We start from the raw sequence: 72089 nt of genomic DNA on the forward strand, positions 1-72089 counted from the left end.
TGCGTGAAAATTTCAGGCATTTTCAAGCAATGTTAAAATCCACCTCTATCTGTGTACTTAAAGGATTACTATACATATGCCTCTGAAGTATGAAATAATAGAACGGAAGCATACATGTATTGGGGTGAATTTATCTTGCATGCAGTGTGGAGGCTAATTCAATTGAAACAATAGAAGTTAACATGTTTTACGCTGTGATAAACACAGCTGCAATTGTCATGTTCACTTGAACTGGCAGGTTAAGTCCTCCACGATTCCCCCTGGAGTATTAGTAAAAAACAAAAATTCGGGGAAAAACATACTTAAAAATAAAATATATTTTTCCAAAATAAAAATTAAATATTAAATAGATATTTTAAGAATACGAATGGTATACATGACAACAAATTCGATTTTGTCAAAATCAGAAATAGAGCAATGGTAGCTAACGTGAAAAATATCGCGATTTTACTTAATAATTGAAATTCATGGAAATAAAATCGTATAGTACGTAACTCAACGTTCTTTTGCCTTCGCGGTGTTTTAAATTCCGTGCACTTACTATTCAGAGTAGATCGTACTGCAAATTCCTTTACTAATATGCATAAAAAATGTAAGCGGAAATAGACTACTTAATATTCAGACTATTAACTGGAATGGAATTTGCAATGGCGGACAGCACGCAGAAATAGGGAGCAGATCAATGAGATGAATCTTTAAGTAGGTGAGCGTATACACGAAAATCTCATCACACTATCTCCGTTAACCTCCACCAAATTGAACTATCCAGCCACCGTTTCAAGAGTTTCAAAATGCTGGAGGAGGGACGACCACATTTGATGAGTGAACGCCCTTTGCTCCGTCATGCGAAGCTGTCCTCCAATTTTAACAGCACTGTTTCACAGTACTTTTCAATTATGAATCAACAAAGCGGCGTACCATCTTGAGTTAATGGTTTAACTTGTCATGAGAAGCCATGGTACATTTTCCATTCTTTCTCTTCGGATGCAAAAATCATATTAATGAACAAATAGTAGTACTTTTACGCGAGATATTTATTTAATCCACGACCGGTGTTGATTTACTACATCATCTTCTGGTGACCTGAAAATGATGTAGTACGTCAAAACCGGTAGTGGATTAATAAAAAAAAGTATACAGGGGAAAAATTCTACTATTTGTGCATTATTATGTTCGCATTCTATCACATGACGCCTGAAACTACGCAATTCGTACGGAAATCATAATGACAATAAAAATATGGAGCAAAGTCAAGCTTTTTTAAAAAAAACTGAAGAACAGCCAAATGTCATTCTTCCACTGCCAGAGCAATGGTTTCCTTTCCTTTTATTTTTCACAAGATGTTTTTTTAGACTCGAAAACGTTTCTCATCGCAAGAAGAATATACAGTTTCGCATAAAGAAAAACCGATGTGAATGGACAAAATGTATTTTTGACTCACGAGCTTATTCACTGGTTCACTAGAAAGAAGTTTTTAAGCCTCTACGCTATTCCAATTCTACAAAATATTACAATCAGACAAATTCCTGAGGCACGAAATATACACCTCCAACTTGCAAAATTAAAGAAGATGCTTAATGTATAAAAATCCATTTAGAACAACCGAATAACACGTACTTCATATAGTGGAGAGGTCAATGCAATTCCTCCTTGGGTGTAAGAAGTAAATGTAAATCTCTTGCACAAAAATAACAACAAAATACGAAGATCTGAAGAATTAGGAGTTCGTAATCCAGCAAGAAAATTTGATGAGGTTGAAGAATATGTGATAACTTCATTCCTGCGTCTCAAAATGCTTCAAACTGAAGCATGAGCAATGACTTCATTTACTTATGTGAATCCAGTCACCCTTATTTGCATGCAAGTTGGATATAAGAAAGAAGTGAAATGCAAATTTGAGCAATTATGGGGAATGGGAGGTCATGCGAATAAACCGTCGTCTCTAGAATGGAATTTTGCGAGGTTGCGTGACGGTGATAGTGAATTCTCGGTAGTTTAATGAAAACAAATTGCGTGACTCGCGGTTGTTTTCAAAAATCCTTGCGGCTGATTGGGAATTGTTGTAATGATTTCATTTTCTGGATACTTAACGAGAATAGGGACTGCTCAAATTCATGGAGTACAAATAAATGATCGAAAGAATTCTATTATAACATATACACCGTAAGAAAAGAAGAAGCCACCGGCGAAAAAACGCTAGGAATCCCTTTAGCTTTTATCAGGATGAACTGCGGCCATTCACCCCATAAACGAGCCAACTCTCTTACGGCTTCATTCTCTATTCATAAATATACTTTCCGCTCCATTTGCAATGTCAAAGATAATGAGAATTTCTTATGATAATTTGCTGTCTTTCAGTTTGAGAACACAGGCCAGCTGAGATAGCATTCTCGTAGGTTGTGAGTCATAATACAGAGTGAAACGATAGAAAAGGTAAGGGGTGGGTTGGCCTTTTACTTGAGCAAAAGCATGCAATGGTGAATGGTGTAACTTGGTGGAACTCCCTCGTGATGCGTAGAAAAGGTAACACTCTGTCATTCCGCGAAACGTAACTTTTTTGCGACCGGTTCGGATACAGCGTATCATCTGGAGTCCATATGATGATGCGCTGTATCAAAACTGATCGCAATAAAGTTACATTTTGTGGAATGGCAGAGTGTTACCTTTTCTACGCGTCACTGACCAAAAGCATGCTGAATACGACAAAACAGCTGCAGAGATATATTGCTAATGCCGACAAAAGCAGCTGTATCAATCGCACTCACTCTGGGAGATCTCATCCTGCTAAAACATTGAGCGCCCTGCAACTTAATTTTGGATTCCACAAGTTGTCTAATAGCAATATGGTTCGTAAATGAACACTTATACTATATATTTCATTTTAGATATGGAATTTACGTTAAAAAGAAAAATTTCCTATTCCTCAAGTACGTACTTGCTCAGAGATATATTAACGGCCTTCTCTACTTATATTCTAACAATATATTTCATCCTATACCGATGGGATATGATGGATTAAGGGCTTTATGGAGAATGTTTGTTTGATATTTCTGTAAATCAGGTAAATATACATTAATAAGATACATACTTGGTAGTTTTGCGTGTTTTTTCAGCGAAGTAAGTACATATATTGAATGCTATAACTATCAATTCAAAATCAAACAATTGATCTTGTAACTGACACTACTATTTTTAGAAGTACGCTTCTATTGAGAATTTTGAATTATTCGAATGAAATAAATAAAATTCAATAAAACCATTTCACAGAATGGTAGTTAATTCTTCTAACTTTGTACTCCATTGAGCATAATCAATTTGGAGCACTCCTTCAATTAATCTAAATGGCAGTCTTAGCCTTGTCCAAAGAGCGAAAGGGGATATTAAACCTCAGCCAACTCCCTCCTCGTTCAAGGCTTCAAAACTGCGTGGTATTCTTCGTAAGTTTAATAGGATAATGGGAAAATCAAGGACTGGGAAAGAATTTGAAGCAATTTTCAGCGATTTTCTGTTTAAATCTGTTCGGGTGATTTCGTTTCACTCGAGACGCAAGCGGAAATACAACCATCATGAAACCGCTCGATAAGTAAAATACTGCGTTGAGTACCATCCGCAGAAATGAGTCGTGAGAGATTTCACAAACGTTTCTTCCATAAATGCCCAAAAAGAGTTTTTAAAAATTATCATCAAAATTTCAAGTGTTTCTAAGCATCCGAACTAGAGTTCATTTCACACATCCATTTGAGTGATGATTTTTCGCTAACATTTCCACTTAGTATTTAAATTCGTCTTTTACACATGATGAATATATTACGTTCGTCGTCATTCCATTTTTTTTTCTAATACAACTTGGTCATTTGTTAGATGCCAAGTTCACGATAAACGACACACTTCGGGTGGATATACATTTTACGCCTGTCACAAGAAGTGTTGGCAGGCTCCTTTTCATTTCGGACACTTCTCCACATTATTTTGGACATCATGTCAGCTGAGACAGTCCGCAGATCCGGAGTCCTTTCGTCTGCGAAAGGGAATGGATCGACCAAAGTTGCGGGTTACATCACTCCGCTTGTCCCAGTCAAGAGAGCTTTCAAGAAAGAAAAAAAAGGACAGAAGGAAGAGATACGGAGGTCGTGAATTCTTGTTTTTTTTCGGTATTTCCCTATCCCTCGAGAGGAGAGAGAGATCCGCCCTTATTCGAAGGTGAAGGAGGTATGCCACTCTTGTCAGTAATCCGCGACGATGCTGGGGAAGGCAAAAACAAGAGAGGGGAGCAAAAACGGAGGGAACCATTCCCAACCCTTCTCCCTCCCATCCCCCCCCACTCCCTCCTCCGCCTCCTCCCACCGCACCGATCGAGTCATAACGGGACCACGGGGGCCACCGCCAGAATGGGAAAAGGGAAGGGGTTTGAGGCGATGGCGGTGGTTGCTGAGGGAGAGGTGTGGAGGGCGGCGGAGGCGACCGTGGAGTGGTGGCGGTCGTCGAGGTGGCTTCCTGATGCCGGGGATCGAGCGCCCTTGCCACTCTCCCCTACCTTCTCCCCCACCTTTCCTCACCCCATTCTACATACACCTCGCTCCGCTCTTCACCCCTCCATCTCACACCCCCTTTCCGACGTGCCCTCCAAACCCCTCTTCCCTCCCTCCGTGGGAATGTTCGTCCGTGTGGCCGCGTGAGAACCCGAAGCTCGCACACACCCTTCCTGGAGGAGGAAATAATTCTTCTGACCAGGAGGGCCGAGGTGGTGGAGGCGGTAGGGTTAATGCGTGCAGCAGATTCACTTAATTTTTAACTGACGTCATTCCCCCCTGTCCCTGAACTTATTTTTTTGCTCGTCATGTAGATGGCTCGCCCCGGTCATTTTGCCTGATTGGCAATTAATATTTTTTCACTAAGGTCAGATATTTTCCGGGTAACATTAAACGCAAAACTGAAATGTATTTCTGATCCAAATAAAACAAATAAGTTCCGAATCGTTTTTAATCCAGTCTGTTGACTTCATGATCCTAATGCAGCCAGTTCTACCAAATTTTGGATGCGTCATTATTAATACAAATCGCATAAAATATTATCATGAACAGTAGCGAGGTTTTAGTTGTCACGAGAAAGTTTATTTTGGAGAGATAAAAAATTAGCTATGGCTATTAAATGCTGTTAATATAAGGCAAAAATATCCACCACCCAATGATCAAACAGCAGTAATGATCTGATGGTTGGTCTAATAAAAGAAGGTGGAGTTCATCACGTACTAAATCCTGCCGTGTGCGAAATTCACACATCGGAGTGGTGGATTCAGTTCCTTTGCCTGTGTCGCCTGCGGTTTCCCATGAAGATCTGGAACCCGAAAAATCATACAGGTTGGTGAAGCTGAAGGTGTCCTGATTCGCTCGGATTTGTACCTTGGCCCTATATGTAGTTAGACGGCGAACGCTCTCTCCACTAGGCAACGACGCCCCGCAATAGTTACAACGAATTACTACTTAATTCAGACTATCGTCATTTTTCATGTCACAGTTGATTGATCATTTATATACGTAACAATAAAAAAACTCGAATAAATAAAAAATAAGGACTCTTTAGGAAAAATAAAAAGATCAAAATACACCGAGCGAAATAGGAATAATTGAGTTGAACAATAATATTTATTCTATCGACTATTTCATATCTGGACGCGAGAAAAATTGCAATAATTCACTCAGATACATTCCTTTCCCATTTTGGTATTTTAAACACAGTCTCCAGTACATTTCATTTCATTAAATACTCGCTCATGTTTTACCTTGGCGTAGTATGAGAAAGACCCTTAAAATCTGGCTCAAAAAACGACAGGACACATGACATTCTCGAGAAAGCAGAGGAAGGCGAAGACCTCAGGTAAAAGCGGGTGAGGGCGGCAGACGCATCATAAATGTTGTCCCAGAAACAGTCGCCGAGTCATTCTCCATCGGAAATTACAGCGAGACGGAAAAAAAAGAGGCGCGTAGGACGAGAATGGCAGGAACGTCCTCGACGGAAAGAAGTCGCCGGGGGAGTCTTTGGGTGGGGGTAGGAGAGATGGCAAGGAGGGGTAAAATTGTGATACTGGTCGTAAAAGCCATCGCGAATGTAAAAGTGGAGCGCATCCCATTTTGGCCATCGGCTGTCTGCCGGTTCCCTCCACCTCCGGTCTACGCTATTTTGAAGCGGGGGAAACCGGGGGTTCCGCTGATCCAGTCGACGAAAAATGGACCAGGGCTTTATGCGCCAACCAAAAGGCATAAAGGCATGCCTAATGAAAACTGTTCAGGATGTTCTAAAACAATCTTTCGTTTATAAAACGAATACTAGAATGTGCTAAAGTTTATCTGGCTTATATGGTGAAAAGGATTCGGAAAGGTGCTCAGGACGTAACAAGGACATGTCACAAGGCGATGGCGAATAGTACGAAATTTCTCTTAATACACTAATTTATGCTTAAACAAGCAAAACAGACTCCCCACACATTTAGATCTTTCAAACTGGAAACAACGAAGAATAATATGTCCATGAAAAGTGACCAGGAGGGGTTGATTTACTTAAGTGATTCCTTGTCTGAGAGAGGTCACATAATTTTTCTATTACTCCAATAATCTAAATGTATAAATATATATTATTTTCACGCCATGAAAAGAATTGAGGCTGTAATGCGTTGACTAGAACAAATTTTCCACATTTTCTACGCACGGCTGACTAGAGACCTATCTCCACAGGAAATCCTTGATTTGAAACACTTTTCAATCATAATATGCCGCATAAACTGAATGATATTAGGTGAATCAAAACCCAGCGTACGCGGAAAAAGTATCAGAACGTGTGAAACTATGTGCCCAGGTTTACGAGTTTGCCGATGTTTAACGAATCTAACGTGAAAAAAAGGGTTAAACGAACGTCCTTGGCCAGCGTGGTATTTACCGATTATCGAGTAAGCTAACTTCTCTCAGGGGTTAATATCTAGAGGACAGAGCTAAATCCTAGCCACTGTTGGTCCGTGCCAGTACCTTAGGCAGTATTCTTCATTCCATTTTCTCGATATCTGCGCCAAAGTCAAGAAAGCTGGCTAACCACTCATAGGTACTGGAATAGGAAGAACGTTTTGCTGAAGGTTGTTGAATGAGACAGAAATGAACATATATTTACGAATTATTTTTCGTCTAATGGCGCGAATCATTTGAACCTTTCAATCGGACTGGTGTCTAGGGTTAGATAACTAAGAAGTGCGATATCAGGACTACCACCCACGCCAGTAATCCTCTGTATCGATTCTTTGCAATCATTATTTAAATCAGCCATCTTAGGTGCTTAAAGAAAGAATCCTTAGTATTTCTTGTCACCTAGATACCGACCCCAATTTTTAATACTTTTTGTAAAGAAAAGATCAGCTCTTTCGAAGATTTGGAACGGTAGAAGACACAAGACGAAGTGGACAGTCACCGTAACAAAAAACTTCTCTCAATTTCTAGGTTTGGTAAAAGCACCGCTATATTTTGAGCTCCTTACAGAAAAAGTGGCACCGGTGATCACCATCCCATTCAGATGGTGGCAATCTTGTGCCAAGAGAATGATTCTCTGTTTCGAGTAACCTGGTCGGGATCTCTGTTGGAACTGGCACAATGAGTTAACATTTTTCCGGCGAGGATGCTCGAAAACAAAATAAGGACGAAGGGTGATACATTCAAATGGGGAGATTCTATACAAGCATTAATATTTCGAGTCTTAAGTTTTATACGAATAATTTAATACGCAAATATAATAATGAAGCTTTAGGTGAATAATGTTGCTGATTAAAGAATTATTCTTATGATACAATATAAACGCCAATTCTCAAAAAACTAAATGGATATGAATAACAGCGGAAAGAATCTTTTGCAGAATCACCACCAAACTGTGCTCCTAATCATGGAGTTATTCTGCGATGTTAATAATCAGTTCTACTGCTTATAAGTAAGTGCTTTTCCTTTACGCACAATTATTAGTACCCTACATTCAAGTGCATTATTACTTCTAATCAAAGGAAATAATAAATACTAAATTTAAGCATATAAAAGATCTGGTTCATCTACCATAAAATTCCAATATCCAAACCTGGATCAACCAACATCTTCAATGGCACATATCTCTCAGCCAAAAGTTAAGTTTTAGAAATCAACACGAAAATGATGAGTGCCCCAGCACAAAATAGAAATCACAGAAAGATATTCCAGTTATGTATACCACTCCTGCCTCCATCACGAATGATCGACAAAGGGTTTTCGGAAGCAACTGAATGAAATACAGTTCACACATTTTGGATAGCGATTTAATGTAAGTACATATATTTACATATAATGTCGATTATATTACATGCGACTGGAACAAAACAACATTAACCAAAATAGCGAATACTTTGTACAAGACTGTGAACGGTTATCACTTGACCATTTGAAAATTCCCAAGTTAACAGCAGTTGGTTTAATGGCTAATGTAAATAAATTCACGCGGATTGACGAGGGGCCATTCCGACGATTAAACCAATCATTAATAAAAAAAATACGACGCATTTATGAACTGATCACATAACATAAATACGATTAGGATAGCTGCATAAGATATGTACGTATAATAATTTCGATTAATATATTTGATTTTTTACGCTTAAAAGCAAGCTTCCTTTGTGAGTCAGTTCCCATGCCTCTTCTCCTTCAAATATTGTTAACACGGGTAAAGCTCGAGCATTCTCTCCCGGTACTTCTGGGGAAATCGTCACCATACAGGCCCACAATAAATCATCAATATTAAGATATCATCCGCAGAAAGCGTAGAATTGATATCGTTCCTCTCTCATCTGTACACCAATGAACCCAAGTGATGGATACACCTCCGGAGCTGTAACATTTTTATTTCATCCGTAATCACGCATTGCCGAGAGCCATCGGCGGGTTTTTTTTCGGGTCGGGGCCAGAGTGGGAGACAATATCATTCATTATCTGTCCATGGTGTCGGCAGAATCACCACCCAGGAGTGAGAAGGGCACCGTGGATTTGAGGAAACAACAACAGTGACCCACTTTAGGGCCTTCACCAAGAACGAGTTTTTGAGAAGTTGCTTGCTTTATTGGTCGCGACCTCTTCTGCTTACGGAATACGAATTCATGCGGGATCCGAGACCTTTTGACTTTCCACCATTCCTCTGGGCGTCACTCCCGTGAAGCCACCGTGTATTCCAGCACCTTTTGGCCTCGGCTAACGGCCCCACATTATGGCACACTGAATGCACCCCTGGATTTGCAGGGAATTCCCGCTGTTTGCCTTCACTTCACAGAGTTCTTCCACCACGCCACAAACAAACATGGCTTTACACAACTCACTTTTCGATCAATGAGGAATGCTGTTAGGGAATCTGATAAAATATTTCTGATAATGCTATTTTCTCTGAGGTAAAGTGGTGAATATGCACGATTATTTCGCTGAACTGTATACCTTGCTCAAGCCACAGTCCGTAAGCCTCTGAAGCGCAGATTTATGCGCTTCAGTAAAGCTTAGCGGTGCAATCAAGTTGAGCAGGATTCTTGGGACGAGACGACAATAAACACTCAGTATTTGTGGGAACAAATTATGTAGCGGACTGGCGTTCTTGAAGTATGTTTCCACTATTGTATTGTTCGTTCCAAGAGTTTGAATCAGCGTTTCTCCATTGATGATTCCTGGAATAAAAGAAGAATAAATGAGCATTAAAAAACACACACAAAATTACAAAATGATTTCAAGATTCACTTCTGCTGCCATCACGTTTTTCGACAAAAGATTCCAGGAATGACGACATGATTTTAGGTCTACATTAATTTTATTTAACCTAAGAAAACTCGGTTGCACTAGGTCCAAGAGTCAAAAGAATACCAACATATTTAATGGCTGTGATTACGTAGAGCTATCATAAAATTTCACGAACGACCCATTTCATGTCATCTTTCGAGGCATTGAATAAAAAATACAAAAGCGTTTCTCATGTATCAATAAGACAAAGAGGTAAAACAAAGAAAATCCGTAAAAAATTACTTAATCAGTAAATTGGGATTATAAACAGCCAGGAATTAGAAATCCTATGATACCCTTAGCCTAATGATATCATGTTATAATATACGTTCGCCAAATAAACTAACATTCATATACAGTCATCATTCGTAAAAGATGATTTTTCATTTCTAAGGTAAAAAAGACACTGAAAGAGTTGTGAAAAGTTTCAAAGAAATAAGAGCAACAATTGAGGAATAAAATTGGTTTATTATTGACTTAAAACCTAGGTCAGATCATTTCATTAAATGTTAAAAATTAGAAAATAATTTTAGGTCTTCATAGAACCCAGAAAAGAGTACTGTGAATAACAGGAGGATAGGAAAATAGAGAAATAAAATGAAGAAGAATTACTTATTATTACACTCACGTGGTGGTAGCAGACTATTTTGCGTGCTCTCTCGTGAAAGAAGACATAGGAACTTTCGATTAATCAATATGAGATATTTGTTATGAAACTTTTTAAAAATATTTTGACATAATTTCGCGAGATTTGGTCTGTCATTTAATATATTTTTACAAAAGCCCTGCTGTTAAAATGTAAATGACACGTAGACTTAGTGTTGTTGGAGGATAAAAATGAACTGAAGGCACCCAAAAAAGTTAAGGCTAAAAAACTGCCCGTTTTGTATTTTCACCAACGGTAATGTAACTAGTAAAATTTCATATTATCTTTGGTATGTTTCCTTTTGCATACTTGCTAACTACTGCGACCAGTTGTCTCCTTCAAAAGTCGTCAGAATTGGCTAATGTGCAAAAACTGATATTCCAAAGTGCGAGCCTGGCGATATCTTAAATTATGGAGTCTTGAGTGAGTATCTGAATTAAGAAAACTATATCTATATAAAAGTACAACGAAAAAGATATTTTGTCTCGTTCATTTTCCAGTACAAAATTAGCCAACTGCACGAGGAATCGGAATAACCTTCTCAGGATCATGATTACGACACTATCGTTTAATGAAACTCAAAATGGCTGTAACGTTTACGCAGTAGTCTACAATTTGTGAGTCAATGAATTATCAGAATGTTATTGGAAACCTTTGGTGAAGTACAAATTGAAACTTGAATACTTCTGATTGAATATAAAGTGGTGGACAAAGGACAAAATAAACCACAATTTTCACCAAGTTGAATGAGCGATTTTCTATTTTCACAAAAATAATATTACCTGCGGAGCAAGATATTTCATTCGCGGGTAGCAAACGAACTATTTAAGTCTTGCCTTTAACTTATGAACTAAAAATACCTTCGCCTTTCCCAACACCCAATTCCACTGTTTCCAATATAATTTCTTTTTGGAGAGTTTCGCCCTTTTTTCTGGATTCTAATGTACATTTAAGGATATTGTAACCGTTTTTATATTCCTGTTTTGAAATTTAAGATACGGTTTGCATTTGAAACTTCTAGGGTTCCGCAGTTTGCATATCCATGAAACTTAGGGTGTACAGGACATTGGAAGCATTATACTCCAAACACGTCAAAAACAGAATTTAACAGTTTCTCACGAAATTTCTCATATCCATGCAACCTTACAAACAAATCTAACGAAAGTATGAAGAATTTTATGAGAAAAAGGACTGTAGGTTCATTTTCGTTCGAAAGAAGAATAGAAAATTTTTGGGAGGCTAATGTAACGAGTTAACTAGGCTAAGCTATACCCCAATTAGAAAGTAGAACACTTTCCTCTACAGTTTTGATGGTATAACTACTTTTTTACTTTTGAGTTGCAGAACACATAAGAGGTCACTCGGGGCTATTGATGGAATTTAACTTTTTTATCAGAAGATTGAAACTGCGCCATAGAGGAAAGCTTATTTTCACAGAGAAGTTAGAGTAACGCTTCACTAAATGTTTGAGGTGCAGCTTTCGAAACATAAAAGGAGTTTTTAATGCCCTCGGTAATTTCCCTCCGCATGATTATGAAAATAACAGTTTAAATCTGACAGGAAAACCAAAATGATGATAAATTTATGTAATTTTTCCAGGTCATTTATGTTCCGGTCATTTTTCAATTTATATCTTAGATAACAGTATAGGTACAATTTAAAAATTCTGAGACCGTGGCATAGGCTTAAGAAGATATTTCAGCTAGTACTTCGTGCTTTTATAGCTTTTTCCTCTAACCACCACTTGCTCCCTCCAAGACACGAAAGTCAGTTCGGCACCGCTCCACGCGGATGACCTAAATATTCTCTCTCTTCACTGCGGATGAAACAGGAAGGAAAGATGAGGTGGGGCTTGACGAAGACACGGTTGGACCGATTGAGGTACATGAAAGAGGAAGAGGGATGTTCAACAGATTTAATTTACGAAGGAAGAGGGTTGAAGGTATGTTCATTTATACGATAAGGTGAAAATATTATGAACGAGAAGTAGAAAGCATCTAGCTAGTTTTACGAATCACGGCAATGAACCTTCCTGCAAAGTTTTGAGAGATGAGAAAAGGATGATTCAACTTGAAAACAGCATCAAACAGTTAATGTTTTCCCTAGTGAGTGCTTTTGGATAAAATAAACCGCAGAAGATGCGCCTCCAGGAGAGATATCTGAGGAATATAGCAATAAGTACCGAAAACCATTTTCTACAAGGACAGTTTAACAAAGGGTTCCATTTTCGCAACACAATTTATTTAAGGCTTTTCTTGTGATTAAATCAAATATCGGTTCAGACTGATTTCAATGACTGATTTAATTCGTTAGGGGTTCTCCCCATAGAAGGGTCCATAAAACGATATGGTATTTGATTAAATTATTTAAAATATAGGCGCATACATCCAAATTGTTATCATATACCCTTGAAACTAATTTTTAATCATAAATGCATTTATTTAGTGTTTGTTTCTCACTAGTTTTAATGGGACGCTAAAAAATAATCTTATTCGATCTTGTCTGTAAAGTCAAATCGGCCGATATAATGCGCAATTTGACACGAATTCCTCCACGTCATTAGTTCACTCATGCGTCTAATTAATGATTATCAACGAAGCAATATACAATTTCTCACAGCCTAGTAGCCTGATAATTCCAGAAGTTGTAAAAAAATGTCGAGAGACCCACAAATACAAATGCCGACGAGTCAATGGTCGACGTGGAACACTGGATCTCGCAGAGTGTGGGGTGAAACTCTTGATGCAGAGCGAGGGAGCGGGATGGGAAGGGAAAGGTTATAGAGACAGGAAAAAGTTGTGCAATCGTGTCTCGACTTCGGTGGATGCTTGAGTAAGCTTATAAATGGCGGGAGCCGTCTCCAAAAGTGCCCCTTTTCCAAATTACTCCTCAGCGCGTGACGCGAGTGAGTGGAAAGATCAGAATACATTCCGAATGACCCAAAATATTTTACGATATGAACTTCCATCGGCACTTTATATGCACTATCTTGTGTATACTGTCTTATAAAGGAATTCATTCGGAATGGAAATAAATCCGTAGTCAGGGTTCCCGGATGTTATTGCCGTTTAACTGCTTCAATGTCATCTCTGGTATTCCCAGCATGGCGGACGTAATTGAGCAATATTCAATGAAAAATACTTGGCTATCCCTCGAAGCTTTTCAGATTTGTTGAGCCTCTCAGAGATGAGTAACATCCTGTTTGGTGTATGATGCATTTGATAAAGTCCAATAAGGATAGAAAAAACAATGATGCTTCCTAAAAATAGGCGCCTAATATTTGTAAAGATAATAAGGCATATGGATTATCATAAAATGTTTGCGTGAGATGGCAATAGCTGATTGAACAGAGCAGGCATATAATATAGTCGGCCGCTTGATCTTAGTTCGTTTAATTAATATCATATGACTGGTAAATACACTGTTAATTAGGAATAAAAATCCATTCACCTAGGGCATTGCATTTTATTGAGAAGTGAGACGCAAAATATCAAAATTACTCTCACGCCTTCCGATCTATTCAATTTCAGGGTGCGTGCTTAAATTCTATTCAATATTAGTGCAGATTGAGGATGATCACTCCAAGCGGGGGAATTTACTGCAACATCTGATCCTGATTACACAGGTTTTCGGGATTATGCGTCGAAATTTCGTTGCTCTTTGAAGTCTATTTCAGCACATAGTATCACAAGCCTCGTGATGAAAATCCATTTCTTAAAATAATCACGCAAATCTTCTTCTGCGATTATTTTGGCTGCAATCGGACCTAAAATCGCTGTCCTTCAAATGAGAGACCTATTTCCACATTTCAAAAATTGTAAAATTAACCCGATTTTGAAAAAAACAACATCCGGAAGAAGCTAATTAATCTCTCTATCAACGGGATAAAAATCTCCGTTGGCAGAAACAGCCGAGTCAAGCAGACTCACGCAGATATAAAACAGCCCACTTGCTCCTCGCTTGTTTACCATCGCCAGGCCTTCTTTTCAGGGAGGTAGGAGTTAAGGGAGGAGAAGAAGGGATGGGGGCGGAGTAAGTGGGACGCGAGTCCGGCTTTCATTCGCCACACTTACGTCGGTAACCGGGGACATAGAAACACGTACACGCACACACACACATACACCCACACACAAACGCACATATAATTGGAAATACGCAAATGTCATATATCATAGAATCAGAGTTAAAAGACACCGCTCTTCAAAGCTGCCTCTTTGACGACGACGTAGAAAGCGGTCATTGGCACCGCGCTGTTGGAGAAAGAGGGACTTTCATCCACCTGGCCTAAAGCTATCGAGGCGCTGATTGCTAAGGGAAATTACGTAAATCGAAGCAAAGGAAAAGGAGAAGGAGCATGTGCCTTTCAAATAAAACAAACTTTCGAGAGAAATAAAGCCTGTTCTTCACGATGAAATCAGTTTTATTTAACCTCTCGAAGACACGATTTTTTTAATGTGAAATAATGTAAGTCACTAACTTTGCGGAGATTTCAGCGCATAAGAAAACAGACACTACTGAGACTAGGTGTGACTAATAAAACTAAAGGTGAAGTCCCGAAAATGTCATGAATCGTTCTCTTATATTTGTAATAATTAGGTACAAACGGATTCTACACACACACACGATACAATGCAATTAAGTCGTTGCTATGAATAATACGACTGAAGAAAAGGTGTGAAATTAATGATAATATATTGTATTCCGTTATTAAGACGTACTTTCTGCCCTGACTTCCTGGGAATGTTTTTCACGAGAAAGGTTGAGAAACAATATTTACAATGTTACATTTAGAGTTGTTAGAGTTACTTTGCTATAAATGAAAGAGGATACCAGAAAAATTGCTCAGGTCTGCTGGACTGGGAGTGAAATAAGAACAATTTCGGCATCGGCACTAATAATGCCGAAGCAGGGAATAGAAATGGCAAGCAAGTGGGACAAATTAGACAAAGACGTGAGGAGGTTTGGGATAAAAATGTAAGTAGAGAAAATTGCGCTAATGATAACGAAAAATAAAACTCAGACAAGGGAAGCCTATACAGGAATCTGTATGGACAACAATGAAGGATCTCAGGTTTTCCCGGCGTATGATATTCAAGAGGTTCTCTCGGGTTTCCCACCGGGTCAGGTTGAAGTACACCGACGTTTCGATGGCTGACTCTGCCATCGTCTTCAGGGTGAAGACGATGGCAGCGTCAGCCACTTCACCCTGAAGGCGATGGCAGAGCCAGCCATCGAAACGTCGGTGTACTGCAACCTGACCCGGTGGGATCCCGAGAGAACTTCTTGAAATGTATAGGCAACAGTTTTCATTGGGATGGGTCGGGAATACGACCAGTGCCACTAATGTCACTTCAGAAACTCGACCAAGAATTGCATGATTATGAATTTATCCCGCACGTCTTTTTCCTGGACACTCATTCAAATGCATAATTGCAGCGACATCGTCTACTAAATGGAGTTCAGGCGTGGCAGAGTTCATTCATCCGGGAATTCAACAAAACTGGCGAAAGGTCATATAGACGTGTCGGTGGGTGTTCTTATATTTTTTTCCTCTTCAAGGTGACTCACATGAACCGATTCCAAGCCGCTACGTTTATTATTCCCCCCGCGACACAATGAGGGCGTGGGCAATTCCCCGCGACCTTCCAGGCAACGTTTCAAGCAGTTTCATTTTACCATGGACACTGAAGTCCTCGATGAAAAAATACGCGCGAATGTTCCAAATTAGCTATTAAACTAAATTGCAGTGTGTGAATCCAGTGCTACACTTGAATGAGCTTTTTAATTCTGACTACTAGAGAAACACAATGTAACACATGATGTACCTTAAAAAATTAAGCATGTTGAATTTGAGACCATATCCAATTTATTCAAGCTTTCTACTACGATGAGCAGGGTGAAACGCTAACTTTTCTCTAAAATAAGAAAAAAGTAAGATTTGAAGTTCAAACAAAGGTTCAAAATCATTCACCATAAACTGTGATACAAGTAGAAATAAATGCTCCAGCTCTGTAAAATAGTAAAATCACACCTGAAAAAAGTAGTTGGTGGTGATTATTTGAAGGCCTGGTGCTCGTGTACTTGATTATAACAAATTTTACATAAAAATTTAGCCTCATTGAAGATATTCATGCTATTGGGGAAAATTCACTTCGACTAAGTCAAGTGGTATAAAGTATTTACTGAAGTAGGCAGGTGGCTACGTTCGCCTGAACATATTTAAAAAATATTTCGCCTTATTACGACGTCTGCAACTTATGCTGAGAATTTACAAAAAGAAGAATGCATGGGAAGTCATTTTTCAATTAAAATAATGTTATCCCTGGAAAATTGGTCATTACAGTACCGCCCAAAACCCCTCGACGTAAGACATTGTAAATTTACGTGAAGAGAAAACCTCGGGACCAAAAACCTCCTGAGAAATCTTTTTGAAAAAAATCAAACCGCAATGGGAGAAAATAGCGGTTACAATTATTATGAAAAATTGCATTTCCCTCGACAATTTGGATCCTATCTAATATACCTAAATATTATCTGGCGATCACGGGAAATGGCGTATTTAACGCACGAAAGGCCAATTATTTTAATTTTGTTACAGATATGTTTTGTTGATGTTTTTCTTGATCGAGAATTTATTAAGTAGAAATTATTTTCCCAGGAGGTTACAATGCTGTATTGCATCGTTATCGCTCACCGAATTAATGATATGAAATTTCAAGGCGAACTGAGTACTAGACAAAAGAATTGCCGATTACTAGATGGTATCATGGGGGTTCATGCATTAAAAAGCTAAGAATAAACTATACAAGTGGTACTTATCAATGAGAAGGATTTTCACCAAAATGCTATCAATTACTAATAAAATTAAAATATTACTTCAGCATGAATCCCTTACACACTCAATTTTATTGGCCAAGAGGGTATTTACCTTTGATTACGATTTGAGTAGTGCTAATGAACTCCATATTATTGCTGGTATCAACAGTTTGAAAGTCTCATCTGTAGCTCATTCACACGGATATTTGAAAGACGTGTTCATTGCTACTGATTTGGCTTCGTATTTGCATTGGTTTTACTGATGATTTTCAAGGTTTTAAAGAAACCTGCAGGTCAATGAAGTCTTAAACACAATAAATAAATTGGTAAAGTATGAAGATAGATGCTAAAATCACGAGTTTGGCTATGGAGACTGTTCATGCAAAATGTATTTTATTTGACGGACTTGATGCACTTATCGGTTGTTTTGATTTCCATTACGATCCACTGGTTGATTTTTTTTGCGGTTAGAGCCAGCGTGTGATCTATTTTCTCTTTCCATTTAAAACTGAATTTACATATACGTAGCTGTGGGTTAACAGTCTCCCAGGTCCCTCATACAATATTAATAAATGTAATTTCTATAGGTACAACATGAAGGATGACTGATCGGTTTACAGTGGTTTAAGTACATTTCAAAAAATTTCACCTACAATCACCGTGAATTGTCAGTATTTTAAAAAAAATAACATAAAACCGCATTTTTGAACCTAGTATAGCTTTCAATGGGACCTAATGCAGGTGGCTAATACATATTAATAAGCAAAACTTGAAATAGATCCTCACAAAATAAGTCATAAAGACTATAAAAAATAAATATCCCTAAAGATTGTCGACATAATAGTGAGCTTGGGATAGAAAAATATAGCTCAGATTGAATTATCTAATTACTTGGAAAATGGAAATATACCTTCAAAAATATTGAAATATTTTGGGTTAACATTTTATGATCATTAATTACAAATGACAGGAATTTCAGCAAAATAAAAACCCCTACAACGGCATCCGTTCATATGAAGTAACATATTACATTTCAATCGACGACACATAAGCATCAAGGAATTGTTTCGTCAATTGCTATCAAGACTTTATCCTTCGGTATTAAATATCCTAGCCAAGTCACATTTCATTGTGTGGAAAGAAATTAATGGGATAGATCTATTTGGAAAAGACCAACACGCCTATAATTAATATACACAACTACCGGAAAACTGAATTCCACTAAAAGATGAATATTCATTTTATGAATGGTAAAAAAAAACGCGAGGGAAGGGAAAAATTATGGGTCCTAATTTTATGGTAGGGCATAATAACACGAGATAGAGAATAAAATGGGACGATAAAAATGTTTAGTTCAAAATGCTAAATTAAATATCTGGTGAGAAAGATTTTAAGAATTTATCAAATGCAGGCACTCAATAAAAGTGTTCATAAGGTCGCAGAAATAGCAACATAATTTCTGTTGCTAATTTCATTGATTTAGTTTTGAACAAAGTATTTGATTTTTATCATAAACGAATTAGAGACATTTCTGTTCTGCAAATATGATGATGATAATTTGTACATAACTTCCATTTTTATACAGAAATATTTCATGTTTCCCCATCCCAAATCTCTCATAACAATCTTATTTTCGGTTTAAAAGCGGCATATGATATCGATAACCTAGTTAAGGGGTTTATCAAATAAAACGCCCTTTTTTGTAAATCATCTGGATGCTGTACTCATATTACGACTAGGTCAAAAAAACTGATCTGTCAAGCAATTACGCATGAATTGACTACCTACGATTGTAATATGACTGTCATGAAACGCGTAAAGTTTTACCTCCGCTCGTGCGAAATGCTAGAAGAAATGGAGAAAGGTGGAGAGGGGAAGGGCGGGGATATCTGAGGACGACTGATAGGCAAGCAATCTTATTCGAGGGAAAGAGATGGAAGGAAAATTCGGAGTTAAGCAGCCACTCGAGAGAGAAGGGAAGAGGGAAAGAAGGCAACCTCTCATCATCCTCCGCTTGCCCTTTAACTAGCCACGCCTCCTTAACTCTTTTTTCCTTGAGATCCACGGAACCGGATCCACCCCCTCTGCATGCCAACTCAGGGCTGCAACTGGAGGCGCTCGCTTCCCATCTCCCGAGGGATCAACCTACGCAGGCGAGGGGGTCTGGTGACACCGTCGGCGACTCTCATTACTCGATTGACGGCCTATCCCTCGTCTTTGGCAGTTTCTATGCCAATTCCGCATTGGCACATTCCTGACGATAGGCTAACGCTGACGCTCTCCCATCGATTACTCCAAAGTGACAATTCGGCAACCTCGCCTGAAGCCTCGATTGCCCGCGTGTAATTTAAGCAGCGCGATCCGAGTTTCCTTGCCTCTTTTAATTCTGATCAACTTAAGAGTTTGGGCATTTTCACCACAGCCAGCATTAAAGAAGAAGGGCCTGGTCCGAAAGTTTTTTCGTGTTTCAATCAAAATTGACAAATACGGAAATAGCGATGATTGTTTGTCTGACGACACTCATGACATGCATTGCGTCTGAGGTTATTAATCAAACAGAATTCTTCTGAAAATCAATTTTCAAAAAACGAATTTTCTATGCTGAAATTTAAGTTGCTCGAGTTTTCATTTTAGTTTTTCATTCAAATTTCAATATAAAATAGAAGAACAGTCGAAAGAAAAAATAGAGCGTTTTGTTGACAATTATTTTGTAGGTAATTTCAAAGATAAATCAAGTGAAGTTAAACATTATGCTAGTTGATTCAGTAATTCGTATTTTTACCCATGTGTACGCACTTTATATTCTGAATCCAAAAAGGATACGAAAAATAGAATTTGTTCAGAGTTTTGCCATAGCTGCATTTCATGCAACTATGACAAAGGAACAAGTGACTAAGTTTAGAATAGTAACCGAAAAAGTATTCAGGTTAAGTCAATCTAAGATTGTGACCAAACGCTAAGTGTATTCTACGAAGAGCCGAATGAAAGACGTTGATAATTAATTCAAAAAGTGCCCATAAAAACATCGTTTGATTAGGTTTGATATTGCTAGCGCATTACTTTCTCCTTGTTTGTGGTTCTTACTTAACAGGTCAACAATAGATAAGTAGCAATGAACACGTGTTAAGCGCCAGGAAGATATTACGCACGTTATGATAACAAAGAAAATCGAAAACTTAGACAACTATGAGACCGTGGACTCCCTAGACAATCTTTTCTATTGATAATTGAAGAAGACAAATAGATCATTAAAAAAATTGGTAATTTTCTGATCGCTGGACCAATTCAGGAATTGTGCATGAATTTCAGAATTACAGCACATATTTTACAGCGAGGTGATGGAATAAGAGTTTGAGCCAAAGACAAATGTATCATATTTGGTATTTTGGGCAGAGAGATTGAAAATTAGCTTTTATGTGTAGAGCCAGATTCTTTTGGTTCCTCTTTCACCGACTCTTTTAATTTACTTCAATTCTGCGACCTTCAAACGGCTGCGAGCGATAGAATCCTCACCTGCAACGCGTACAGAGTTCACGTGTGCACGTGTGTACGGGCCTCCAAAAATTTGGGGACGGTCGATAAATCATGAGATGTCCTCATTACGCAAGTTTTAAGGCAACCTCATTCAAGCAGAGGACATAGAACCATGTCAGCAAATACTGACAGATAGTTAATACGCCCGTTGCGAAAAAGTATTGACTGGGTACTGTAAAACTTGTAAACATCAAACAACATCAGGCCAGATGACGTATTAATCGTAACTGGTCGAGTTATTTACTAAATACTTTACAGTAGAAAAACGGTGTTCCACGGGGGCAGGTATGTCTATTTTATTTTGCAAGCAGAAACCCACCATTATTAATCATGCGTAAGAGCAATCAACAAATTCTGTTTCTTTAATTTAATTTTAAAACGCAGAAAGACACTTGTTAGATCAGTCACGGGGATTTCTACTGAAGGAAATTATTATATCACATTATTCTCAAATGAAAATATTTTTCAAACTTTTTCAAAGTAATTACAATTTAATTCTCTCTACGTTTCAATAATGTTAGATCAAATCTTTTCGCTCCAAAAAATTCGGAATATTTATATTCGGACAATATAGAGAGATCGCTCTTTCAAGAATATTCGAGGGTAAGAGAGTGAAAAGTGAACGGTTTTTAGATTTCACTTCTCCCATGGGAAATTCCAAAAACAAATTTTTGTACTCATAACTACCTCGAGTTATTTCAAACTCTGCCTGAAACGGAAGCAGTAAGAATTCCACCCATAAAAAATACATCACGCGTTTGAGCGCTCAGCTTCGCACATTCCCCCACGCAAGGCTCATCACGTCCGAGTTCCCCCAAGTTCATCTAAATATAAGGATGAGGCGGGTGACGTCTGCTGCGAGGAACTTCAACGCACCATTTGGAGATCGTCACCGCTCCACACCCTCGCGGGAGAGCGAAGCCCGCGAGCCAATGAGAGACCTGTGCGCCATCACCGGCACGGCTCTCGCCGCCGAGATGGGAGGTGTAGGTCTTCTTGAATCCCCTTGCAGACACAGCGAGAAAGCACGCACGAAAAGCCTAATAGAATTTCCTTCGACGGAATCGCGTCCCTCCCCCTCTTGAATGCCCTTTGTGCATGGATGACGTGGGCTGAGACCATGCTCTGCAAATATCAATCTGAAATTTCTGAGGGAAAAGTGCCCAATTATTATTTTTCCAAGTATCAACTGAGAGTTTTTCCCTAAACATTTTTGAAAATAAAAAAAATAAACACGAATTACGTAAAAAATGACTCAAAATTCGCCTCGTATACAATCAAAGTGTTAACTATTGGCCTCTAATTTAAACGGAATATGAGGAAACGCATAACTTAAAAACTGATTTCAAAAGTAGCCGTGAAATGAAAATTAATTTAAGAAAGTACCTATTTGAGCCTATGGGCTTCGGTCAAACTCTTTATTTAGTTTTAGATGGTTACAAGTCTAATTTATAAAAAAGAGAAAATTCGTGTACTCATTAGAATTTCGATATGCCAAAACTATATTTGCTCATTTTTATATTCTCTGGACTTATATGAAATTATATCATCGACATTAAACTTAAAATACGGAAAATCCCTAGGTAAACTCAAAATATCCCTGAAAACTAATTCACAACTTTCGAGCTAATGAAACCCCCTTAACTAATACGTACAGCCATTTCCTAACGCAATGACCTTTATCATCCCTTCATAGTTTCTACTACCTTCATGGGTCCAATATTCTGAGCACATTTTTCTCTCTTTCTTTCTCGAACAGCATTTTCCCTTCCATAATAGCATTCAGAATACCTACAAATCCATCAATATTTTCTTCGCCCGTCCATCATTTTTCCACTGTTTTCGAAAGTCTCTCTTTCCCAGTCAATCCAATATTAGTATTACCTTTATCCAACTTTTTCTACTAATGTAAACCTTCAAACCCGTTATCCTTACTCGTAAACCTTTTTCTGACCGAATTTCTGAGCCAAAATATCGCTTCACAATCAATTCTCATTTACAAAATTTCAAGTAACCACTAAAGTCTCTGTCATTATTCCCATTTAAAAAACAATCTATTTCCCAAACCGAATTATTCTGCTATTATCATTACTGTCTTGATCATTTTCACCTAAAACACTACTCAAATACTTCAATTTTTGCTCCTTTAATTTATAATCTCCTTTATTTGAACTATACGGAATTGTCTCATGTGACTTTAATTTTATTGATTCTGATAATTCACCATTATCCCATATATATTCGGAGTAACTTTTTATGCATTAACCAATACATGAAATCTTATCCTTATCTAGCTATACTGGTCGCAAACTTAACAAAATTAATCAACTCAGATCCTGAATGCATTCCCACTTACATGTCTTTGCTTTCCGCTCGTACCCTTTCCTCTGTTTACACAAGGAGAGCACGGGCAACCAAGAAAAAATCAGTCTCAACCCCTTATCACTTACCTTCCCTATTCTTTATTTCTACCATTACATTTTCATACTGAACTAGATACAGTTGAGGTGCTAATAATTTTTTTCCTGATCACTACTCAGTGAGAGAATTTGGTTTTTCCAAAGAAACCCATTTCCGGTATTGCGTGGAAATATACGCTTGGTTTTCATCGAGAAGACTGGGTACAACTATCTGCATTTCTGGAAACTTGAAAGTGACATTCCAGTATCAACGCACCTCTTTTGCGGCTTTCGATAATCCCAAAAGGCTTGGTTAATGATTAAGTGTAAAAGAAATTCCCACCCACGTTAAAGCAAGAGATTATCCACATACTCTTTGGTCGTTTCCACTGGTATGCCTACAGACTCTGTCCTTAATTTCAACTTCTTTATATGAATTTGCAGTCAACTAATCCCTGCCAAACCCACTCTGGCTCCAAAAATATTTTACCGTTCAATGCCTTTGGCACTGATAATTCCTTAAATAAATCCAACCATACTTAAGGTGTGAAAATAAATGGATTGCCATCAAACGACTTGCTATTGACACTAAGCGTGACAATATAAATTAATTAATTGATATTGCATATTATTTATTACAAACAGAAGATACCTTTGTAAGCGTTTACGGTACCGAACGATGGAATTAATTTGAAATATTATAGCATAATATATGTTCAACTTCAACTCTCCCTCATACAATTTTCATACCTTGAAATAAAATTTTATTTTTTATTCCATATTTCATTTTGCACAATTTAAGCCAATAAATTTGCTCAAAATGTTGAAAGTATACTCGCAATTAGCCTTAGAATACATTTAAATAAAGTTAGTCGTTCGACCTTCGAAAAGTCAGTGCCTCTGCCATCAATTATAATTTACATCCTTCCCCAACATAATTCTCTTTCGTTAAGGTTTCGTGAACACAAGTTAGGCATGTTTTCTACAGCTGATGAACACTATGGTGCTGTAAGAGTTTTGCTTGAAATAGATCCGGGCCACACAAGGCTCTTATTCATGTAAACTGGGAGCCAGGTTTCCCATTCCCATGAATTTCATTTCTGTTTGGTTCGCCTGCATTTCTTGGACAAGTAATTACGCAATACTGCCTATGAAAATCGTAAGACCGACACACTGAAACCTTTGCGATGATCAATTAAAATTGCGCTGTTGATTTCAAATATAAACATCAAAGAGCATTCAGTCAGTGGCCTCATATTGCGGAAGCAGTTACAAATTACTTTCGCGTGCATACTAGGAGTGAGTTCCCACATCCTCGACAATCCAGTATAGGGTTATGGCTCCGAGAACATAAATTGTTCCATTTTTGCTACAAAAGAACTGACGGCTAATGAAGCGATACCTCACTAGTTACCTTTTGTGTTTATGGTTATTTCAAAAATGCAATCACCACCTATAATAGCTACAATAAAAACAATGGAGAGCATCATATTTGATATAAAAAATTAATTAAAAAACGCGTGAAATGAACCTACTGTAGCATTAATCGGTATCAGCTTTATCTTATCTATCTTAATCTGGCTATCCAGTAAAAAACTGAAATCTAATAATATTTTACGGTTAAATTAAAATTTGTAGACATTTACAGGAATATTTTCTCTCTTTGTTATCGCAAACTTGTAGCATGGAGCAAAATACAATTATGACATTTTGTTAAGATTCAGAAATCATTTAATAGCATTTTAAACTTCTTTGTCGATTATTTACGATGCACAGTAAATATACCTCTCATGAATATTTATCATTTTTTGATATATTAATTAAAGGATCTAGTATGCTCAAATAATCCTTTAAAGTTCATCCCTTGGTAATTATAACCTAAATTAAATTCAGGACAAAATTCCCCCACTAATCTAGTTACATTACAGGTTCGGAAAACACAAGTGGGGAGTTATGTAGGCATTAATATGTGTATATGAAATTTGTCCATCAAGGAAAATTTAATTCCTTAAAACTATTTGTCTGGCCCAATCATAGAATTATCCAGAAAACTACATCACTAAACGGTTGACCATCACACGGGCTCCAAGAAGGTAAATAGGAATGAAACTAATAGCGTCTCGAAGAGAAAAATAATTAAAGTTCTATGACAAACGGTGTTATTTCAGTATTGCGCAGATATTTTAGGCAAAATACCGTCTTTGTTATGGTAACATAATAACGAGGAATCAGTAAAATTTTTATCATGGAAGACCTATAATCAAACCGAAAGAACTCGTATGAGTATAATAAATTTTCTACCCACTAATGTACCACGTGAAGTAAAATCCTGACACTAAAACTTTTAGCCTGTCTGAATATGTAGACAAAAGAGATTGAGCCTCCATGCGCTGTTTAAATTGCAAGCTCGATGCCCTCAGGTCAAGGAAAACTGCCCGATGAGTTAAACAAGAACTAAATGGCTAGACTTATTAATTATAGTTGCGCTGTTTATCATTCCCAATAACTACCAGGTGCCTATCGAAAGTACCCACGCATGCATTCCATGGCTACGAAAAATAAAATTAATTTAAAAAAAGATAATTATTGGAAAGCTTGAATTAAAGAAGACTTGAAGCATTGCAGGATATTTTTTGCATCCTTCACCAAAGTTGATCAAGTCACGACTCTTCTATCATTCTAGAATTTCGTTTCTCAAGATACACATCGTTCCCACTTTATATTTCTGTTTGCGGTTTATCTTTCATTAAAAATTCGACAGAATTAGATACCATTTCTTCATCATAATCATTTCACCCCAACTCTGTAGACAATTTCAGTGAATAGCTGGCGCAATAAAGCAATACAATTCTCTGTAAACGGAGGACAGGGAGGGCAGCTTATGAAAAAAGAATCCCCGACTGGTGCTATTGTCACCAACGGCCGTCTCCCTTTTCGAACTGGACGAAACACTACTTTTTGGTGTGCACAAATCCCGGCACCGCCTCACAAAAACAAGTGAAAGTCGTGCGATCCACACGATATGATCTGCTTCGTATTTGGCCGGTTCGGGGCCAGAGGCAGACAATTTCCTTGGCGAGAGTCATGGTTGACCACCAGCCCAGCCCCCGCACGCCTTCCCTCGTCCCAGCCCTCCCACTTAGTGATCACTCAGCTGTGCTCCGACTGAAACGTGGGCTCCCCGACCGTGCCTATATCTGAGCGGCAGGGGCGTGCTACGTGTTCTCCTTTGCCAATATTTCGGCGAGCAGCCGAAGGCCACAGTAGTGCGCCACCACAAAGGAAGGAGGACGGTCGAGGTGAAACCTGGAGTACGAAGAGTGAATAAAATTATGTGGAATGGGAGGCGATAGGCAAAGCAACACTGTTTTCCTTAGTCGTTCAGAAGAAACGTCCCAGGAAGGCCTTGTTCTTCTTTTAGCTCCTACGAAAAGAGATTAAGAGCTCGGCCGCAATCACTCGCTCACTTTCGCAGTGACGAAATGGGAAAAAAATGAAGAAGACATCGATTAAGGGTGGCGATTTTTCCCTGGTCTTACTATGCAGCTTAGAAAACGGTGCCATCTCGAAACCTAGTTTTCAATCTTCAGTTATCAAGTTTCCTAATATTAAGTGGGCATGAAACTGAATGCATTTTTATCAATCAGGGAAAATGAGATTATTAATTAAACTGAACAAAGAGGATGACAATTTTCCAATACATTCGTTCCAAGTATGTTATTGAGAAAAAGAAATGATATTTCAAGTATGGGCAATGCTAGCGTTGACAGGCCCATTAGTTAACCATTTTTTTGAATTACCAATTTAAGCAAATATCTTACCCTGAGTTCCTGAATGACTACCCTCGATAGTCTCTAGCTGTTCTCAAAATCACATTGTGGTTCAAGAAAGTGTAAGTAAATAACTATTAGTTCAGGAAGATAACTAGGTAACATAACGCACGAAGTTTGTAGAGCACACATGTAGTGTGGAGAGTAAAACGGCTTCAGGCATTGACTGACATATTTCGTAGCAGTGCTTTATTTTTAAATATGAAATTAATACCTATAAGGAAACATAATTCATCCGAATGGGATACGCTAATCGTATTTAATCAGCTGGAAACCTGTCAAATTTCATTACTCTATATTAATTATCAAACATATTTCACGCTATAAAAGGCGAGATCATGCGCATCTGCAGTGATTTATTGGGACTAATCATGGAAATGACTGTGGTGAAATTTATACATATAATATATATATATATATATATATATACATAGTATGAATTTTTTCAGAACGAGCTGTACAGCATTTGGGAGTATGCAACATTAATAAACGTTAAGATTCCTTTTATTAACTAAGCAGATGTCACCAAAAACAAGATATTCATTTATTGAACTAAATAACCAAAATATTAACTATTAGTGTACTATCTAATATCCAACGAATCTCAAATAAAAAATATTTTAGGCCGTGCACCGTTTACTCTGATGTGGAGAAGATTGGAAAAGTTTTCTCACCCAAAAAAAAAATTTGAAGGTTTACGCGAATCTCAATGGATTAAAAAATTTGGTAAAAATATTGAATACTAAAGGATATAGGTTTCATTTTTCATTTAAAAATATTCAAAACTGGTATTCTAAGGAAAACGTATTTATCTTGATAGAGCTGGTGCTTTCCAGGAGACCGAGCTTGATGAAATCTTGTCGGGATTTCCACCGAGTAAAGACCTTCATTTCTGCCAACGATAGAATTCCCTCAAAAGCCATGATCACAATGGATGGACTATTAGGACATCGAAACAACCTGATGATATTGAGAGAGTCGGATATCGACGTCGATAGAGTTTTTGGCCCGTTGAAAATCCTAAGATGATTTTCTTCCTACCGCTCAATGTTATTTTTAATTAACACCAATGAAACTGATGAGCTGAGCCTTCTCTAAAAATTGGTTTAGCCATGGTGATAAAAACAGACATAAGAAAGTTTCAAACATCAAAGCAGTTCATTCTAGAGAAAATTTCATCGGCACTGCTAAATTTCAAAATTTCTCACCGTCAGAAAAAAAATTCCTCTTAATTAGGTAATATTAATGAAAACCATTTTCTCTCTCGAAATCATTAATTTCATTGAGGAAAGGGTTCATCGCAGTGGATTTAATGAATTAATCAAAAATGCTTTATGCTATAGGTTATCCACACATACTTACACACACAACATACCCACCACATTTATAAGCATGTCAAGGTCCAGAGAAGCAATCAAATTTTCTTTAACAGAGGGAAAATAACGGGTAATACAAATAGTAACACGTGAAATATAGCATAATTATATATAATAAACATATCTGTTTATTTTCTCTTGATGAGTCCCTCTTGGCGTTCCACCATATTTCCTGCTTTGACCGCTACCCGCCACCCCACTCCCCTTCTCCCTCCGCTTCCTTCTCTTACGAGGCCTCCTCTCGCCTTTGCTATCTCTACCGTTAAAGTGACCTCAATCGCATGCCTCCTTGCACTCCTCGCAGTTTGAGGCCGCCTCATCCTCACTAGACCCCCGGACTTCCCTCCCTCTCACTCCCTCGCTCCTTTGGGGCGGGCAAAAAGGGGAGGGGCAGGGTGCATCGGCAAGAGACGGAAATTCGTCCATAGCCCTTCCACACATGGAGGACCACCTGGGCGTTGAAGTCATCGCGTGACACAACCGATTGACTGCTGTCCAAAAAAATCGCCATTGTTATACGAAACTACTTTCGTCCGAGTTCGGGGACAACTCCTATGTCGTCCCGACCGCGCCCACTCGAGAGTGAAAAGAATGTTCGATTTGCGAGACCACGACATGGGTGAATATTAATGTCCATCATAGTATCTGCTTTCCCTTTCGCCGGGACTTCCTGCGGAAAATAGAATGGCACGATGTCAGAAGACAATGGAATACTGGCACGACGACCCACATCCTACGTAACAGCTTACGGTGTTTAGTGACATCAATTGCAGTCCCGCATAAAGATATAATATTCCATAGTTATAATTTCACGGGCAGAGATAGACGGGAGAAATTAAGCTTCATGAATTACTTTTGTGTTTCTCGAAGAAAAAGCCTTGGTGTCATTATTTTAAAATTAAATGTAATTTTCAATTATTAATTTGAAATCGGGGGGAAGCGGTAATAGTCCAGGGGTAGAGCGTTGGAGTACTGAACGGAGGGTCTGGGGTCGATTCCCGGGGACGCGTCTGGGAACCCTCAGCTTCACAAAAACTGTGTGATTTTTCGGGTACCAGATCTTCCTGGGAAACCATACCCGGCACAGGGAAAGGATCCGGCCCCCCTACTCTGATGGGTGAATTTCAAACGCCGACGGAATTCGTACGGGATGAACTCTAAAGCACCTACCAAACCGACCTTCGGGTTGACTACTGTGTTTTTGGTTTTTTTTTCAACTCGAATCTGCAGACGTATATTATATTATTTTCCCTATTCCAATGTGTGATTTGAAGAAAAATTATTTCTTGCAAAATTGCAATACATTCATTGGTAGACAGTGAAATGCAATTTCCAAAGAACGAAAAGATGTTTCTCCGATACGTTCTGTATCTATCAGGAAGTAAACTTAAGTCACTGCTACCACTGCCTACTCTATGGAAACCAAAGAACACATATCAACTCTAAATTTCGTTTGAAAAGTGAGGGTCGAGCTCGCCTAGTGCTAGGGTCAATCACGAGTATGAATTTAAACATCAGGATAGGGTTTCCATTTCCTTTCCATTTGTCTACTACAGGTTACCAATGAGATATGCCAACCGAAAGAATTAAAAAAAAAATGGGTTAACTATGGATATCGAAAGTCGCTCGGATATGAATCCAAATCCTCGAATCAGTGAGAAGAGGTATCGGTCAGTATCCGAAAGCTCTAATGAATTACACTCTCCGAATTTAAAGTGAAACTGAAATTCTGATAGACTTTATTTTGAACTGAGAAATAAATGTGCGTGAATAATAAGGGCATCAAAATATATTCCTCAAAGAACTTTTGACATCATTATTTGAATTATTTAATTGGTCTTTATTCAATTTTTTTAACTGGGCGACCTCATTGGAATGGTACGCTGAAAGAACTCATTTGTGATTCACTTGAGAATTACAAGTTGAAATCGTACTCGAGATAATAAATAGGGATTTCCATTATTGAACATTTGAACAGCAGACGCCTTGCTATCTGATCATAGAAATAATTCAATATTTATTGATATAGCAAGACATTTTCTTGCTCCTTTTCAAAAATAAAAGTTAATAGTGGAGTTTCATTAATGCTTGTGTTTAGATTCACTCTTTGCTCTTTCAGTCAAAACATGGACTTCAATGAATATTTTGATGAGAACGTTATTTTTTAATTATTTTAATTAATTCACTATGCTTACAAAAGAAAAATTATTCCTGATATAATTGTAAACAGCACGACAAAAATTTTCTGAATCTTTTATCATTAGCGCCAGAAAAATTAATCAGTCATGGACATTTTACGCCCATATTGGGGGGGTTGTACATCACGGTTTCCCTCAACATGCGCACACCGACATTTATTTTGAGTTTATAAGGCTATTAAATAAATATAGCGCATCGTTTCGGAAGTTATGAAAAACCGATAAGCTGATACATTAAATATAAGCTTAGTATAATTGTATTGGAAGGTGAACAACACATAAGGCGCCGGTTCTGAGGCACAGAAATGATGGAATTGTAGTTGGAGTAAAAATCCGAATGTGTGCTCCAAATCATCGGTGCTCCGGTCTCGGCGTGCTTCGTGGCGAAAGGTGAAAAAGCGACAGTAAACGAATGGAGTTCGGAGTGGCGGCGGCGGGGCTCACGGTTTTGGATGGGCAGCCACGAGTGACGGCGAGGGACTTGCGAGGAATCGAGTGAAGCTGAGGCGCGGAGGATGGACGCGCACCGCAGGCCAGGGTTGTGGGGGAGGAGGCGGATAGGTAGGAGCCGGTGGATATACCTGTCGCGGAAGAATGGGCGTGGAATCTAGCTATGGTCGCCACCCGTGACCGCCATAGGCGCCAGACAATGGACTCGGATGTAATGCTAGCGACTCTTTGAATCGCGTGCACGACCGGCAAGGGGGAAAAAGAATGACGGCAGCCGGAAGGTAATGGCATTAATAAGGGAAGCCATATTCTTCGCGCGCCTCCGAAGGAAGTGGTGTATGGTCTCGGGAAAGGAAGGAAGGAGCGTGCCGCAGAGGATCTTACCCAGCGAGGTGCCGGTCGGAGGACCTAAAACCGTCCGATGGCGCGGTCGTTAACCAGTTAATGGCGAATACGCTCACGCCTATAACTGTGCGAGGTAACGATATATCACCAGCATGCCGATATGAAATGCATTTGCACCCGGCCGATATGAAGATTTTAGCGGAGCCGATATATATATCGCTGAACGTTGTCGATGATTTCCTACAAGGACGAATATGGACGATATTCCCGGCACACTTATCTCTCATGCATAACGTATTATTTATATTTCCTACATTATTATCACTGACCATACTCTAAGCATTACCATTTTTATCGCCATGGTGTCAAAAACTCGATATATCTGTTATCATAACAAGCTTCTGTAATGTGAATCAAGCAGTGCACAGTGGTACACACATTTTCTGGCCATGTGTACCCTACAAAACCCCTTTACTCTCCGAGGAAAATACATCCGAGCTAACAATCAAATTACGAAGAGTGAAAAATGGTGGCATGTCTGCTTTCTCTGTCTTTCAACTAATCCCTTATTCTTTTTTATTTTCGCTTTTCAGGTGGCCCCTCTAGGTTCAAGGTCCTTGTTATGTGACTCGGGGCGAGTCATTAGCTGGGCACTGAACTGCTCGTCTTTAAAAGGACTGCTCCTCTTTGAAAACAGTTACAAGTTATGAGTGCCGCAGAAAACTATTAAGGGCGACCCCGCTTCTCGATTTGCGGAGGTCCGCAGGCCGATATAGCCAAGTTCTTCATTTCATGAAGAGGAATTATGCTGAGGTGGCGTCGTTTTTATGGGTCCTAAGAACGGGGAAGGAAAATAATTATATAAAGATTAAAAACGCGGTCAATGTTGTTAATGTGATATTAATCTACGTTTGGAGTATCTAAACGGTATCATAAGTATGGAAGGTTACTGTATTTTGATTACTTGAATATAAGAAGAAAAATTTTCGATGAAAGCTATGATGACTGTATAAATTAAAATGCTTGAGTATTTATTATGCATCATACTTAAAAATGCACTTCCAAATGACATGTTACCGTTCATCATTCAATTAATAATAAAATACACAAGGAAAAAAAAGTCACCGAATCATCAACTTCCACGAATAAAATATAAGAACGAGGAAAAAAAATAAGACGGAGCTGAAAGCCAAATCGAATCTTACTACAATGATAAAATACACATGAGTTACTGGCCTTCGAGATCGCTGGTGAATAAACATTCCTAAACAACGACAAGTGGCGATTAATAAATGCCTACTTATTATGGGGTGGAACGCATGATTATGCATTAGACATCATGGAGTTCATGCTCGGTATCTATGCCACGTGATCTCAACACTCGTAGATTCAGACGCGCGAGCGAAAACCACCACGTCCCGTAGGAAACGCCGAAGGGTTTACCCGGTGGTCATTTAAAACATCACGTGCGATCCCAGGCAGAGACGGTCGAGGGGAAAAAGGGCGGGGCGGGCGTGGCCGGGCAGGTAGGTGCACCTTTCCCGCCCAACAATGTGGCGTTGTGGTGGGTAGAGGAGGGGCTGGGGTAGTGGGGAGAAGTAATAACAGGAGGCTACGTGACTCTGACCGTTGTTTGAGTGGAGAACCGGTCCTTGTCTCTCGGGGGAAGAGGGAAGAAACTGCGGCGGAAAACGTTTCCTTCATCCACCGACTCCATGCGACTTCAAAAGAATCACGGAAAAAGGTTATTTTTTGCTGCTCTCCCTCATCTCTCCACAGCTCTTCCTCGTACTCTCGTAATCGCCGCTCATAATTTGAGCCTTACACGCTACACGTTTCGCACTTGTCACGCAGTCTGGCAGCTTCGGTGGCCGTTGAAGGGCCGGATTCGTTTAATACAAAGGAACCGATACCATTAATTTCCTCGCATTAATTTCGAAATGATGAGGTTTAAGAATTAGAATTATCGGTTAACAGAAATTGTATAGCATTGAGGCGGTTGTCGGAATTCACAGTCACGCGTGTATTTGAAAAGTACACCCGACGTGGCAAAGTTGATGACTGATCTTTCCTGGTTCCTTAATAACTCATGGAATGCAAGTGCTTATCAGCACTACTATTATTTAAACATTTCATGCATAACTACTAGATGGTATTTTGTTATAAAATGATAAAAAACTGAGGTTGATTGTGACAATCTTACGCACCAAAACACATGGATAACGCACTTTCTATTTAATGATACATTGTTTTATACCATATAAGTACGACATATTATTTTATTCTGTGAATAATGGCTTGGGCGTCATAATTTTAAAATTAGACTTGGAAACTGACATACCCTGCCATTACAGGAGCGGTTTCACAAGCATCACAGTAATCAACCCGAAGATAGGTTCTGATAGATGAGGGTAGAGCTCACACCGAACTAAGCCCTAAGGCATGTGAAATTCACTCACTCAGAGTATGGAGCTCAGATTTTCTCTCTGTAAAACGATTAAGTTTCTCGCGTAATGTTTGATGCATTTAGTCAGCTAGAATATTTGTTTTCTTCATATAAAACGCATGGCTTGGGTTTTAGGTGGGGTTATCGGTTATCCAGGGGCATCATCGTGATTTAAGCTCTGTATCCTTCGGTCAGGAGTTTAACAATCTACCCATTGACCTACCACTTTGCCGTTACTGATGCGTCAAAATTAAAATAGGGTGAAACAGTATAATGGCAATATATCACGCAACCTCTTTTTTTGTCATCTATCAGACCATGACCTTATTCAAAAAACGCTTGGGAGAACGTATTATCCGCCCCCAAAATTGCACTAAACAACAATGAGGTAATATGATGTCAAACTTCAAGAATAACTATGAAAAAACTAATAATCCGGTTTAAGCAAAATCAAGACAGCCTCATTGAGTGTGAATTATTTAATAAGTATTTATCTTTCTTTCGTTTTTCTTTCGATTTCTCAAAAATTCTTATAATCAGGTGAAATGTGTATCAATTACAGTTCACATGGTGTGCATTCAATTTTAGAAAGGCAAACCGATCCGCAACAACTTTCTTAAGTTCGGTGATAAAATAGAAAGGAAACCGCAGAGACTGCCTAACCTGCCTGTCTCGGTAAAAACTTGCAGAAGAATGCTTCACACATGAATGCTAGAGAAACCACGAAACTACACTTCAGTGAGTCTCTATGAATTGTTATATAACTTTCAGTGAACATTTATTCTAGAAATATGAATGCTGTGCGAATACAGTGCGCGTAAAAATCAATACTTTTTCTCCCACTTTACTATTCATTGATTTTTCGAGGTAAGCCTAATTAAAAGTTATGCCATGTAAAAAATTCCCCTGCTACTACGTTCCCCATCTACCAGCTTAGACAGAGTCCATATAGTTCACTAACAGTGCTAGAGCAATTCATATTCAAAGAATTCTATACGAAAATCCAAGACGATGCCATACTATGATACTCAATTGGAGCAAATAAATTTAATATTTTCCAAAAATTCACAGATATATTTTATCGCGATGAAACCTGTCCAACGTGGATTCGCAAGGGTGATATTTCGTATTATTTGTGATATTCGTGATTCATTATCATGATATTCGTGATATTTTTAGGATAAAGAGAATGAAGTCTTAGAAAGGTAATTACAATCGAGTTTCATATTCGACCAAAAGCAAGAAACACGTATAGCCAAAAGTATATTGTAATTAATTAAGTAGAATTAAATGAATTTTCTTAAAAACCTTAAGTCCAAATATGAAGTAGGTAATTCCAAAGAAATGAGATTTTGACTCCTTGGTCAAATGGTAAATATCTAAAAGCACGGAACAGGCTATCGCATAAAAAATTAATATTGAAATGATCTTCCCGACTTTAAAATGCAACTTATTCATTCAATCAATACTACATGGAATTCTTTCCGTCCTTGCAACTCATGGATTGATTCTCATAGAAACTTTCTTGAAGTTAACGTGATCACCATACATTACCACACCGATATTTTCACCTTCGACATGCTTCCACATACAGCAGATTCCCCCTTTGACATGAATCACCGTATTTTGCTTTCATAACCATACGAAATCGTTATTAAAGAGACAAAAATTGAACAAGAGATAAAAATTCTCGCCTTATCCCATTCCACATTTTCCGCGAACCTTCGTTCGGAATGAGAATTCGAGTAGTCACGAAGTTCAGTCACAATTCTAATAGTTATAAAATGAGAAACAGAAAAACGAAAACGATGAATACGTACGCTGCATTAATGCCTGCTTTCTGCTATGAATACAAAGCAGCAGCAGTCTCTCTCGCATCGTCAAGAGAAACAAGCACGTTTTGAGACGTAGTGGGCGAGAATATAGGGATGGAGAGGGAGGCGAGGAGGAATGAGAGGGGGAGGGGCAGAGGCGAGAGAGGCAGCGCCGATCGGGAGGCTCCCTGGGGCCTATTTTGGATGATGGAATGCGGACTTGGATGAATAGGAAGTGATCGGGTCCGAAGTTTAAGGGAATGGAACGAAAGAGGGGAGGTCGGCTGTGTTAGGACATGGGTATGCTGAGGGAAGATGGTTTGGTGGATGGAAGAAATAATGCGGATTTGGTTCATAGCTAGAGTTTAATGTTGTTAAATATACAATCGAGGACAACCCTTTCTCCACCACTCAGTGCAGCCAATGGTTGTTGCGAAGATGCACAATATGGAATATTTTTTCTTCGTATCTAGGAAGATATTGTGAGGTGACGGTTGTCCAGGGTGACGCATTTAAATACTAGCGCACCGAGAAATGAAAATAATCTTATCAATACTTGTCAAGAAAAAGAAAGAGTACGAAATAAGTTCAATTGAAAGATTTAAACGTGGACACTAACTGAGCACAGTAAGTGCTACCCTAAATTTTACTTTACTACCCTAGTATTTACTCTAAAATGTCCATATTTGGAACACATACATTGCATGAAATAGAGAAATCTCGGCCTCAAGACTGCTCTTCCAATCTACATACATGTAGAATTACTACTCATCTATTTAAACTTTTTCTATGAAGAAGGACAGCATTCAAATATTAAAATTTTCTCAATGATTTCTACCATATTTACTGTGCCAAGGCTTGCAGATATTAGGCTATTTTTTGTTCTAATGCCATGAAAAAGCCACCAAAATCATATGACTGCCAATTGACACCCTACCTACTGCCTGAAAGAGTGTAATTTTAAATACCAAAGATAAGGAGCTACAGCTTAAAATTATTTACTTATAACCCACAATAGTCCATACAACTCCTATCATGCTATAGGTTAAGTCGATAGCTGCAGATGTTAAGGGAGGAAACCTACCAAAGCAGAAATCTGCAACAAAAAACGGAGACCTTTATAGATATGGCCGACGAGTTCGTGAACCACAACTCGAGCATCGGAGTGGTAACTGAGAAAGTGGAGACTCCATTGGTTTCAAAACCATTTTCCATTTATCGGCATTAGTAAATACATGTGAGACAATAGCATATGTTAGAAGACAGTGAAGATCATAGTCAAAATCAAACTGGCTTCATTGGTAGCGTAACCTAAATTCCAATTGGGGAATTGCTGCTCGACAGGTTTGGGGAATTAATAAAATACTACATTAATAATACATTCAAATCCTTTTGTGTACGACGAAAATTTGATGGGGAATGAGTAGAGTAAGCTCGCATGGTGTCGCACACAGGGTAAATACGAATATTAATAAAGAGAGGATCGATGGGGTCTAGTTGGAGGGGAGAGGTAGGTGAATGAATCGTGAAAAGCCGTCACCCGAGGGAACAGAAAATGACCCTCATGAGGGAACCAGTGCCGCTTGCCTCCAGATTGGTGTGTGAGCAGGTGGTTAATCTCTGGGTCCCAAATTTGGAAGCGGAGATTTTCGATGGTGTTTGGAGAGGGCGAGGCTGGGGAGGGATCTTTAGTCAAGAGTACAGTAATGAAGCGGTTTTTGGGGGGAAAGGCGCAGATGAGGAGGGGGGGAGCGTTGAGGAAGAGATATCGAAAAAGGTGGAATTGGGGAGGAATAGGGTTAATGGGAAAGTGGAGTGGGCGAATGTTAGAGGTGGAGATGCGACGAAGGGGAGGTCGGCATGGGGGGAGGGTCTGGGGAGCAAGTTTGTTTGGTGGGCGCAGGGGAGGGGGGAGAGGAACGGGGTGGGGAGGGGGAGGGCGCGGAGGATGGTGGGAGAGGGTGTTATAACGGAACGTCCCAGTGACCCGTCCAAAGTCAACCTCCGCCACATCCCCGTGACCATCTAAATACATAACCACCGCATCGGACCTCCGCATAGATATGGCCTCGACGACACCAGTCCGAAAGTTTAGTCGATTGAAAATTTGGGATTTGGGACAGATCCCTTGCTTATCGGAAACGCTGAGCAATTTGAAGTTCGGATACCATGACCACATATAGGCAATACTTAACGAAAATTTTTAAAGTTAAACCGGCAAACGAAAAAAATGGCACCCGCAAAGTTAGTCCCAACTTTTTTGCCAGGAACGTAAAAAAACCACGATCGAATTTTCTTTTATTGGTATTTTAAGCTATTTAATGGTATTTATTTGAAATCTCAAACCAGTACAGACTCATTATATTGTCAGACTATGCAGAGACTGTTTTCTGGATCCTGTTTACCTTAGCTACGAATATTCAGATGAAAATTTTCGGTTTAGGAGTGGACTTGAACCTGGATAGCCTTAACGGTAATCTCAAAATAACGAAACAAATTGATGACTTCCGGCTGCTAAATTTTGCGGAAGGAGGATATTCTTTTCCAAGCAAAACAAGCTTTATACTTGTCATTAGCCATAGCTAATAATGCTTTAGAGGTAAGCGTTCAAGTCACCGACAGAAAGAATCTGGGTTCAAATCTAAGAGATGCCTTCAGTTAAAACACATCAGTTAAAAATGTTTCATTCTCCAGCTGCGAAAACTTTCTGTGAAGCTACAGGCGACATAGACGACGGAACTGGTCATGTACTCTGATTTCAGAAGCCGATACCAATTAAATTTCTTTCATTTAATTGGTATTTTTCCGGGTGCAAAATTTTGTATCAGGGTTAATGTAATACCCACGAATATCAAATTGTATAAGGCGAAACTCACGGTGGGTACCATTGAAACAAATTCCCTGAGGAAACCACTTAGCAGCTATGTATTATTTAAAAAAAGGTACATACACCTATCTATCTGAGGAGTATTAAATTGCCATTTAGGGTTTTAGGGGACCCTTTCAAATGATGAAATAAGTGACCCTCTCCGAAATAGTTCGCGACGAATACTTCTTGATAACCTTCACTTTGATAAGAATAGCCATTAAATGACTTTATTGGCTTCAGATCGATCAGTTGTCGCTCTCGGTGCGCTACAAGGGAATAAATCATGCCGAACGAAACAGTTCTGGCGTGACCTTGCGATGTGTTTCCGTATACGAATACCATTTGAAGATGACGCACGACACTTTTGACATCCAAGACCCGCCTACGGTGTTAGCCAACCAAACAACGCTCCCGGACGGTTATTTCAGAGTCGATTACTTCAGCCTATTGCCTATGCTATTTCCGCAATGAAGTTTTTCTTACCCAACCATGAATAATGGAATCACACTTTGCAGCATCATATGATGTCACCATTATTTCCCTTCCACAGAAAGGTCAATTGTATCACAACATTTGATTTACATGTAAATTAACATAAAATTTCGGAATGAGATAATGCATACGTCATGCGACTGCTGCCGAAGAAATAAGTTCATGCGGTGCCCGTCGCGTCCTATTGGAAACTCTTTCGTAATATCGATCGTAGCACCAAATCACAGCAGCCCAACTACTGAATGCATAAATTAGCACAGTGCCTTGAATAGAGTGTAACTACCTATTAAGCACCTAATTTTCTTGATATAATTTCGAGAACCAAATAAAATTTCCTGCATAATTCCCTTCGAAAAGCATTTTAAGCAAAAACTTTTCTAACGCAGTCAGCAACTTTGAGACAAAGGGCAGAGAATCAGCTTTCTAGCAAATCTACCAAGAAATAACTGGGGAGAGCGCGCATTTGTCGAGGTTATTAGAACCACTAACGAAAGTATTGTGCTCGTATGCATTGGGAAGAGGAGGAAATGGATATCTAAGTATCAAGAAAATGCACATCAATCTTTGGTGTAAATGTTGATGATGAAGAGATATGAAGGTACATAGAGCAGGGCGAAATCGGGTGTTGAACGCATCGATATGGTCTTAATTAAGGACTAACGGCAGCCTTCAGTCTCACATACAACCGATGGGTGATACTTAGGACTTGTGAAGAGTTTTCTTCACAACACAAGTGCAAATTCTATTCTACAGGTGATCTCCCACCTGTATAACTATAATATGATTAAAATGCTATTTTCGGGCTCGAAACCTAGTCCCTCGCCGTGGAAACCATGGTTGTTAGACAAGTGAGAATGCCGAAACAGAATGACAGTAAGTTTCGGATCTCACACACATTACCATTAAAATGCATTGGTATTCATGCTACAGAAAACACTTTATGATGAGAAACTTGTTACGTGATACACAATACGTTTGCTTCTGGCTGAAAATTTTTGCGGCGTTGGCCACGCATATGATTAAAACATCGAATGTTCACAATTTCTCCGAGATTTTCTACACCGCAGTTTCTTTCCTGGAATGCTTTTACGGACCTAAAACTAAGTTAGGCTCCAAAGTTTGGCACTCCTTGAAATAATTATAGCTCAAATATATGTTTTTGTATAGGTCAAAAATATGTAAATGACTTATTCTGGAAAACATTACTATCGAACGAAGAATTAACACAATCGCATTTGTATAAAATAGCAATAGTTTGGAATTTTCAATTAAGGAATTATAATTACAATTCAGAGTTTGAAATACTTATATAATCCAAATTTTTGGTTATTCACCTTTAGCTGTTTATTCATCTTGGACAGCTTTCAAATCAGAATTCACAAGAGTGATGGAGAGGTTACTGATTTAATGAATTCAAGACGGTGATTGAAGAATTGAGTAGACCATGAAATTAGCAATATAAAAAAAATAAATTTCGAGTAAATCATAATTCAAGAAAATGTTATAAATGTTAATTATATTAATCAGTATGACAAATTTGAATTGATAGCTTTCTTCACTCTTCGAACAAAACGCATTAATATCCAGCCATAAAAATAAGATTCTACTGGATGATTCCAAAAAATTTAACCCATGCCAAATATTTGAAGAAAATTATAGCTCTTGTGGTAAATTGCCGCTATTAGTAGATACACCGACATTACGTTAGTATAAAACGTAGTTCTTATTGCTCTTGCACAGATGTCTATTTTCGTCAAAGAAATGAATTGTGCGCCACACTTAATAGCCTATGTTCTTTCACGCCTTCTTTCTTTGCCTTTATGCTCCGAATATTTTTTAAGATTTTCGAATAGCCCGCGATGTCTTCTTAAATGTAAGCCGAACAAACAGCCCTAAAAATTCAGAAAATTTGTCACGCATTAATTCTTTTAGATTCTCCAACTTCTATTGACTTAATTCTTCATTTGGGTCAAACGTATCCACGGCTAACGGATCGATGTGACTGAGCGAGGAAACTAAATGCTTATACGTACACACTAAATACATGCGTTGTGCTTTTGCACTGAAATCCATTCTCACGACCACTCATTAGTCGAGTTCAATCGGCGGCGGCGACTGAGGTGTTGAGGACACACCCTTAAGGACGGGACAATCCGTCCACCTGACGCTGCCCTCCTTTTCGACCAAGTGGGACGCCACAAGGACCTCGGCTCTCGACCTCTCCTCTCCCGTCCTTCCCCATTCATCCATCCTCCCTCCGCCACCATCTCGGATGGACCCGGAGGGCAACCGTGGCCTAGCGACCGCATACCGCTAATATAAGGCGCTCCGCCGGCAATTTGAATTCCGTTCGAAACATTCCTTCACTTTGGGGAGCGGGGAACTCGAACAGGCGACATGGTAAACGGCGGCGGTATTTGGAAAACTAAGTTTTCTGAGTTCCGTTCGTTCCTTGTGCGTGAGCTCTGTACCCATTAGGATAATATGTTGACGATTTCTCTGGAATATGTAGTTCCCATTCATTACAAATATTCAATCGTTAAGCCTTTTGTTCGAACGTGGGCAAGAGGTGAGGCCGCGCCACCTGGTTATTTAGAGGCTACCACTTTAGATGACAACGATTCCTTGCTTCCAGAGCTGACGTACGAGTAAACCAAGTAATTTTCTTATGCAACGTCAACTATTTCCATAAGAATCTCAGTGATATTGGATCTTTAGACTCACAGAAGGCGTATTCATTCTCCACTAGTGGTGCATATTGTGGGGAAAAATCTCGAAACAATAAATCCTCTCCACTAAATAAAACTAAACAATAAAACTAACTATAACCTCTTCATTCCACATCTAATGTATGTGAAAATTAAACAAGTGCCTGAAGTGAAGTTTCATATTTTACAAAAGATGTATACAAAGTGACAAACCTGTGATAATGAGTACCGGTATATTTTACTAATGCAGGCCGAATTCCGAAAATAAATTGCCGATGCATAATTTTGCAATGCATAACATTCTCGGAACACCTGCATTGAATCTCCTATAATTGATATGCAGACACGTTCCGGTATTACAACTGACAATATTTACACAGCTGCCATCACATGGATGTAAAAGAATGAAACTACGACTGTCGATGAATTTTAAAAAATGCATGCTTGACATTCATATATTTAAAAATAATATTACTTGAAACGACTAGAAATATTTCGGTCAGCAACCAATACATACATGCAGTATACACGCCCAAGTAATTGCATGAGTCGCATATATATGAAATGGAATGGAAAAAAATTGATGCTGCGTGCATAATGAACTGAAAAAATAAGTGACCGAATTCTAACTTTGAACAATAAATTCATTGCCATCAGGACATCCTGGAAGTTGACTCTTTCGATTCCTCAATCATTTTTCCTAGCATCAGCTTTTGATAGTAGCAGTAAATATTTCAACATTTGGAAAGAAAATAAAAATCAAACAACGTTAGCAAATATACAGCATTCGGTTACCATTAGAATTATAATTTATTCTAGGCAAGCTGTCATGTGTAGTAATCGCGAGCAAAATACGTTATAATTTTATTTCCAATCTCTTACGCATTCTCTAACCCGGGTGAAAAGATCGGATTAGTGTAACAAGTATTATTTAATCACATCAAGCTTGGAATCAGATTCTATTACCAGTTATTGTATTGCAGCTCTTACTTGCACGGGGTTTGTTGAGCCCAGGTGCAACAGCATGCTGCCCGTCTGATTAAATCAAAGACAGCATTCAATGATGATGTTATTAATAGATCAACAAGAGCGCTAGTTTTCTCTAAACTCATCTCCATTCTCGTTTTCTACATTTTCCATTTGTTCCTCACTGTATAACTGATGACAATAGTCGAGCGCCTTAAATATAACAAAGATCGAGGGAAGTCTATGCTGCTCCATATTTTTGTGCCCACTTCACACCTTTAAAAAATGAATGACTCCGAAATTGATAAAACAAAACTGACAATCATTTTACATTCAAAACACGAAAATAATCATCAATAAATTGACTTGTACAAAAATTCATTTTGTATCTTTTTTTCGCGTCTTTTCTACCTTTTTTGTGAAATCACCAATTGAAATGCTTCAAACCCCCTTTTTCGTTAACAGTTGAAATTTAAGTCTATGAATAACAATAAAATTTATCAGTTTGCTGAAAGTCATTACTGTCTGCTTCTTTCCAACTCAATGATTGACTATTCAGCCCAAGTTAATTATTCAGGATATACTAATTAAGAAAAACGCCATTAAGTCTAAATTAAGATTTACTAAAGAAATTCTATTGAAATTGATGAAATGTTTTTAAATGAGGAAATAACACCATAACATACCTGCAGCTACTGCAATATTTTTCGCGTACTTCCATTGGAAAATTTCTCTTGATGAACTTTGATTCTTTATATTGACAGATAATCAAATTTCCAAGTCGGCATTACAATCAAATTGATTGACTCAAACCACTTTCCAGTACGTTACATCATAGATTTTATGGTAAGAACCGAGTGTGCCCGATTTTTTTCTAGAATAGATATTCTGACAACATGACTATATTCGACTCCCTCACTCAGAGGCTCTCACAATAATATAAAATCAAAATGAGTAAATATTAATAAAGGTAAGTAGAAAGAAGTGGGAATTGAAATAACAGGCTACACGTGACAATGATTAAATAAGTGGAAATTTAAACAAACAGTGTAGAAGTCAATGACTCATTTTGCTTCAGATAAAAACAGAAAATCGGAGGGAATTCTGTTGCCAGATCAAACTAGCTTTTATCATACGAAAGCACAAGGCATTATAAATGGGATTTTATTGCAAAGAAGCTCATATTTAATTTTTCATTGATGATATTCTTTTAAAATTCATTTAAAAACGTGGTAGTCTTTAAACAATAAGTTAGAGGCAGAAGAAAAACAGTCATTTAGTGCACGTAAGGAACGATGATTAACCCATAGTATCTTTAAATTAAATAGATTTGGGGTAGCAAAAAAGCTCCAAAAAATATCACCGCTTGTGATTTACTTCCACCAAAAATGACTATAGTGTGACAAAGTTAGGCAATATTTGGACAGGTGTTGTTTCTTCGGGGGAAAAAAATAATAGGTGTAAATGAGGGAAGACTAACTCTGCAAATTCCACTAGAATATTTATTCTGCACGACCATAGTTTGGTTGCGAGGCCGCATGATCGATGATTTTGCTTTGCTAAGTAGCCATGGCTGTGCACAATAAAAACTCTAGTGGAATCTGAAAGGTTAGCCTTCCCTCATTAATGACTTGCGTGAAGGATTTCCACTAAGTGAAGCCAGAGACTGTCTGATAAAATAATCATCATTTTTGATTGGTTGCAATAAACCTTGGATCAAATAGCAATTTAACATTTGAGTACATATAAAAAGGCATACATTTTTGTGTGCCCTAACTTCAGCAAAAGAATTTCATTGCAATTTAAGAAATACCAAGCAATAAAATAAGATATAACGTGAAATAAATCATTATGAAATGATACTCTCCGCATACAATTCGGAATGGACACTGAGTTACACAAAACGCCCTTGTCAAATTTTACGATGAACTTAAAGATTTTCACTTGATTGCTTTGATACTACTCACGCTCATAATTTATCACTTGCATCATGGAAAAATGAATGATAAATAAAGAGGAGACATGAGTAATTGAATTAAGAATACAAAGTATCTTTCCACTGTCCTTTATTCACGTACTAACGGTACGTGAATAAAGGACAGTGGAAAGATACTTTGCATTATTAATTTAATTAAAATGAATTTCCACAAGGTTGAGCCGGGAACAACTGAATATAGGAGACATGAGATTTATGAATTTGAAATACGTAATGTCGAGGACAACAAATAAATGCAATCGATACTCGGATTAGTCGATTTTACGACGTGGGAAGTCTATGACCTTGACGGAGAATCCATCGTCAATGGCCTTAAAGATCAAGAAGTATTCATCGTCATCTATATAGAAAACGTTTTGCTCTAACTTGGATTATAAAACAAAAGCTGAAACGTGAATATGCTATTAGCTACGTGCGCTAACTTCATGGAAAAATCAGAATCAAACCCAAAAGTACTCATTTCAAACTTTATTCCAAATAGAATACAATATCCGTTTTTTAACATTCTATTAGAGTAATTGAATGTATTAACAGCTTGCCTCCATGACAAAATTCATGGAAAAATATAGAAATATATCTGCATGACTACTAGTCAAACTTGCATTGCATGCGCATAAGAACAAACGATTTGTTCTGGCGCCCAGCCAAAGGTATATATGATTCTACTCATGATGGATACACACTCTCGCCTATCTCTCATCGCTATTCAACAAAGACACCGGGAATTCCACGCGGCAAAAATTGTCAATACGAAAGAGCCCACTCGTGAATACTAATGAAAAGTACGACGATACCCATAATATTATTTTGGAAACAAAAAAATAAGGATTATCTCGTTGCGCTGCGTAGAGAAAATTAATGCGTATTAGAAGTCAGCGCCTTTGAGTCAAAAAACCTCTCTAACTAAGCTCTTGGACCATTGGCGCTAGCCATGACTTTTACATAACAAATATATTAATGGATGAAAAGAAACTAAATGTAGCTAAGATAAGTATTATTTGCATAATATTTACCTTCGAATCAATTTTTTCACCTCCGTCCTGAGGCTACTGCTGCCGAGTCCGCTCTTCTCCTCCTGCTCTCATAAACCTCCGGGGGCACCTCCGACCTTTCGAGGTCATCTCCAGACAGGTCCAGGTCTTGCATCATCTGCATTATCTCCCGCTCCTTCTTCACATCCTCGCGAGGGGTTCCCGACGGGCCTACTCCGTTTCCCCCATTCGTGGCGAACTTGAGGTTCGCGAGGGACCCGTATGAGCGGGCCCTGTGCTCCTGTCGGATGGAATACGAGAAGGCTCTCTCGTTGAGGTGTCCCTTCTTTCTGTAAATCCCAGTGTTAAAGGGCGAGTCCATGGGCAGCTCCTCTCCCTCCGCGGAGAGCTCCACTGCCACCTCCTCCTCGTCCCTTCCGTCCTCCTCCTCCTCATGCTCCCTCCGCATCCTCCTCTGGTCTTTAGGGGCACCCGCCCTCCGCCTCCTCCCAGGCCTCTCGGTCGTTGCGTACTGCTGCATCAAGTACGCCTCATGGGGGAAGTGGGCGGGCTGGAAGGAGGCCACCGGACTCAGGGGCCTCGCAGATGGCATGTACACGGGTTCTTCGGCGTGCATGAACTGAGGGTGCATCATGGGGGGGACCATGGAGGGCGGCACCATTGCAGGGTGCGGGACGTGGGTCGGGGGGTACTGGATTACCGGATGAGGCATGCCCTTGCCCTTCTTGTTGTGGGGCATGGTGGCCATGGGGGCGGGGGCCAGGATTATAGGCGGCGGGATGCCCCTGGGAATCATCATACCGGCGGGGGCCGCGGATTTGGGTCTGTGGGTGAAAGTGCCCGAGTGCGGGTGCTGCATCATCCGCTTCCCGTGGGGGTGCGCGGCAGGGGGATGGAGGAGCACCATGTGGTGGGGAGGGGGAGGCATTTGGTGTGGGTGGGCATACCCATTGCCGAGATGCAGGGCCGGCACCGAGGGCGCCCGCATCATGCCTCCGTTGGTCATCCCACCGCTCATGGCGCTCGCTGGTCTTCCATTGGACCGCATCAGTGTGGGTGCTCCGCCGTTGTGGTGCACCATCACCATCATTTCCTTGTTGTTGTTGTTCCTTTTGGCGTTCTTCTCTTTGGCCTTCTTCCTCTCGTCCGCATCCGATGGTGCCGGAGGCGGAGGAGGAGGGGGCGTCGCTTTAGACACTTGCCGGGGCCTCCTGTTTGTACCCCCGGGGGTGGCCGTGTTGGAGGATCTAACACTCCTCAAGGTGCTGCCGGAGTAATCCCCGGAGTAGTCCGGTTCTCCTCCCGCCCAAACCTTGTGATTTTCGTCTCCGTTGTACACGGATATTTCATCGGCGGCCGAAGACCTGAGGGTGCCATTCTGGGAAGGAGGAGGAGGGCCATGACCGTTGGTTGTCGGTGTTGTTCTCCAACCCTCGACCTTTTCAATGCTAGTCACAGGGTCTCCGATGACAGAACCACCCTTCTTGCCGTTGCTCTTAGCATTGGTGCTTCCGTCACGGCGTATTGTGGTCGATGCCACTGTACGGAGGGTGCCGTAAACGCTATTCCCCCCTCCTCCCGTGTCTGCATTTCGAGCATAAGAGGAGTCCGCGTAAGCGTGGAAGCAGCACCTAACCAGGGCATTGGCAGCCATTTCTCTCTTGCAGATGAACGTGTGACACTCGAGGACTTTTATCCCGGTGGTCCGGCGGAGGATGGCCGCGAAGAGTGGAGGGTGTCGTGCGGATGGACCCCTCGCGAACGGTGAATCGAGGGGCAAAAACCGAGCGCTGCCTCCATTATTATTCCCACTCCCGGAACCTGGAACCACTGCCACATATCTGACGGCGGCGCAGTAGTGAAGACTCTCAATGGGGAAGAAGCGGGTGACTTTCTTGAGGTTCTCGTCCACATTCTCTAAGAGCAAACCGTTGGACCACACGCTGAGCCATGAGTCAATTCCCTTGGCTCCAGAAGCTCCTTGCTCTGGGTAGAGTTCCCTCAACGGCTCCTGAATCCCCTGGAGACCATCCTTGGTGACGTGGGGTACTGCCGAACCCAGGTAGAGGACGCGGCACCGACATATGGGGGTGGAATCCGGCTCAGCGGCTCGCGGGGCAGCCATCTTGGATTGCGCCCTCGGCTCGCCTGACCCTCCTCCCCCTTTCCCCGTGAACCCCGTCGCGAGAGGAGCTATTACACTCAAGTGGTCCTCTTCAGCTCCTTTTTCGGCTCCGCTCGGCCCTCAACCCCGTTCAGCACGGGGTAAGTGTCAAGGGGAAACGTTGATAATAACGTGGCAAAAGAACAAACGCCCTGGGAACCTTCTGAAGACTTAACCTCCTCATCCACTCACACACAACACCAAAAGACGCTCTGCTCTCGACGGAAAATTTTCTCTCGAGTTCACTTTGGAGAACATGAGCCGCATACGTTGGAGAACCCGTTTCCACCTCGCTCCGTTCGTTATTCCTCAGGAGACTTGTACGGGCGGATGACGCAGTAAATCCTCGGGAGACTTCAATGCTTGGATTCGCAAGACGGAGCGAAGTCACTTCGAAAGACTTGGAGATGAAGTCCGCACACACGTATATTCGCGACGCCGAAAAATATATCGTCTCACGCACAACGCGAGGTGCACAATTCTATAATCCGATTAAACGATGTTCAGCAGTTTCTAAGGGCTATCTTCCCCATTTAAGGGATACTAATGCGAGGGTTAGGGAGTGTCCAAAAGAAGGGGAGGGGGGAAGAAGCGGGAGATGGACAAACAGGTCGCACTCGGAAAGGTCTCTCGATACCACTGAGGCGAGATGCCGTGTGGCGACTCCGGAGTCCTCGCTCATCGCGCATGCGCGCGGAGGGGTGGGTGTTGCTCTCTCTCCCTCTCTTCCTCCTCACTTGAGGAAAGCTCCTTTCCTACCTCTCTGTCTACCTATGTGCCTTCGCCTCACACTTGAATACCCACTCCGATCCGACGTTCTTTTACTCTTTCCCCCTTTCCCTCGCCAACCTTCGTCCTCCATCTGTTTTCTTTCCCCTTATTTTCCTTTCCCCCCCGCTTCCACAAAATATCAGCCTTCCGAGCCCTTCGAGCTTTGTTGATGTAGCTACTTTGAGTTGTTAGCGCCAACTCAGCTCGCTCCAGGTGCGTCATGGACCTCATCCAATGATTGATAATACCATAAACGATAATAAGTGAACTATTAGCTTCTAGTTACCAAAAGATGTGCATGACTGTAGCCGACGAATTATAATCGAAATGAAAACACAGGAAGAAGTTTTGTTTTCTAATATACTTTATTGGCTACAGGATTGATATTTGTTGTCTCCGGTGTAACTTTATGGAATTTATATAGCATATTGAAATGAAATAAGTAACTTTGTAATTCCAAACATATGTGCTTTATTTAGAACACGACCTAGGTTTCGACGTTGGACGTCATCGCAGGTCGTTCTAAATAAAGTGTGCGTGGAATTCCAAAGCTACTTATTTCATTTCAATATTTAGGATTGGACTTTTTTAGTATCTTAACCTTGAGCAATTACTAATTTATTTAGTCATCACTGTCTCGCATTGAATTTAAATTAATTGTTGTTTGATACTTTGTTCACCTCTCTCTTCTTGCCAATTCCACTGTTATATTTCCTGGGTTTAGACCTACGATTCTAAATTTAATGACAAAATCGATCTTTTCTTAACGTTTTTATAACACCATACTTCTTTAGAAAATGTATCCCCCTCCTCCTGATCTCACCCTTTCTCACAACTTGGCTACTCTATATGATTTGCATTGAGGCCATACATTGTGTTAAAAATTGGTACGAAACAAATACGTCATCTTTATTTGGTCTAGAATATAACCTTTAAAACCATAATTTGAACTGTCAAGCCAAAAATACGAGCTCGCACATGAGCCATTTTGTTAATAAGATGGATAAAAGTCATCCATTTACCTTGACCCTGCGCATTGCTCATTCCCACGATTTTCGCGACGCTCCTACAGTACAGTTTTATTATGTTGCGAAAAAACAGTATCACAAATCTCTTGATACCTGAATGAGTTTTGAATAATTTGAGAAAGTTATCTTTAATGATATGCATTAAACAAATCAAGGACTGATTAAGCTTCTAATAGCTCTATTCGAACTGGAAGGAACTGTCTTCTTTCCATAGAGGAAGGTGGTTTTACCACCGAAAATTCGGAATACGTGTGAGTGTAATTTGAATGTGCTTCTCTGTGTTTTTGTTCGCTAGCGCTATATCGCCTCTCCGTTTAAATTATTATTTACTTCCGTGAGACTTTCATTCAAGAATATATAAGTGAGAGGTACAAAATTTTTAATAAATATAAATAATATAAAAACAGCTTGAAACATATTTTCCTTTTCTATTGATACATATATAGCAATCTTAGGCTTCTCATTACCTCCACTTTCTCCTACCGTTCCTTCACCATTGATCATATTTCGACGCAATTGACCAATTATGCTCCGCGACCCATTAAGATACTACTGTCGATCACTGCAAAACTCAAAATATCACATCAGGCTTACCTTATCGAGCTTTTCTTTAAACCCAATTCCTTTTCCTAATTTGATAAGGTAGACACCCTCCAGCGATCTCAAAACGTTTCTTAAGCAAAGATGAAAGATGCGATATTTTACAATAATTGATTTGCGTCGCCGCAGTATTCCATCTTGAGCATTCCGTAATCCACGTATCAGGGATTTCGCGATCCTGATTCCCAGAAATTAGTCTATCTGCCATGCTACCATCAGATCAGTCCAAAAATAAATGAATACATTTAAGGATTTCCTACTATTCCAAAGAAAAAACTTTTTTAGAAATCCTCGCCGAATTACTTTATTCTTATTGTGACACTAATTAGATTAAGTCTCTCGTTGATTGTGAATGGCCTTATATTCCTTCCAACCAACTTTTATCTGGGTTTCTATTCACACCCTTTAAGACGAAATCAACTTAGCACGGCAGTCCCTTCTCGAGTACGCAGCACGTTTTGAATAGCTTCCGAGGAAAAGCAACATTGTCCTAACCATGCTACATATTGCGTCTCGGTAATAGATTTGATTATGCATTTTCCGTGCAGTTTAGTCATTGATAACAATATTTCTTGACACGGACTAAAAAAAAGGAACTAATATAATTCCAATGCGCTTGAATCGATAATGTTTTGGTACATAAAAATTCAGAACCTTTATGCTTCCACCAGATGAGATAGAAGTGAAAAGAAGGCACACATTTTATGGTCACTAATGATCTAATGTTCTTTGCCTTTCGCACGAGTGTGCTTCTCTATTGGTGATCAGAAATTCGTTTCGTGTCTCGGAATAGATACCTTACACGGAATCCTCTACATTCTATTTCTGAAATCAACGAAATAAGTGAAAGATTTCAGAATAATTACGTAGTATTAAAGTTTAAGCATTTTCCTCGCTATCAGTATTTTAAGTTCTTTAATTTGTATAGGATTCATCGTTTATTGGTGTATATGCTTATATAATATTCATGGACGGCAACTTGAAAATTACTCACACCAAACAATAATTACAAGCATAAAAGGTTGGACCCGCTCAGCGTAATCCAGAAGCTGCGAACTGAAAGCAAATGACAATTAAAGTGTGGCTAATTATGTTTAATGGATTTATTACCTCCGAAAAAGCTTTCAGAAACCTTCGAGGATATTTTTGCTGGTGAACAGTTGCGCACAACCGTATGTCAATGCAAAATATATGTGACTTTCCATTTTGAATGACCTACCACCGCTGGTTCACCTTCAAATGAAAATGTCGCTCAGTTTCCATAGAAAGGCGTGGACCGAGCGCATTCTCCGAGACACTTCCAGTGGTTTTAAGTAGGTACGAGTATAAGGGGACTTCTAAAGTAAAAACCTATATTTAATTCATAGAAACTACAATTGCATCTTATGTATTCCTACACTTCAGTTGAAGTTCTAAAAATACAAAACAACCTACGAAATATGTATTTATAACTACCAATCAGTTTGTATTGGCTTAGCGGTAGACAATATTGAACCTTGAATATTTCAAATATGTTTTAAAGAAAAAAAAGTCAAATCAGGAAGTTAACTGGACGAAGCAAGGAAATAAATCGGTACAATTCATATACATTTGTGATAATCACAGTATTACTCTTTTACTTCAGCCAGAAGAATGATAAACTGCATTCCAAAAGAAAATAGTCCGAGATAATATTATTGTTTTGCAAGTTAATTCTCTGCTCCGATGTTTAATATTGTCAGAAGAAAGGACTAATGTAGGAAATAGCCTTGAGAAAATACGATCAGTTTTCATTCACACTCGTTAGAGAGGAATTTTAATGGTAACCAATACTTTCGTCCAACTGATTGTCGGCTATCATTTATTGTGTAAAACTTAAATAATATATTACCAAAACAAGTTTAATTGTAAAAAGTTAGACGAAATGACGGCTTACTCACCAAGTTCAGTTTTAAAGATTGCACGGGGTTGGGTCGTTTCAACGTGTCTCTTGTTGAATCCTCAGCTATCCTATAAAGAATGTTATACTACTTCACACAAAGAAAGCATAAAATAATATATATATACTGTATATATCGTCCAAGTAAATGGGCTCCATTACGGAAATTGAGAGAAATGTTTAGTAGCATTTTTCTTTGTTTATGAATAAGGTCGTTCATAATAATCACACAGGGGAAATTGGAGCTAGTTGATACAAATACTGCTTTTTATTTTTTAAATGTTTGGCTTTTTTGAGATAAACTTGATCCTTTATGACGCCAGTCTGTCAATATTGACACAAAAATGTCTGTAGATCATCCATTTCTACTTAAATCAGTTAACAAAATAATCAACTATTTACTCTCTGCTGATATTTGACTCAACTTGCCCCGAACCGGGACTAATTGATACCTACACCGGGCATGTTGGAATAAAAGAATTTAATTTCCAATAAAATCAAGAAATTCATAATTTTCAAGGGAATTATTATATTTATATTTAAAAAAATAGTATTGATCAATATTAGCTAAAATATTCACATCAATTTTTTCTACATAATTACAGTTGATGCAAGCCTAAATGAAATAATTCTTTTGGCAATGGCAATTTCATCTATTAAATTGGTTTCTTGCCGCTAACCTAATCGATGCCCCCGCTTTAAATTCTGAGACTGCCCTCCCAAATGTTTCGAAAATGATTTATCTACGGCCGGGTTTCTTCTTTATTAGTCTTGACTCTGTAAAATTGTAAACATAGATCGTACAGACTTCTCATTTTGATTGATATTTTGAAATATATTTAAGTAAAAAGAATGAACTCGGAAAACTTGATTTACTGACTATTGATTTGAGCTACATTTTATATTATGGATGACGCGACAATGTGGCTGACGTCAAAATTACTACGCACGAATGTTCGCGTCGCCGTCGATCAAAGAATAATTACACAAAGCTGTGAACGGTACCTCGGTTTTTGGTCAAAGAGGAATAAGATGGACAATCATTGGCTATCGACAATTCGTCGACCTAATGTTATACAAAGTTGTAATGACTGTTTTTGACGGATTATGAAATAAATGGTATTATGAGGATTACCTGATTCTAATCCGACGTCGGCATCCGACTACATTGAAATGTTATGAAAAACCCTTCAATTAATGAAAGAAATTGTAAAAAAATAGAATTTTCGGAAATACAGTGGGGGAGATGCGCATCACACATCTCAGTTTCTTTTCGTATTTTCGAGTCAAGGCCGGATGTGTTTCCGTAACTCTCCCTCCTCTCCGGCGCGTGCGCTATCTTCCATTTATCACGAACTGATCACAGAATTAATGACGTTTCGTGAGTTCCAATGCTGAACAGCAAGAGAATGCCAAATGGTTCACTTAGAAATGTGTTCGGCAAGAGAGATATGTTTTTAAGTTCAGCAGCAGATGCATCAAAGCGTCTAAACAGGTATCTAAAGAAAAAACTGCAAATATTTTGCATAATATCCAGTTGCGGAATTCACACCGTAAATTTAACGGCGTTTCTAAATTTCTGTTGTTGACGCGTTCTCTGTAGTTACAAGAGTCCCCAGTATAGTCCCCAACTGCGCACAATTAGGGATTATTGCGTGTGGGTGGGACTATGAGATATGAGTGAGGTGCAAGGAGCATATGGTTTTTGTCTGGCTTCAATGCTTTAGTCCCCGTGAGGACTCATTCTTTGTAATCGTTGTCGATAGTAAACGCCAGCGGAAATCATTTCTTAAAGTTTTATTCTTTTTTTTCTGCACATATTTTCACTGATATGTGATTATGCAAACAGAAATGGCAACACGTCATATTCAATGATTTATTTTCTTGAAAATGATATATTTGAGTACGTATTTTAAACGTACATGGAAAAACCCAAACGTATTTCTATGAAGTTTTTCGTTCAACGATAAGAATTTTTAATGGGATCACATTCCAGGTTTTCTTATATTCACCTTTTACTCTTTCATTCAATATTGATATTTTTCCATGTTACAGTGATTAAATCGACTGAGGGTGTCTCTCTCTAGTCATTCATATCAAATACGATAGAAAAATGACAAGAGAAAAATCAAATTCTCCTAATCCAAAACAAATCTATATCCATTCAATCACCAGGGAATAATGACACTGATTCTCATAAAAAGAAAGTCCCCATAGCATTCTCCAAGACCGTGCCCTCGATACGTTGACGAAAAACAAAGGGCATTTAGAACCTTTGAAGCGTGGCTACATTTCATTCTGCGACACTATCTCCTGTCCTTGAACTTTTTCGACCTTTTCACACTTCCCCTGCTCCAAGTTGAAAGAAATCATTTCACCTGATTCCCCTACTCCTATCCTCCTCCCACCCCACTCGACCCTCCGCTTATTTAACCTCATAGGATGGAATGAATTGACGCCCAGAAAAGCGCGGCACCCACTTAATCTATGAGTTCTCTCCCGTTTGAGAACCTCGCTCTCGCCTAGCGAGTTGACTGACCCGCAGGCGGACGAATGATTCGCGGGTGCGACACCTGTTTTATCTCGTTCTTTTCCTCTGCGTACGACAAGAATCCACGACGCACCTTGAAGCTTATTGCACAGAAGCGTGCTAAGATTCGTCGGTGGTTCCTTTAGTCTCGCGGAAACTTGGATGCTCTTCATTTCTTACCACAGGAGTGCAAACTAGCAATCATGTCCCGCTTGGTTGGAGAGAGTGAGAGGGGAACGATATCCGGGACGCTCTCAGGCGAAACGCTCATGTAGATAGCCATCGGGTTACTCTGAAGTCTTCCCTCACCATGTTTAATCCAAATTTATTTTATCACGACAATTTTACTAAGGGTGTCCAAAACTTGTTCATTGATTGAACATTGCAAATAGAAATTTCTGTAAGTCATTCTCAATATTTAAATATTTGTTGGGATTATTCAATTTACTGTTTCAGAATTGAATCGGCGTTTCCATACGGGTATGAAATATTTACAAATAAGCACTATACAGAATATCCATGCTTTCCATAGAACCGAGTTTTCTTCATGTTCTGATGTAAAATTTTTCTCTAGGATTATACAACACATACAATCAAACTTAGTTAAATGAGCAGGTTATGCTCCCAGACTAACAACTAATCATTGAATGTTTGATTAATGGGGAATAGTGGAGAACAAATATTTTACCTCCTCCCCATATTATGAACAGGATATCAAAGGTAATTGTCATTTTACTCAATGCTCAATTACTGTGGGCATATGGTAGTATTACATGAATCCCTAGGTAGTCAATTGATGTACATTTGATCACCAAGCACTCCCAACTTGAGAGGAAGAAATACTTTTTTGATAGTTTATGTATAGAAACACGTTTTGAGCTTCATTTCTAAAAAATGCAATTTTTGAAAATCTAAAAGCACCTCAGGCATTCAGAGATGAAAAATAAAGTGATTCCAGGTAATAAGTGGAAAAATCTGATAAAAAGAAAAATCATTACTGTTAAATCTAATTGATTTACAATTAAACATTGGTAGATGATAAAAATATGTATGCGCAACCTCACCCCAAGAACAGGTCGTAGGTATGTTATATTTGCTCCACAAATGAAAGCCTTAACTGGTCTGATCATATAATTAATCAATGTATCAGTATCTAACAATGCTGAATGGCACATCTATTGCTGAATGGCACACACACTATTACCTTGAATTCTTCCTTTCCTTGTTAAAGCCAATGAATTTAATGTTCCATGATCCCACTCTCTAAGTATAATCTAATACTTTGCACTTCATACTGAATGGAAATTATTCTATGTACAGACTCTAAATCTTTAATATACCATTGTCTTTTCACTACTACATTTGATATTAGGACTGGAAAAATACTGAATATAAGGAGCCGAAAAACTGTGCTTAATCAGCTCCAATCTCTTTACTGCCGAAGCAATTACTTGAAAGGAAATAATAACGAATACATTATGAAAATGAATCTCTAATGTATACCATGCACACTATTGCTAATTAGTTAAAGTTTCACCATGAATTTTCTTAATGTATAATTGGAACTTGGGTACTTCAGCAAGAAATACTGAATTATGTGGTAGAAATATGCTGTGATTGAAGCAAGTTTGATATGTAGATGTATTTGTCTATACAAATGTACATACATAATTTGAATAAAATAATTTTTTTTCTGTGAGAAAAATATATCTGATTTTTCAATTGATAGGCTTTTGAAATTATGCAAATGGTTTTAGATATGTCAGGCTCACTCTCATGGCCAGCTGAGCAGCTCAAGTAACAGCCAACGCTCACAAACCATCTCAAAATTAAACTGAATCAGTTGGTATGCAACGTTGATTGAGCAATTCTAACCATAAATCTCATAGCAAACATTTGATGAATCATTGGAAATTATAAGATTCAATGCTAATCTCATGGAATAGAACAATACTTCATCGAAGATTCAAAACCAGCATGCTCTACCACTAACCTCTCATACATGATGGATTAATCTTATTTTTCCTTTTCCTCAGTAAGGGAAACATGAATATAGGTAACTTTATGGAAATAATAATTTGATGTCAATATCCTAATATATATAAATCTTAGCTAGACAATTACTTGACTGCCTAGTGCTAAAGGATAATACAATACTCATAAAATGGTTGAAGGACTGTGTGGTTTTGAACTATTAATGGTAGAAACACTAAAGTGCCTTCTGGCCAAATTTTCTTTCAGCTTAGTGAACAAGTGGTATCCATTAGTTGCCAAGTCTGGACTATAAGGTGGGTGGGTGATAATACCACAAAAGCACATATATACATACATATAACCATATATGATATATATATATATATATATATATATATATATATATATATATATATATATATATATATATATATCAGGTTTATGTGGAAAGCTATGGTGAGCGTAGTGAGATAGAGTATGTATCGGAGATGAATGGATAGGAGGAACAGCCAGAGAATAATGAATGAATATATGAGAGTTAAAAGAAGTATGCATCCATAGGGCAGTATGGAAAACATAACTATAAGTTTTGATATACAAGTCATTTTGTAACATAATATTCAGGCATTTCTTGAGAGGGGGCTTCCAAAGGGAACTGTTCGAAGAATATGAATGTACATACATTTATAATTCTAATTATAAACCCCTGCAAATATTTTACAAATGAGTCAGACCACTTAAAGTATTTATTTTAGGACTCTAAAAACTATTAGCAGTGATGATATATTACAAAACACTTGCACACAAAATAAACAATCTTTCCATTCTATCTTTTTCAACTATGTAAAATTGCTGCCCAACTCCACATGCCATCTAAGGTGCATGTTGTTTCCTTACCACTTCCACACAAACATATTAGTCTCCCTTCTTTTATGCCTCCCAACATGCTGTTATTACCCAACATCTATCTCCTCCATTCAATTTTTACACTTTCTCTGAAGTTAGGCAGGTACCCCAAAAACATTCTCATTTTTTGGCATATCTATCATAATGCAGTTTTCTTCTTATTCATCCTTATTTGTTTCTTTGCATACAATTAATTATACTCTTCATTCTTCTCCACACACAAGAAATGTTTCCAATATACTCATCATCTTTCCCCAAAATTAGCCTTGGGACAAAACTAAGCTCAATGTTACACTCCCAATTAAAGCAGTAACTAATATCATGTTAACATCTATATTCAAACGTTATTGTGAAAATTTCCCTTTTTTAAAATGTTTCTTTTGGCAATGCAACCTATTATTTCCTCAAGAGTTGCTGTCACGATGCTTGGAGGATCATCAATAATACAACTTCCATTCTCAATAGGTGTTATTGCTAATGTGGACATCTTGCCTGATGAATTAAATAACTATTTGTTTCCTCTGCTGAGTATGTTATTTCACATATAAATCCCTCTCCTTTTTATCCAGATAATTAAGTGAGTAATTAAGTAATTTTAAATTTCAAAAGAACCAATAAAAATGGAAACATGTAACTACCAATGACATGACCAAAACTATTTGTTAATTCAAAGGCTCAAATAGCAGGGAAATATATAGCTTCTCAAATAATCTTTTCAAGAAGTTGATCGTTTTTTTTTCAACCTTTGGCTACAATGATATATGATTGTTCATTAAAACTGGTATTTACAGACTTTGTAAAAAACAGCAGATTGATACCAGATTTTAAAAAGAGAGTTAGATGATGCTACACAGTAGAGAAATCATGACTATGAGATAAAATAATTTGTGAACAACTGAATTGCAAATTTTACATTTTTTTCTATCATAACTTGGAAGAGAAAGAGACTTAACCCATCCTGCGAATGCCCAGTATTTATTATGCATGACTTTCCAAAGTTCTTTGAACCCATTATTAAAGAAAATCTCTATGAATATTCTGTTACTAATCCATTTTCTTTTTTTAATATGGCTTTCAATCTGGTACATTAGCAACCTTGACTGTGGAAAGTTATTATGGAATGATACGAGTAACTGCTTTTGAAAATCAGTGGAATGTTTACCTAACGTTATACTTTCTGTCTATAGCACCTGTCTGTGTATCTAATGCAAAAGATTAGAATATAATTGTGTGAGCTAAACTCCCTGGATAAATTGATAAAATCTTATTTATCAAAAAAGTGATACACTGGGATAATTGATTTACATTAAAAAGGCTGGGCTGCACCTAATGGTGTTCTACAAGAACCAAGAATGGTATTCAGCCTTAAAATAGTTCTATTTCTTCTTAAGCTCAATGATCAGCCACGTGACATTCTCTGTAAAACAAAACTGTTTGCTGGCGGCACTACTTTCATCAATGAGTTTAGCAATATAAACTTGACTAAGGATCTATCAGGCACTACTCTTGATTGACCCTAAAAATTGTTTTATACCAATAATCTCTTCCTAATGAAGGGCAAAACCCGGCATCTGTTTTTCAGTTTGTCCAAAAACAGTAGTTGAAAATAACCCTGTTAAAGTACTTGGTTGCATCCATAGCTCTTAAACTATATGGTGATCTTATGCTATGATGAGGGAAACACTGGTGTCACATCAGCCCTTCTGCTACAAGTAAAAGCTATTAAAATTAGCCATAAAAAAGCTTCTAGAGGTTACTGCTAAGCGTGTATATTGCTAATTTTATTATGGTAGGTTGCTGCCAATATATTTATGTTATTTGTTATCTCCTGTGTAACTTTATGGGATTTATATAACATATTGAAATACAATAAGTAACTTTGTAATACCACACACACTTTAGTCAGAACACAATGGTGGTCTTTTAGAGGTCAATCTGATGATGATGTCTAACTCAAAAACTAGGTCATGTTCTAAATAAAGTGTGTCTGGAATTACAAGATTATTTTTTCATTTCAATATAATAATGTTATCTCAACTAATGTAAAAGAATATGTTAATATAATCTCTTGACAAGATCTAATATAAATACATCTACCTTAGTGCAAAAACCAATATTTCAACAGTCAAAATTAAACTGAATTACTAGCTATCAACCATACCTTCTTACTCAGTCAATGACTTTCTTGAGAATAACACAAGTGATGACATTTATATAAGGTTCTCTGTTTCGTGTAATGTATATATCAGGTGCTATCTTTCGTTTTTAATATTTTCTTAATGATATCTATTGTATTATGAAGCAATTAAATGACAATTAAAATTTAAGAATATGAATATGACCACAATTTCCTAACACATCGGATGGATATCTTTGAATATGAATCATGAGTTAGATTAACTCTTGTACCTTTACCTATGTCAAATTATTAAAATTAAAATTGCTATAAATACCTTAAGTACTATACTAATCAATGCAACAATTTCAGAGTGTAAAAATCATTCGCCTTGACTGGGATTCGAACCCAGATCCTTCAATATCCAGTCGAGTGCTTTAGCCACTTAAGCTACCGAGGCGTCCTCTTAAACTCTGAAATTTTGGGGCAAAATTTCAGAGTTTAAGAGGACGCCTCGGTAGCTTAAGTGGCTAAAGCACTCGACGGGATATTGAAGGATCTGGGTTCGAATCCCAGTCAAGGCGAATGATTTTTACACTCTGAAATTGTTGCATTGAAATGCACATTAGCGGATGACTCCGTTAAAGTTACTGTTGCGGCATCTCCCGCAGTTTCTTTGGAATTTACTATACTAATATGTTGACTTCCATATTTCCTATTTTACATAACTCTACTTTGATGATAAACTCAGTCACTGTATTTCTTTAGAATTATATTAGCCGCATTTTCTTGCCTTCTCAAAATTAACAGCAAAAATAACTTGCTTTTTGTAGAAATGCTTGAAATGATGCTTTAATAAGCAATTCATAATATTTCACCATGAAACTTAGATGTAACATTTTAATCCTTGGAAATACACTTGTATTTCTGATTCAGGTAAGTCATGAGCAGTGGTTGCAATGATGATTGCTCCAGGCAGGGTCACCCATGTCAGTAAGGTCGAAGATTTGGAACCGGATGAAATAAGTTTATGCAACATCTGTTCCTCAGTGAGGCAGTTGCAAATGCATCTGACCCCAGTGGGTTGGCCATTTGAGTGGTGGTGCCATGTGAAAACACTATTGAAGAAGACACCAGGAAACCAACTAAATTATTTTTCACACTATTTTATGATGGGCAATATTATGCAAATGAGCCCTGTAAACTACGTGACTTAGTCCATCAGGCTGTGTGTTGTGTCTGACAGCAGGAGAGACAAGGGATCTTGGTTTGTCATAATCCACAATCCTTGCAAAGTAGAAATGAAAACAACAGCAACAGAGAAGAAAGTGAGGAAGGCGAAACCAGTTAGAATAGAGTCATGCAATGTTATGACAACTTAGAAAATATGAAATGTAAGTTGAAGAGTGGAAATGTTTATATATTATTGGTCTACACGATGAGATAACAGGGATTAATTGAGCAATAGTTTTAGCATTATATACTGCAGAGGGAAAGACAGTCAACGAGAGGTGGCAGTAGAATTAAATAAGAAAGTAGGTTGAAGCATAGTGAGCATAGAGGAAGTGAGTGATAGCATTTAATTTGTAGTAGTAAAGTCTGAACCAATGAATTAGGTCATTATTCAGGTCTACATGTCATGAGGCATATTAGTATGGAAGAAGAAATTGACAGGGTGCATGAAAAATTATGGCAAATAAGAGTGTGTTCCTGGAAGGAAATATTTAATGGCAATAGAAATGTAGTAGAGGGCAAAGGTAAGTATTAGAGTGAAGTATTAGTGACTATGATTTAGGAATAACTGCTGAGATAAAGCAATAGAATTCTGCAAGAGAAATGTGTAATCATAATGAATACTTGGTTTAAACAGGTCTATAAATTTAAGAATAAAGGAAAATACCTGGGGAATCAAGAAATGTGGCAGTAAGACTTCATGATGGTTAAGTACAAATTTGGAAATAATGTAATTAATTTGCACAATTTTCCAAGAGCTGATGCAGGTTCTGGTCATAATTTAGTGCTAATGAAAAGTAACATCAGATTCAAGATGATAAAGTAGGGATGTAGGACCCGGAAATGGAATTTTGAGCATTAACCAAGACAAAAAGGAAGGAGTAAGGAATGGAAAAATTTATGAGTGAGAACAGAAGCACTGGTTAAGAAGAAGAGATATAGGAGCATATCAAAAGGGACACTAAGAGCAAACAGAACTGTTGGAACAGTAAACAGGAAAAAGACAAGTAAACCATTGATTGCAGATGGGATTATTGAGAAGATGAATAAGAGAAGGAAAGGAAAGAAGGTAAACTGAGAATCAAGATGGATGTACAAAAAGATGAATGCTTAGGCTGGGTAACTAAAAGGGTAAAAAAAGCATTGGAAAGCTGCAGCTTGGGGATATAGAGAGTTTACAGAGGATGGGTGCAATGAATGCATATAGCAGAAAGGTGAATGCACTATCCAGAGTAAGAAGAGAAAATCCATGGACACTACCAAAGATAAGTCAGGTAAATTATTAATTCACCCAGGGAAGTTTGAAGAGAGATGGAAAGTAATCATAGAGGATCTATGTATATGATATTAGAACTGCTGGTTAAGACAAAGAAAATAAGGTATGGATGAGGATAGCATATATAGTGTAATTGATTTCAAGATTATAAGTGCATTAAAGCAATTAAAATAAAATAAGGCCTAGGGGATAGATAACATCCCCAAATAGCTATTTAATGAGAAGGAAGAGCTTTTATTGGCAGATTCGTATAATTTATGAGATAGGAATTTGGTCAGAATATTTCATCAGATCAGTGTTAATTATCATCCCAAAAAAGGGAAAGGCATATGTGAGTACTAAAGAAAAATGAGTTTGATTTTTACATGCAGCTAAGATGCCACTTTGGATCATCAATAATAGGATGGGAAGGAGAGTAAATGATTACTCAGGGGATGATCTGTTTGAGTTCAGGATGAGAAGAGGAATAAGTGATGCGATATAAATAATGAGACCACTAATAGAAAGAAATGAAAAGTACAATCACAATGTATATGTTTGTGAGGGAGAAAAGCTAAGTTTATATTAGAGGGCAAAACCTTGAGCAGGTGGAATGATTTATATATTTTGAAGTGTTTTTAACCAAGATGGTTAAAACAGTAGGAATATTAGTAGAAAAATTGGAGTTGGTGACAAGGACATTGAAAGAGGATATTATGAACAGGTTAGTGAAATTTTGAAATGGAACATGATTCATACAGTGCAGAAACTTGGTCATTGCAGCAAGCTGACATGCACAGATTGGAGGCTTATGAGATGTGGTTATGGAAAAGTATTGAGAAGGATAGAAAAGGTAAAATAGATGGAAAGGGCAACAAACAAAGAAGTATTAGGCAGGGTGGTGAAGGAGAGAGGAGTTTTGGGAGAAAATCAAAGGAGACAAGAAGGGTAGATACAGAACATTTTGATTGGCAATGGGAAGTTGTAGAGCGTGCTAGTTGGAGGAACATTAGACAACCAAAGGATTGGCATTTTTGGGGAGGAAAAGGATTAGCATTTTGGATTTAAGGGAGTGAGAAAGAAAATATACAGATTTTAAGAAAGGTTTAATGTAGTTTGGGATGCCAGAGTCTGCCTAGTTAGCCAATGCTTCTTAGCATATGAGTGTAAATGTTTGCCCATTTGAAACCGACCTAAACAGTAAATTATAGATGTATAGTAATAATTAGAAAAAAATTATATTATTGGAAAATTTTGTGATGAATGATTTTGTGAATTCTTTAGTGAAAAATATTTTTGTAAAAATTAACTGTTTTTATGAGGCATTTTCAGCAAATATCAGGTGCCACCTAGTAGCATATTATCAGTGGGCAATAATATTAAACATTAACATAGACCCATTTTGCAAATTTTCAGAAAAAAAGGAAAGTCTAATTCCATGAATATATCCCATTCTAATCAAGTATATACATGGCAACCGCAGGATTTGTTCAATAAAATATTTGCATTTCTATGGGTCCGGAACAGCGGAGTTTAAATGACATGATTACAGAACAAAAAACGTCTACAATAAGGTCCTATCACATCATGAAGTTACATACTATCTTTGTGAATCACTTGTTACACTATGGCTGTGTTATATCTTGTAATATAGCAGCTCATTTACAAGTCATTATCAATGGAATACACAATCATGCCATCCTCACTTTTCATCACATCTGGAAAAATATTGCAGTAATTGTAAAATTTTGCATTAATTGTATCCATCATGGTTCAGTTGTTAGTTTTAATGGGGGCAGTCAATTCAAAACCAGATATAATTTTTATGTAATAAAACTGTATTACAGGGAATTAAAAATTCACTCAGTATAATTTCCTTATAGGAATATTGTTGCCACATGTGACTCATGAATACATAAAATATTATACTGAGTTTTAATGCCTGGGCCATGAAAATTAAAATATTATATTTGAATGGACAACAGACTTTATGCTTAATAGATTGGCTGGAACAGAGATATAAGCATTCACCATGTAGAGTATTATTGTACTACAACTATAACATAGAATACACTTTACATGTTTATTTGCCATTGGCATACCTACATAAAGTGCAAAGATAAAGCTCTCAGTTTCAGTCTTGATTTGGTGGGAAGATTAGGAAGCTTTTTTGCATGCTGTGCATTTTGATTGACTATATCAGGTAAAACCTGGGTCTTGTGCCTGATGATAACGCAATGATCCAAAATGTGTGTAATACAACAAAGCTTTCTTTGGCTTGATAAGTCCAATAGATCTTTTGATTCTACTAGATGTAAGAAATTCTGTGTTGCCTGGGAACAGTTCATAAAGCCTATATATATTTCACTTTATGATGATTATTGTTGACAGAGTCAGTCAGGAAACGGAGATTAGAACCCATGTAGTGTGGTGCTACAAAAGAAGAATGAAAATAAATTTATGAACAGAGTTACAATGAAAATATACTTTGATGAATGGGTGAAGAAAGAAGCTTTAGGAATGCATAACAAGAGTGCCTGGACACTAAAACTCATGAGTTACATCAAGAAGGACTACAGTTTACTATTTTCATTGAGGGAGCTATATTAGTGAAGATTAACAGAAGGGAACCCAAAGGTTAGTAGGTTCTGGGGCAATATATAATGTAGCATGAAGGAAATTTGAGCGGATTACAACCACAGACATTTCGTATATAGCCCATTAAAATGTAAGGTTATGGCAAATCACACATGGTGGGAGAGTAGAACAAAAAATTGAGTAAGGAATTAGATAGAGATGTTCACTACCACCCTGGATTGTTAAGTTTATACCAAGAATGTTATGCATAGCATACTTAATGAAAATATAAAAGGCAGTGCCTTGATTGAAAAGAAATAACAAATTTAAGTTAGAAGGTGACATAGTCATATATTGAGAGAAAGGTGGATAGGTACCAGATTGGGGATGGTAGCATGTATGGAAAAGAGAATGAAGATGCAACCTACTTAGCAAAAAAAAACATAAAGCCAAGGTAACAACATGTAGGAAAGGAAGAAAAAAATGGTTTGTAAAGCAATCACTAGGTAAACTGAAAAATAATATAGCATTTGGATACTTGAAGAAACATTTGGGCTGCTAGAAAAAAGAAACAGAAGGGTAGTCAATGGACAATCATAGAAGATGAAAAAGATTTGTATTCAAAGAAGCAACAGAAAATCACAACAACTTGGAAATCAATAAGCAGTATAGAAAAGTTATCGATGGAATTTACTTTTTTTGATAATATAAGATGTTGATAGTAACATTAGATGAACTTTAAATAAATAGAAAACTAAAGCTGAAGCAACATATTTTTTGAAAGCCTCAAATGGAAGGAACTATAGAGGGTGAGCACAATAGAGAAAGGCTAATGATGAATCAGAAGAAGCAAGAGAGGAAATATGTTAGAACAAGGAAAGATAAATGAAGGAGGAAATTTGCTGTGGATAGGGCAGGATCAGCTTTTATAGGACTGAATAAACAAATTCCCCTCCTAGGTTATCTTTTAATATCACAAGCATATGTTCTGGCTAAACCTGGATACACACAGGGTATTGTACAGATCTTGCTGAAGTTGGCAATGCCAAACATGATAAATTTATCTGATAGTATATATGCTTCTTATATTATATATGAACATTATATGCATCATTCAATATTAGGACACAGACAACATAAAAACTAGAGTATGGTTTAAAAATACATTGGTTTCCATGGAAGTGATTCAGGAATTTATCATCAATTACTTCATTAGACCAAATTATGCGGATATACCTGCACATATCATGAAAAACGTGAAACATGCTCCTAGGAACATGTGAGATGGCTCCTTATTTCCAGAATGCTTATGAGAGGCAGGAGCACTGAAATATATGATGCAAGGTATGTGCTCGATTGAAAAGAATTTTTACTTTGATTTCATAAATACTTTGCTTGAGAATAAATTCAAATTTTTTCTAGATTTTGTTACAATACTTAACCTTAGGCTCTCCACAACACTTGGAGAACACTATTTCTCAATGGGCACAATATCAGTGAGAGGGAGGAGTAACATGCATATATCATGCCATTCACCTTCACCTTCTAAGCGTTTCAAGAATCACAACTTTTTCATTCTGACTGATGCACATATAAGAGCCATTTTATATTTTCTAATAATTGTGGCTATCATTGTATTTGATGAACATGTAACACATGATGCTATGAGTCAAGTAATTCGAAATGCCCGCCGCCTTCATATAGGGCACAGTTCTTTCAGCGAGTATCTCGTGAACACTGGAACATTCGCGAGATGGCACTGAGAGTTCGCACTAATGGCATCGAGAGTTCTTTAGCGAGATGATGAAGTATCCTATCTCCTCCGGTAGAGGGTGGGTAAAGCATGGTAAGGCGCGCTCATCATTAAATGTGCTCGGGAGAACTTGTAATTTTATCAGTTTCAAAATAGATATCTGAAATAATTCGAATAAAGATATGTACATGAATGATATGCTGGTATAATTTGTATTTACCGAAAACCGAGGAATCGAAGCGTATAATTCAGAGAAGAGCAGGAGAGCAGAATTTGAACCTTTTCTTCTGAAACAGATACCCGAAATATACAAAAAAGTAGGTATTTGTTAACTGGGTATAATGAACACGAATAATAATTAAAAAATGGAAAATTAAAAAAAGTAGAAGGTAAACACTCCTAATTTCAGAGTAAATTGTTATTTCAGAAGAGGCAGACCTGTAACATATCTTAATTCAGCAGCGATCTTCGATACTTTTTTGTCATGCAGCTAATCACCCTTTTTAATTTTTTTCTTTTATGAGAAATCGCCATAACTTTCTATTTTTAACGACACAAACATTGTCGTGCAGTTTTGTTTTAGTACCGCTTTTGACTATTCAAACCAGCTCGAATGCATAATAAATTAAAGTAAAAGTTGTATTGTTAGCAGCTAGTCTTATTGAATAAAATTATCTGTACCTGTTTCATCGATACACCTTCTTGTTCATCTCTTCGTAATTATTTTTGTTGAGAACTCCTAAGTCTATTTAAGACTTAAAGAGTATAGACTCAATAGTTATAATTTCTTATCAAATCCCTGTTCTTAACTACGCAAAAAGCTAGGCAAACTCAGCCACAAAATATGAACATTATTAAATATTATCTATGAACGTTGAATACTATAGTGACTATCACCAAAATGTTTGGAGAAAATGCTCAATATTTTTGAAAAAATATGCTCACTCTTCCCAAGGAAAGAATTATCCAGAGGAATAAATGAATATGAGATTTAAGTTTACGATTTGCTGATGCTCAAACATATACAAATGAAATTTGGTTTCTTTTGGAAACTATATTTCTTTGTATTTGTATGATATGTGTGTATTCCAGCTTCTACTTTAAGAGTTGATATGGCCAAGGACTTGTAAAAATAAGAGAGAAATAATGGGGAACGGTCTGACAGTTTCCGATTAAATTAATAGTTATCTCTTTATCATAAATGAGACTTTTAAACCTTATTAATAGTTGAAACTCGGAAGTGACACAGGAATTGAATAAACGCAAAACTACGGAGTCCATTAAAGACGTTTTGTAACTGTAATTTTCCTCTGTGGAGTGTTTATGTTGTGAAATAACCCAAGCAATCGAAACATCTTTAATCGAATTATATTGCGACTTCATAAAATTACGAAGTAATAACCTTGATGCTTAGTGTATAGCTTGTTGACACAACTTTTCGATAAACATGCCGTGTGAATATGAAAGAGACCTCGGTTTTAGACAAAATATGATTAAGATTAGGCAGACCCGTTTCCGATGGCCAAATACTGAAATACTCGACAACGCGTCTTGTTTTTGATTAACGGTTGAGATTTTAAACAATGCATAATTATGCTGCTAATATATTTAGGCCGCTGAATCTTTCACGCTCGCTATATACTGGTCGCCAAATGACGAAGACTACTTGGATCCAGTTGTAGCTAGTTGAAAAAAGGTAATTTTAAACGTGTAACGTTTTCCGTATAGTAGTGTGGGCCAGACCCAATTTTCAGATACAATTATTTATTATTTGAGTGAATCTAATTGAGGCAAATGGCAGAGTTTTTAAGGTCAACAACTCCGAGGGAATGTTTGTGAACCAACTATGAAATTGAGAAGACAATATTGGTTTTGAGTATTTTCAGTTGCTGCGCCAATAATTTTATGCTGTTGTGCTGGTAAATTGAGGTAGAATCAAAATATTCGTTTTACTGATTTGTACAACAGACTACATCTGTGGGAGAAGACTATAAAAACTACCATGGAGTCTCTCCCTTAACTTCTCATTAAGATCTCGCCTAAAAATGCAACGCTGGATTAGAGGTTTAACATAATTAATTCATTACAGTTGCATGGTTTTGAAAAGGTAAATTGAATTTTACGTTTAATTTTCGCATCTTTCATCCCAGACTTTCAAATCTGTCCTTAACTTTATATTTGATTAAGGTAATTTAAAATGAATCGAGTTTTTGTAACGAAATTTTAATGCTGCATAATCCAAGTATTAAATCTTTCTTGAGATGGGTTGACGTTAGCTTCTATTTTTTTTAAATGCCCCTCTCCTTAAAATCAACGAATTATACTATAGGAATTACACGAAAGAGCTTTAGCTGTTGCCCGTTTCATTACTAATGCCTTGGCAGATGGTCGTACCATACCTACTGGTACAGGTTATTGGTGGAATTAATTCCATTTGATACAATGAAAATTAAAAGGGATCGATCACACTTATTGGTGGAACACTGGAGGTCGTTTTGACATAGTAGGTACTATTGAAAATCAAATTTCAGAAAGGTACCCATTATTTTCGCCTCAAGAGAACATCGGTAACCAAAGTTACTATTTTATTGTTCACTCCACATTATCATAGGTGTGCATTTCTTTATTTCCTGGAACTGGGCCAAAGATTTTAAGAAATTTCAAAACCATGCATCTACTTTTTTCTTTAAGTGCGAATGTCATGCAAGAAACATGCTGGCATGTTTCTCCATCTACTTTTTTATTAACCTTTTTGGCGGTTTGGGAAAAAGCTTCGACTGCGTAAGTAGCTCTATTCAATTAGACGCTCAAGGACTTTTCCTCAGAGGATGCTAATGATAGAGGCATCTAATTTTCAGAATATTTTATATTTCCATTTGCAGAAATAGGGCTAACGTGGCCCATTTTTCAGTCTTGCGATATCTTATCTTCTAATGAGAACTTATATAAGTAAGATGATTTCCCGAGGGAAAAATAGTCTGAGGCTAGTTTTTGCAGTAAATGGTACTAGTATTTCTTTTGGCTCTGAGGACGTGATTTTCGTCTGTTAACTTGTAGTTGAGAAGGTGGATGGACTGTAACAACGTTGAAAATAAAATAGACGAGCAGAGTACTCAACGGAGGAGTACTATTAGAAGAGGGAAACAAATCGCACGAGCTGAGGCACGATGGCGTCAGCAGAAGAAGTATTGAGGAATCCGCAAAGGAACTAGAATAAACTATTAGAAGCAGATTATGATAAATGTCAGCGTAAGGTAATATAGAGTAATTAAAAGATTGACAAGCACCAGGATATTTTGGAGAGCTGTTAAAAATCAATCTTCGGATTGAAACCCTATGACAACCTTGTCGCTGAATCATCCTTCATTCAGTTGAAATTATGTAATAATTCATCGCTTAATTAATACTGCAGTAATATTCTGATGGTTTCGATTCATTTTTAGTGTGGAAGCTTTCATCACAAATGCTTTACGCGTTAGATTTGTCCATACCGTTGGAAATATCTTTATCGTTTACATCCTTTTTGATTCAGATAGCCCAATGACACGTTTTCCTGAAAGAACTGCCAATTTTTTATATTATGTGTATTTACAACATGCATTGATCAAAGAGTAATGGAAGCAGCCTTTTTACATAATACCCGTATCAAATATGCTTCGAGCTTTCGGGACCCATCTCAAATGGAACAAAATACAAAGTACGATTAAGTCTCTTGAGTTCACGAAAAACTGCCATGGAAGAGCTCCAAGTACCATAAAATTACTACATATCCTGGGGACCCTGAAAGCTCGAATACGCAATACTAGGCTTAGCCTTTAACTGGGACTTCAACTGTGCGATTTTGCATACATTCATGATGCCAAGGAACCAATTCAAGGTACACAGTGCAGCAGTCGAGTACACGATAACGGCATTATTAGAGTGTTTTATAGTTGAACGGGTCGATGAAAGGGTTCGCTATTCCCTCGCATTATTCACAATCACAGCAAAATAAGTGACGCTTGAAGAAATAATCCCGATCTATCCTTTATTGGCTTCTTCCTCTTTTTTTAAAGCAGGCGTCTAACACCTCTCCAATGCTCCTATGCGGAAGATTGTAAAGATATTTTTGAAGGTTAACCCCCTGTTACTCCATACTGCAAGGTATTCGTACCTTGGTATGGTCGTTAAGACATCGAACGAGTATTTTTCCCCTAAAGTTAAGTAAAGCAGAGCTCAAGGTACCTTCAGTTTGCACACTTTTTGTTACCACACCTCTAGTTCAATTGTCTTTTATAGGATTTAGTGATGTACTAAAGAATGCAGAGAACATGACATAGAATGTACATATAGTATCCCGTTTCTTCAGAGTCCATTTTCATTCCCAATTGTTCCGATGTGGTTTTTAAATTTGTTAATAGATATGAAATTATCCATTCCATTACGTTGAATTCATGAGAACGATATTTTGTTATTGTAGTCACTTGGCAAAAAATACGGGAATATTATTAAAAATAGACGCAGAAATTCTTAATGCTACATCATTCGCATTGCCGTTTGCTTTCATTGTAGGTAGTAGCCTCAAGTAGGAAGGAATGAATAACCTCGTGATCACCAATTCCTTCATTTGCACAAAAGCTATAACCAATCCAGAGAAGCTTATTGATAACAGAGTAAAAATTATTTTAATTTGGTTTTTGGTATCTTTTTTCAAATATAATACGTGGTTGAAAAATAAATCGTCTTTTATCGCGCGCAATTTTGTGATGTTGTTTTTTTGCTGTAGGTTTCCCAGGTGATTGATGGATACCTTAACTAACTATCGAAATCTATTATCCCCTCCCTGTGCTTAGAGGAAATTTTCCATCTTTATATTAACTTTAGTATATGCATAATTCAATCGGGCAAGCACGACATTTACGCAAAAGAATTATTTGGCTTCTTTTACGGTTCCCAAGATACATTTTGTACTTCTACGTAGTTACGAAATGTTTGGACAGTGACGCCTGAATAAGATTAAGAACTATTATTTATAATTCTACGCTTCCTTGAGATGGAAGAATGATTTAAAAGTTATACTCCTTAAGAATGAAGAAGATAGAAGAAGGATTTGAAAAATTGTACAAGACAGAAAACCGAAATTGATATGAATGGATGCAGGAAAGTAGTAAAAATAAAAAGTGGTTTGAGACAAGGTTGTCTTCTATCCTTCTACCTATTTAATTTATTCATTGAGGAATCAATTACAACAATGAAAGAAATTACCAAAGGTGTTATGGAGAATGGAAAAAGAATTCACATTATCTGCTTTGCTTATTAATGAGTAATAATCGCCGACTCTGAAAAGGACATTGATAAGATACTTAAAATACTATCCAGAGACCTAGAAGATTTGATATTGAAAATAAAAAAGAAGAAAACCAAGATGATGGTAGTAGGAAAGAGAAAAAAATTGGAAAAACTGACAAAAATAGACAACTTGGATCAGGCCGATCATTTTTGCTACCTGGGGAGTATTATTTACAACAAAAATGCACGTGAGACTAAGATTAAGAGATGAATAGCCTTGGAAAAACAAACGTTTCAAAACAAAAAGAATTTA

General features: G+C 37.9%; 1 protein-coding gene across 1 annotated transcript; it reads right to left on the reverse strand.

Moving 5' to 3' along the window:
• Positions 1–8302: 8302 nt before the first annotated feature.
• On the reverse strand, positions 8303–48466 carry LOC139689626 (uncharacterized). Its single transcript, XM_071586797.1, has 2 exons — positions 45705–48466; positions 8303–9697 (listed from the first exon to the last, which is right to left on the reverse strand). The coding sequence occupies exon 1, from the start codon at positions 47806–47808 to the stop codon at positions 45721–45723; it is 2088 nt and encodes a 695-aa protein (XP_071442898.1). The 5' UTR covers positions 47809–48466; the 3' UTR covers positions 8303–9697; positions 45705–45720.
• Between the last annotated feature and the right edge of the window lie 23623 nt (positions 48467–72089).

The sequence above is a fragment of the Hetaerina americana genome, unplaced genomic scaffold (assembly GCF_022747635.1).
Source record: "Hetaerina americana unplaced genomic scaffold, ioHetAmer1.1.p SCAF_26, whole genome shotgun sequence".
In the NCBI taxonomy this organism is placed as follows: domain Eukaryota; kingdom Metazoa; phylum Arthropoda; class Insecta; order Odonata; family Calopterygidae; genus Hetaerina; species Hetaerina americana.

Excerpts from the sequence above, each read along its gene's own strand:
- LOC139689626 (XM_071586797.1), bottom strand. The coding sequence starts at position 47,808 with ATGGCTGCCCCGCGAGCCGCTGAGCCGGATTCCACCCCCATATGTCGG.